Genomic DNA, 72,089 nt, shown 5'->3' with positions numbered 1-72,089 from the left:
TGCATGTAAACCCTATCTTTCAGAATCAACTCCAACAGTGTTTCCTCTATTGATGACAGACTCACAGGTGCCCAGGCTTCTCCTTACAGTTTTTCTTAAATAAAGACTCAATGTTAGCCACACTCCAGCCCTCCGGCTGCTCATTTGTGCTTATAGATGAGAGAAATGTTTCTGGTAGGGGCTTCACAATTTCCTCTCTAACTTCCCACAAAGTCCTGAGATACATTTTATCAGGTTCAGGAGATTTATACATCTTTATAAGGCATCAACACTTCCTCTTTTGTAACATGAACTGTTTTCAAACCATCAGTATTTATCTCCCAGGTCCCCGAGCCTCCATTTCTTTCTCTACATTAAAAACTGACACAAAATATTCATTTATTACGTCTCCATCTCCTGAATTTCAACACAAAGATGATCGCATTGATCTTTCAGGGGGCCTTCCCTTTTTAGATGTTCTTTTGCTATTAATGTACTCGTACAATCTCTCTGGATTAGCTTTAAAATTATCTGCCAAGGTTACCTCATATCCCATGTTTGCCTTCCTGATTCTCCTGTTAAGAATGTCCCTACACTTCTTATACTCTTCAAGAGATTCATTTTATCCCATAGTCTATATCTAATAGGAGAAAGTGAGGATTGCCGATGCTGGAGATCAGAGTTGAAGAGTGTGGTGCTGGAGTAGCACAGCAGGTTAGGCAGCATCCAAGGAGCAGGAGAATCAACATTTTGGGAGTAAGCCCTCCATCAGGAAAGAGGCTTGTTGTGGGGGAGGGGTGGGGAGTGGGGGGGGGGGGGGGGGAGATCTGAGAGATAAATGAGAAGAGGCTGGGGCCAGGGGAAAGATAGCTGGAAATGTGACAGATAGATGAATGTGGGGGTGAAGGTGATAGGCTGAAGAGGGGGTGGAGCGGATAGGTGGGAAGGAAGATGGACGGTTCAAGAGTTCCTGTTGGAGGCTTGGGACTGGGATAAGTTGGGGGGAGAAGAAATAAGGAAACTGGTGAAATCTGGTGCGCTTCAGCGAGTTGGTGTGGACTTGTTGGGCCGAAGGGCCTGTTTCCACACTGTAGGTAATCTAATCTAATCTAAGTAATCTAATGTAATCTAATCTATATTGATCCCATGTGGTGTAATATGTCAAGGCAGAAGATGAGGCTTTCTTCCTCCAAGCTTCGTGCAGTTAGAGCTTGGCAGTGGAGGAGGCCCATGACCTGCATGTCCTTGGTGGAATGGGAGGGGGAATTGAAGTGTTCAGGCCCAGGACAGTGAGGTTGGTTGGTGCAGGTGTCCCAGAGATGTTGTCTGAAACTATCTGCAAGTTGGCGTCCTGTCTCCCCGATGTAGGGGAGACCACATCGGGTGCAATGGATACATGTAGATAACAGGTATGGAAGTACAGCTAAATTTCTCTCAGATGTGGAAGGATCCTATGGGGCCTTGGACAGAGGTGAGAGGGGGAAATGTGGGCACAGGTTTTGCACTTCATTTGGGTGGCAGGGGAAGATGCTGGGAATGGAGGGTGGGCTGGTAGGGGGCATGGTTCTGAAAAGGGAATCATGGAGGTTAGAACTTCAATATCTTTATTTATCCAATGTTCCCTAATCCTACCAGCCTTACCTTTCACTCTAACAGGAAAATAATAACTCTGAACTCGCACTATCATAGTTTTGAAAGATTCACACTTTTCAAATGTCCCTTTACCTGTTGACAGTCTAGTCCAATCAGCTTTAAATCTTCTTGTCTCATGCAATTAAACTTTGTCTTTCTCCACTTAAGAACATTAACTTTTATGAAACTCCGATCCTTTTCCATAACTATTTTAAAACTAGTAGAATTATGATCATGAGTCCCAAAGTGTTCCCCTACTAAAACTTTAATCACTTGTCCTCCCTTATTTCCCAAAAAAAGATCAAGTTTTGCTGCTTCTTTAAGAGGAATATTGACATATTGATAAAGAAAATCTTCTCACCATCCAAACGTTTAATGCTATGGAAGTCCCAATGAATGTTTGGAAAATTAAAATCCCCTACTATTATAACTCTATTATTCTTACATATATCTGCTATCTCACTCTATATTTACTCCTCAATTTCGTCTGACTATTGGGAGGGGGGAGCCTATGGGACATGCCCAGCAAGCTGATCATCTGTTTCTTATTTCTAATTTCAATCCATATATTTCCACTTGACAATCCCTCAGAAATAACCTAATTACAATAGTGACATTTTCCTTAATCAAAAATGCCACATCCAATCCTCTTTTGACTCCTTTACTATACTCGCCATAGCATCTACAACTGGAAACGTTCAGCTGCCAGTTCTGTCCTTCCCCAGCCAAGTTTTTGTAATAGCTATGATACCCCTGTCCCATTTTCTGATATATGGCCCGAGTTCATCAATCTTAGTTCTAAGAGCACTCGCATTGAAATAAACTCAGTTTGATTCTTCAGAGTCACCTCGCTCTCTGACTTGCTCTTGTCTCTCTTTTCTAATTTAATTGCTCCTTTCTGATTCAAAACCATCGTAGCCTGTCTTTCTATTTTCACTGCCACTAAGGTAACCCCCGCAGCCCCCCCACCCCCCCCCCCCCCCTCTAATACTTTACGGACTCCCGAAATGGAACAAGGAATCTTCCCACCACAATATTGGTCCCTTTCCAATTAAAGTGAAACCCAGTCTTTTGAATATATCTTGCAGAGTTGGCTAGTTATTGTCTTTTTGAGACAGTCCTGGATTGGTACCTTCAGATTGCAATTTTACCTGTAACTTATTAGCCCAAATTAATATTCTCCATATTTTTATAAATAATAGAAAGCATTTTTAAGGATATCTACCTATTAAACATAGTATGTAATATATACCATTCAATAGACAATAGGTGCAGGAGTAGGCCATTCAGCTCTTCGAGCCTGCACCGCCCTTCAATATAATCATGGCTGATCATTCCTAATCAGTATCCTGTTCCTGCCTTATCTCCATAACCCTTGATTCCACTATCTTTGAGAGCTCTATCCAACTCTTTCTTAAATGAATCCTGAGAGTGGGCCTCCACTGCCCTCTGGGGCAGAGCATTCCACACAGCCACCGCTCTCTGGGTGAAGAAGTTTCTCCTGAGCTCTGTCCTAAATGGTCTACCCCGTATTTTAAAGCTGTGTCCTCTGGTTCGGCACTCACCCATCAGTGGAAATATGTTTCCTACTGCCAGAGTGTCCAATCCTTTCATAATCATATACATCTCAATCAGATTCCCTCTCAATCTTCGAAACTCAAGGGTATACAAGCCCAGTCACTTCAGTCTTTCAGTGTAAGGTGATCCTGCCATTCCAGGAATTGACCTCGTGAACCTACGCTGCACTCCCTCAACAGCCAGAATGTCTTTTCTCACATTTGGAGACCAGAACTGCACACAGTACTCCAGGTGTGGTCTCACCAGGGCCCTGTACAGTTGCAGAAGCACCTCTTTGCTTCTATATTCAATTCCTCTTGTTATGAAGGCCAGCATGCTATTAGCCTTCTTCACTACCTGCTGTACCTGCATGCTTGCCTTCATTGACTGGTGTACAAGAACACCCAGATCTCTCTGTACTGCCCCTTTACATAAATTGATTCCAGTGAGGTAGTAGTCTGCCTTTCTGTTCTTGCTACCAAAGTGGATAACCATACATTTATCCACATTAAACTGCATCTGCCATGCATCTGCCCACTCACCTCACTTGTCCAGGTCACCCTGTAATCTCCTAACATCCTCATCACATTTCACCCTGCCACCCAGCTTTGTATCATCAGCAAATTTGCTAATGTTATTGCTGATACCATCTTCTATATCATTAACATATATTGTAAAAAGCTGCGGTCCCATCACGGATCCCTGCGGTACCCCACTGGTCACTGCCTGCCATTCCGAAATGGAGCCGTTTATCACTACCCTTTGTTTCCTATTGGCCAACCAATTTTTAATCCAATCTAGTACTTTGCCCCCAATACCATGTGCCCTAATTTGACTCACTAACCTCCTGTGTGGGACTTTATCAAAAGCTTTCTGAAAGTCCAGGTATACTACATCTACTGTATTTCCCTCGTCCAACTTCATAGTTACATCCTCAAAAAGTTCAAGAAGATTAGTCAAGCATGATTTCCCCTTCATAAATCCATGCTGACTCTGTCTTATTCTGTTACTACTATCCAGATGTGCAGTAATTTCATCCTTTATAACAGACTCCAGCATCTTTCCCACCACTGAGGTCAGACTAACTGGTCTATAATTACCTCCTTTCTCTCGCCCACCTTTCTTAAAAAGTGGTATAACATTAGCCACCTTCCAATCCTCAGGAACCGACCCCGAATCTATTGAATTCTGGAAAATAATCACCAACGCATCCACGATTTCCCGAGCCACCTCCTTCAGTACCCTGGGATGCAGACCATCAGGCCCCGGAGACTTATCAATCTTCAGACCTAACAGTCTCTCCAACACCAAATCCTGGCAAATATAAATTCCCTTAAGTTCAGGTCCTTCAGCCACTGTTGCAACAGGGAGATTGCTTGTGTCTTCCCCAGTGAACACAGATCTGAAGTACCCATTTAATTCCTCTGCCATTTCTTTGTTCCTAGTAATATATTCCCCTGTTTCTGTCTTCAAGGACCCAATTTTTGTCCTAACCATTTTTTTGCCTTGCACATACCTAAAAAAGCTTTTACTATCCTCCTTAATATTCTTGGCCAGTTTACCTTCGTACCTCATTTTTCCTCTGCGTATTTCCTTCTTAGTAATCCTCTGTTGCTCTTTAAAAGTTCGCCAGTCCTCAGTTTTCCCACTTATCTTAGCTATGTTATACTTTTTCTCTTTTAACTTTATATGTTTCTTAACTTCCCTCGTCAGCCACGGCCACCCATGCCTCCTCCTGGGATCTTTCTTCCTTTTAGGAATGAACTGATCCTGCAACTTCGGCATGATACACAGAAATATCCGCCATTGTTCCTCCACGGTCATCCCTGCTAAGGTATTGCACCATTGAACTTTGGCCAGCTCCTCCCTCATAGCTCCATAGTTCCCTTTATTCAACAGAAGTACTGTCACTTCCAACTGTACCCTCTCCCTCCATTCCTCCATTACATCAAATTCATTCCTCAGGCACATGATTGAAAACTGTATTTGTCCATTAAAGTAAAGCTAATTGAAATGCTGAAGTATTTTCAGTCAAGAAGCAGAACTGAGGTGATTCTCAATGAATTATTCGTTGGTTTTGCATGTATAGTTTGAACTTCTCCGTTTTTGATTCTTGAACCATTTCCACAAAACAGTGTGAAATTTACAACTCAAACTACATTAAAGCTACAAAAATTCAACTGTCAAATTCTCAACACATCCAATTACTTAATTCTGAAAATAGTCAGTTGCAAAGTTCACTCACCAACAATGTAATTGCAGTTGGTGTATTCCCCACTGTATAAAGCTGAGTTCCAGCAACACATGGCAGACTGACCACAAAGCTCAAGGTACAGGAAGCAAATGATAATATTTGTTAAGTGATTTGTCTCTGCAGGCAGATGACTTGGTTCTTGGATCTTTGTGGTATGTATCAATGATGTTCGAAATTTCTCTAAAGTCTTCCATGATTGTGGTGCTGATATTGAAATCAGTATCCCATGGACAGAATTCTGGTCAATTTGAAACTATTCTAGGTTAAAAACCAAGGTCTCCAAAGATGTACTTTGTGACTGCCTGTTTACTGGTGACTGTAAATTCATGGCCAGAACAGAGAGGGATGATGCAGTCTTCTTATGCAGTGAATGTGACAACTTTGGCCTCACAAAATAATGATACAGGTATGGTGTCCCAGCCTGCTCTCAGAGAAACCTTACCTAGATCCCAAGAGTTTCAGTCAATTTTTTCCCTTTTTTTTGAGTGGGAGCATTAAGGCGAGCCAGGAAGGCTACAGCTAAGGTAAGGGCGATTTTTAAAAATTACTTACCGGTAGTGGCCAGCGGTGTTTTTCCTCCACAGTAGGAACGGGAGCAGCGGCGGAAGTGACACGGACCAGAGGGGCTGCCGGGAAGAAACGTAAGTGACCATATATATTAGCAAGGTGGCTCAACTCGAGGCACTACTGTGTCTCCCACCCGCCCTCCTCCTCTAACCAAGTTAATAAGGTATGGTTCATTTCTAAACTTCCTTTATTGAATATAAGGTTTTTGCTTGATTTTATAGCAATTGAATTAAGCGTACTTGTTTAGTATTGTGTGGGTGTTCAGATAAGTGGGGTATGGATGCTAGGGCAGTTGCTTACTCCTCCTGCAGAATGTGGCAACTGAGAGATATGACACATGTCTCCGCTGGCTACATCTGCGGGAGGTGCACCCAACTCCAGCTCCCTGAAAACCGTGTTAGGGAATTGGAGCTGGAGCGGATCATTCGGGAGGCTGAGGGAGTAATTGAGAGGAGTTACCGGCAGTTGGGCACTTCTGAGGCTCAGGATAAGGATAGATGGATTACAGTCAGGGGGAGGAAAGGGGACAGACAGACAGTGCAGAGATCCCCTGTGGACGTTCCCCTCAGCAATAAGTATATCATTTTGGATATTGCTGGGGGGGATGACCTTCCAGAGGAAAGCCATAGTGGTCAGTTCTCTGGCAATGAGCCTGACACTGTGGCACAGAAGGGAAGGGGGCAGAATAGAAAAGCGCTAGTGGTAGGAGATTTGATTGTTAGAATAATTGACAGGATAGTTTGTGGTCAGCATCGGAATTCCCGGAAGGCACGTTGCCTCCCTGGTACCACGGTCTGGGATGTCTCCGATCGGGTGTATAAGATTCTGAAAGGGGAGGGCGAACAGCCAGAAATCGTGTTACATATTGGCACCAATGATGTAGCCAGGAAAAGGATTGAGGATATAAAAAGTGATTTCAGGGAGTTAGGGTGGAAGCTGCAGAGCAGGACGAACAGAGTAGTGTTCTCGGGTTTACTACCGGTGCCACAAGATAGCGAGGTGAGGAACAGGGAGCTGGCGCAGCTTAACACGTGGCTGCGCAGCTGGTGTAGGAGGGAGGGCTTCAGATACGTAGATAATTTGGATGCCTTCTGGGGAAGGTGGGACCTGTACATGAAGGATGGGTTGACCTGAACTGGAAGGGGACCAATGTCCTGGGTGGAAGGTTTGCTTGAGTGGTTCAGGAGGGTTTAAACTAGTATCGCAGGGGGGTGGGAACCTAAGCTATATACCGGTGGTGAGAGTTGATGGAGATGAGGCAATAGCAAGAGGTAGCGCAGCCAGTGGGAAGGAATTTCCTGGGAAAGAACCAAGGGATCGGTTAAAGTGTGTTTGCTTTAATGCAAGGAGTATCAGGAATAAAAGTGATGAGCTTAGAGCATGGATCAGTACCTGGTGCTATGATGTTGTGGCCATACCAGAGACGTGGGTTTCACAGGGGCAGGAATGGCTGCTGGATGTTCCAGGGTTTAGAACATTTAAAAAGAATAGGGGGAGGGGGGGAAAGGAGGAGGGGGTGTAACACTACTAATCAGAGACGGTATCACAACCACAGAAGTTACCATTGTCGAAGAGGGTCTGCCTACTGAGTCAGTATGGGTGGAAATTAGGAACAGTGAGGGAGCAGTTACCTCATTAGCAGTTTACTACAGGCCACCCAATAGCAGCAGGGAGTTTGAAGAAAGCATAGGTCGGCAGATTTTGCAAAAGTGTGAATGTAGTAGGGTTGTTGTAATGGGTGACTTTAACTTTCTCAACATTGATTGGAACCTCCTTTGAGCAGATGGTTTGGAAGAAGCTGTTTTTGTAAGGTGTGTTCAGGAGGGTTGCCTAACTCAGTACATTGACAGGCCAATGAGGGGAGAGGCCATTTTGGATTTGGTGCTCGGCAATGAGCCGGGGCAGGTGTCAGACCTTGAGGTCGGAGAGCATTTTGGTGATAGTGACCACAACTGCCTCACATTCTACATAGCTATGGAGAAGGAGAGAAGCAGTTACAATGGGAGGACATTTAATTGGGGTAAAGGACTATGATGCTATCAGACGTGAGTTGGGATGCATGGACTGGGAGCAATTGTTCCATGGAAAGAGCAATATAGACATGTGGAGACTGTTTAAGGAACAGTTGTTGCGAGTGGTGCATAAGTGTGTTCCTCTGAGACAGGTAAGAAGGGGTAAGATAAAGGAACCTTGGATGATGAGAGTGGAGGAGCTTCTTGTCAAAAGAAAGAAGGCAGCTTACGTAAGGTGGAGGAAACAAGGGTCTTGCTCAGCTCTAGAGGGTTACAGGCAGGTGAGGAAGGAGCTCAAAAATGGTCTGAGGAGAGCCAGAAGGGGGCACGAAAAGGCTTGGCAGGAAGTATTAGGGAGAATCCAAAGGCATTTATGTGAGGAATAAGAGAATGATCAAAGAAAGAATAGGGCCGATCAGGGATAGCATAGGGAACTTGTGTATAGAGTCTGAGGAGGTAGGGGTAGCGCTAAATGAGTTTTTTGCTTCTTCTTTACTAAAGAAAAGGACCTTGTAGTGAATGAAACCATTGAGGAGCAGGTAAGCATGCTGGAATGGACAGAGATTAAGGAGGTTGATGTCCTGAAAATTTTGACAAGCATTAAGATTGACAAGTCGCCAGGGCCAGACCAGATTTGTCCTTGGCTGCTTTGGGAAGCGAGAAATGTGATTGCTTCGCTGCTTGCAAATATCTTTGCATCCTCACTCTCCACCGGAATTGTACCTGAGGACTGGAGGGAGGCAAATGTAATTCCTCTCTTCAAGAAAGGAAATAGGGAAATCCCCAGCAATGACAGACCAGTCAGTCTCACGTCAGTCATCTGAAAGGTGTTAGAAAGGATTCTGAGCGATAGGATTTATGACCATCTGGAAGAGCATGGCTTGATTAAATTCAGTCAGCACGGCTTTGTGAGGGGCAGGTCATGCCTCACAAATCTTATTGAGTCCTTTGAGGATGTTACTAGACAAGTAGATAAGGGTTGAGTGGTGGATGTGGTGTATATGGACTTCAGCAAGGCATTTGATAAGGTTCCCCATGGTAGGCTCATTCAGAAGATCAGGAGGAATGGGATACAGGGAAATTTAGCTGTCTGGATACAGAATTGGCTGGCCAACAGAAGACAGCGAGTGATAGTGGAAGGAAAGTATTCTGCCTGGAAGTCAGTGGTGAGTGGTGTTCCACAGGGCTTGTTCTTGGGCCTCTACTCTTTGTAATTTTTATTAATGACTTGGATGAGGAGATTGAACGATGGGTTAGCAAGTTTGGAGGTGTCATTGACAGTATAGAGGACTGTTGTAGGCTGCATTGACAGGACGCAGAGATGGGCTGAAAGGTGGCAGATAGAGTTCAACCTGGATAAATACGAGGTGGTGCATTTTGGAAGGTCAAACTTGAAAGTTGAGTGCAGGATTAAAGACAGGATTCTTGGCAATGTGGAGGAACATTGGGATCTTGGTGTGTAGGTACATAGATCCCTTAAAAGTGCCAGCCAAGTGGACAGGGTTGTTGAGAAAGCAGATGGTGTTTTGGCTTTCATTAACAGGGAGATTGAGTTTAAGAGCCGGAAGATCTTGTCGCAGCTCTATAAAACTTTGGTTAGACCGCACTTGGAATACTGTGTCCAGTTCTGGACGCCCTATTATAGGAAAGATGTGGATGCTTTGGAGAGGGTTCAGAGGAGGTTTACCAGGATGCTGCCTGGAATGGTGGGCTTATCTTATGAGGAGAGGTTGACTGAGCTCGGACTTTTTTCATTGGAAAAAAATAAGGAAGAGTGGGGACCTAATTGAGGTGTACAAGATAATGAGAGGCATAGATAGAGTTGATAGCCAGAGACTATTTCCCAAGGCAGAAATTGTTATCACGAGGGGTCATAGTTTTAAGCTGTTTGGCGGAAAGTATAGAGGGGATGTCAGAGGTGCGTTCTTTACGCAGAGAGTTGAGAGCATGGAATGCATTGCCAGCAGCAGTTGTGGAAGTGAGGTCATTGGGGATATTTAAGAGACTGCTGGACATGCATATGGTCACAGATATTTAAGGGTTCGTACATTAGGTTTACCTTACATGAGGACCAATGGTTGGCACAACATCATGGGCTGAAGGGCCTGTTCTGTGCTGTACTGTTCTATGTTGCCAAACCTTGTTGAGTTTCTTCAGTGTTTTCTGTTTTTTTACAGTCTACAGCTGTAAGCTATCACCAAAGGATTTATTCACTGCTCTCAGCAGCAAACTCTTTCAAGCTGTCCATATTGATGAAAGGAGACACAGAAAAATACTGTGAAAATCTCAAGCCTCAGTACAGGTTCTCGGTAAACACCATTTGTCACATTATGGCAATCAGAGAACATTATCCCAGCATTTCATCTGCTCCCTTCAAAAGATTGATTGATCTGTTCAGTAATGCTTCTTCCAATTCTTTCTACCAATTCCAATTCTTATCTTTATTAAAATCTGCTTGATAGATCCTTATAGATTGCTTCCTATGTGTCCAAGTAGAAAACATGTTTTGATCCATCTCGAGCATTATGTTAGTGACTTCCTCATTTTTTTCTCGATCAGTCAGATATGACATGCAAGTCCATATTACCAAAATACAAATAATGGCATGGAATAATTATAATTATCACCAATAAACAATTACATGTGTTCACAGAGCAGGCGATGGCAGCTGTGTTCAAGGGCTGGCAGTCAAAGCTTGATGAGGGAGAAAGCATGAGAAGCGTCAAGCTTAATCTTCCCTTACTTGTGTTAACTTCCATGGAGGATATCTCTCCATAAGTTGAAGTGGATTTGCTCACACAATCATCACAAAGTTGCCTCTCTCAAGCCTCTACAGCGCTCCTGTTGTCTGATGCTAACCCGATTTTTCAACTTGTCTTTCCTGCTGGCACATGTCGGCATTCCTGTCACCGGTGCCATATTTAATGGGCTACTGTATATCCGTTTAAGCATTGCCAGTCCACAGCTGCCCTGCATGGCTTGCAGTGGAGTGGGTGAAATGGATGCTTCACTTTATGTGTAGGATCCTGGAGTTCCTGGTTGATGGGGTAGTATAAAAAAGATATATCCTCTACCGACGGGGTCAACCGAGGAGACGATGATGCCATGGCCAATCGGTGTATTCCGAGTTTGGTACCTAGTTTGCTGCAATCTGCACAGTCTGGAGGAATGCCCAGCAAGGTAAGGAAGTCAGTAACCTTCTCTGCATCACCACAGGTAGGTGCCATGAATTTCTCTCCTCTGTCTCTGCTAGTGCACCCCTCTACCACCCTCACCACACATGCAACATTCTACCTCACTCCCTCTTACCTACTTCCAACAGTGCGAACATGAGATTGCCTCTGCACTGTCAACTCTCCTTCGGGACCTCCTGCCAAACCTCATCACCTCGGGGGATCTCCCATCCACCGCCTCCAACCTCATAGTCCCACAACCCTGCACCGCCCGCTGAAACCTCCTGCCCAAAATCCACAAACCTGACTGCCCTGGCCGACCCATTGTCTCCGCCTGCTCCTGCCCCACCGAACTCCTCTCCGCATACCTCGACACGGTCCTGTCCCCCTTAGTCCAAGAACTCCCCACCTACGTTCGGGACACCACCCATACCCTCCATCTCCTCCATGATTTTCGCTTCCCCGGTCCCCAACGCCTTATCTTCACCATGGACATCCAGTCCCTGTACACCTCCATCCCCCATCACGAAGGACTTAAAGCCCTCAGCTTCTTCCTTTCCCGCCGTACCAACCAGTACCGTTCCACTGACACCCTCCTTCGACTGACTGAACTGGTCCTCACCCTGAACAACTTCTCTTTCCAATCCTCCCATTTCCTCCAAACGAAAGGAGTAGCCATGGGCACGCGCATGGGCCCCAGCTATGCCTGCCTCTTCGTAGGATATGTGGAACAGTCCATCTTCCGCAACTACACTGGCCTCACCCCCCACCTTTTCCTCCGCTACATCGATGACTGTATCGGCGCCGCCTTGTGCTCCCACGAGGAGGTTGAACAGTTCATCCACTTCACCAACACCTTCCACCCTGACCTCAAATTCACTTGGACAGTCTCAGATTCCTCCCTCCCCTTCCTCGACCTTTCTATTTTTATCTCAGGCGACCGAATCAACACGGACATCTACTACAAACCGACCGACTCCCACAGCTACCTGGACTACACCTCCTCCCACCCTGCCCCTTGTAAAAATGTCATCCCATTCTCCCAATTCCTTCGTCTCTGCTGCATCTGCTCCCAGGAGGGCCAGTTCCAAAAACGTACAACCCAGATGGCCTCCTTCTTCAAGGACCGCAATTTCCCCCCCGACGTGGTCGACGATGCCCTCCACCACATCTCTTAACTTCCCGCTCCTCCTCCCTTGAGCCCCGCCCCTCAAACCGCCACCAGGACAGAACCCCACTGGTCCTCACCTACCACCCCACCAATCTCCTTGTACAGCGCATCATCCGCCATCATTTCCGCCACCTCCAAACGGACCCCACCACCAAGGATATATTTCCCTCCCCTCTCCTATCAGCATTCCGTAAAGATCACTCCCTCTGTGACTCCCTCGTCAGATCGACACCCCCCCACCAACCCAACCTCCACTCCCGGCACCTTCCCCTGCAACCGCAGGAGGTGCAAGACTTGCACCCACACCTCCCCCCTCACCTCCCTCTAAGGCCCCAAAGGAAACTTCCATATCCGCCACAAATTCACCTGCACCTCCACACACATCATCTATTGCATCCTCTGCACCCGATGTGGCCTCCTCTATATTGGGGAGTCAGGCCGCCTACTTGCGGAGCGTTTCATAGAACACCTCTGGGACACCTGGACCAACCAACCCAACCACCCTGTGGCTCAACACTTCAACTCCCCCTCCCACTCCACCAAGGATATGCAGGTCTTTGGACTCCTCCATCGCCAGACCACAACAACACTACGGTTGGAGGAAGAGCGCCTCATCTTCCGCCTAGGAACCCTCCAACCACAAGGGATGAACTCGGATTTCACCAGTTTCCTCATTTTCCCTCCCCCCACCTTGTCTCAGTCAAATCCATCGAACTCAGCACCGCCTTCCTAACCTGCAATCTTCTTCCTGACCTCTCCGCCCCCACCCCAGTCTGACCTATCACCCTCACCTTGACCTCTTTCCACCAATCGCATTTCCGACGCCCCTCCCCTAAGTCCCTCCTCCCTAACTTTTATCTTAGCCTGCTGGACACACTTTCCTCATTCCTGAAGAAGGGCTTATGCCCGAAACATCAATTCTCCTGTTCCCTGGATGCTGCCTGACCTGCTGCGCTTTTCCAGCAACACATTTTCAGCTCTCCTTTGGGACACCTCACCAAACTTCTGCCACCTGCACCAGCACTACCTACTCCTGCCAGCCACTTTAATCTCACTCAATCTCTCCCTTTGTCTCATTCCAGCTGAGAATTGCACATGTCAGGACTAAAAGAGACATGATGGGTGACAGGATGCCAGATACTTCTCTCCTCATTAGCCTGAAGTAGCCTTCGCTATTGAGTACTGAGAACAATCATGTGGGGCAGCTAAAATATCCATGTCCTACCTGCCAAGTAAGAAGCAATTCCCATTGTTGTGCTGGTCTTTTACTTAGCCCACTGTGCATTTACTGTTAATATGCCATTTTTTGCCCTTGGTCAAGGCACACTCTCTCTTTTGTCTGCTGAAGGCATCAGTGAACTACCTCTCGTGTGTTTTCAACAAGTCCGCCCTGCAAGACATCCCCTCCACCAGCTCAGAAGCAGAGACCATGAACACCTCAGGAGGAAGATCCAGAAAGGATGCCTCCTGTGCACTTCTGCAGCTCAGACATTGACACTAACTGGAAATATCAGCCTGCTTTGAGTCACAACACCTGCTGGTGACCACCTCACTACCACATCTCTGAAGCTGGTCAAGGTAGAAACCCCTCAGACTGTTAGCACTCGGAGGCCTGGTGGAGGCTGGGATTCTGCTCAGCCCCATTCACACGATCAGCAGACGGGTGCATCAAGGCTGGGGGAGGTAAAGGGGCGGAGTTGGAGGTGACCATCTGAACACCAAGTTTGATGAGTGTAGTGCTGCAAAAACACAGCTGGTCAGGCAGCATATGGGGAGAAGAACAGTTGACGCTTCAAGCATAAGCTCTTTCTGATGAAGAGCTTATGCTCAAAACATAATTCCTGATGAAGGACTTTACGCTCAAAATGGCAACTCTCCTGCTCCCTTGGATGCTGCCTAATTGGCTGTGCTTTTCCAGCATCACACTCTTCAACTCTGATCTCCAGCATCTGCAGTCCTCACTGTCTCCTCCCTGAACACCAAGGTTGGCAAGCTCTGTCTCAGGAATGCAAGTAGCTGGCTTCTTCCATGGACTGGTTGGTGGCTATCATGGAGAGCCAGTCCAGCCATCTCAGAAACAAAGTCAGAGGTTGCTGGAGAAGTTTTAGCAGCACCTATTGTGAGAGAAAGCAGGGTTAATGTTTCAGGTTCAGTGACCCCTCTTCAGAATTGATTGTAGCTGGGAAAAGATTGGAAAATATGCTGAAGATTGAGTGGAGGGGGTTGAGTAAATGATAGGTGGAGATAGAGCCTAGCGAAAGAGAGACATCAGCAACTGGGCAGAAAACAGAATCAGTAATGGTCAGCTGATAATCGGGACTATTAGTAGCTGACTATGTGTTGTTTGTGGTGGCAGGCCATGTGATAACAAGGCCTGGTGTGTTGGGGTTGGAGTAAGGACATGGAAGAGTTTCAGAGTCTGCTGGACATACACACAGACTTGCACTCTGATGTATCAGTAGCCCGGGAGACGTAGGACCTTGAACTGACTCAAGTAGATCACCTTCCTCACAAGGAGACAGGGCAGTGCCAGTCGCATCCTGTCAGCAGAAGAACCACACTGCAGTCCCCTCAGAGATTTCCACTCAAGACACTTCAGAGGTGGCTGGGGCATCCACCTCCACCCTGCCATCCAGCCTCAGGCCTGTCAGAGGTCAAACTGAGGAAGGTGACTCTAGGCTGGACAGATTAAACATTTCCAGGGGCTCCTGCTGCCAACACCCGAGCATTGTCTGACCAAAAACTCTAAGGCCAATCGATTCCATTGTAGAACATGTTCACTGACCCCGGCCTCGAAAATCAGAACTGCACTGCAACAAAGCAGGAGGGAAATAAAGAATGAGTCCAAACTAGAGGGCATAATTTTAAGGTGCGAAGGGAAAGATTTAAAATGGACCTCAGGGCCAAAGTTTTCATGCAGGGGGTGGTGCATGTATGAAATGAGCTGACAGAAGAAGTGGAGGAGGTGGATGGGTACAATTAGAACATTTAACACACATCTGGATGGGTACATGAATGGGAAGGGTTTAGAAGGATATAGGCCAAGTACTGCCAAATGGGACTGGGTTAATTTAGAATATCTGGTCAGCATGGATAAGTTGGACTGAAGGGTCTGTTTCCATGCTGTACATCTCTATGAATTTATAACCCTACTCTAAGATGGCACTTCACTGTAAATATATTTTGATATTATAAACATATGGTCACTGTCAGTTCTGTATGAGTCTCAGTCTCACCATAGTTGTATCAATGAAGGTAGAGAGCACACCCGTCTTTAGTGCTGCATGATATTGAATGGTTCAGAGTGGGAAGAAAGCAGTGCTTGCACCATGTGGAGGGTGTGGATTAATAACTGGTAGGCACGCGCTACTAGTGCACCACAACCATTCATTGGATTCATTTATTATTGTGCGTGATGTAATTCTGAATATTTGAAACAACTATCTGGACTGCACACATTGAGCTAATGCCAAAAGTTTACTAAGCATGTAATGCTCATCAGTGTGTTTCAGCTTCAGTGTACGGTTTCTGTGTTACCCTTTGAAATGCCTCACATCACTGCAACTTGAACCCATTTCCCTTTCCATTTGGAATACTTATCGTGCTTGCTCAGGCTGTGATGAGAACATTTATACCCAAAATGTTGACTTCTCCACCTCCTAATGCTGCCTGACTTGCTGTGCTCTTCCAGCCTCCTGCTTGTCTACTAATGTTCTTACCAACCTGTTCAGAGATGTTATTACACATGTCTGAAGTATGTGGGATGTGAACCAAATATTCTGGCCCAAAGGACACATATCAACCCATCACAAGAGCCTTCATTGCTTTGTACCCTTGTTATATACAGCCTGATGGAAGGTTTCAGAGGTCACTCCTTGAGTCTTAGTCTCAATGTCTCCCCATTGGCGATCCCTCAGATGTAAACAACCTGTTCCTGATGGCCCTCTCTGCTAACCCTATTGGCTTTCAACTTCCCCACTCAACCCCTCTAACTAATTCTTCATCTATCCATTTTATCACCACCACCCAGTCCTTATTCCCCAACCCCAGGCATATGAGGTAAGCTGACCAAGCCAGGTAGAGCACTGCTCCTCCAAGGAGACCAGGGTTCTGTTAGTCAACAAAAACAGTCTTCCTCGCTCATGATAATTTTCCCTCCTATGCTCTATTGTCTGCACCTCTCCGTTATGTATTGATTTATCACTTCATAATTGTCATACTCTCTGCCTGTTGGCATTCTGACTCCAATCTTCATAATTACGTTTCCCCAACCTCACAACTTCAGCAGTTGCCACTGTTAATTACTCCTTTGCATGCTTGCGAATGGATCACAATGACAGACGATATGACAACTGCCTTGAGAGACTGAGACAGGCAACAGTGAATGATTAATGACCAGACTCTGACTGGCATATCTACAGCTCCCTGAATGATTTCCCAACACTTCCTGGACTGGTAACATTGGACCTACATGACTGTCCATGGCCCAATTCCCAATAGCAGAGGTATAGAACCTTTGACCCTAAATGCACTGACCAGCCCAATGAATATTCATGAGTCCCTGGGTTGACAGTAATGCTGCTGTGACTGACCGCACTGGGATCCCCTTGTTGAATAGAGTCTCCTTGGACATGATTGAGGATGCTAATCTTAGACTTTGCAGCATGTGTAATGTGTTTGCTGCAGCCAATTTGGTACAAGGTGCAGGTGTAAGTGTGACGTGGCACTGTACTGCGTAACAACATGTCCCAACCTCTTGACTGATAACTGCTGTAGTATGATAGGCTGCCTGGCATTCTGGCTGCACCCAACTGCAAAGTAAAGCAAAAGCACTGCTAACCAATAAAGTGCAGCTGAGGGTTGGTGTGTTAAAAGGCAAGACATGGAAAGGAACCCATGGTGTGAGCATCCAGAAAGCAAGTCTTGAGATGCAGCATGGTCCAGTCCATGAGCCAGATACCTGGCTGTCTACACAAAATTTCCACGCATTCCAAAAAGAGTTCTGGCACACTACAAATGCATCATGGCAGGATGGGAGTGTGCTGTAAGCACATTGGAGACATGTAATGAGAGGGCTGAGAAGCTGACACATGCCAGCATCCATAGGCAATGAGGTGCATGTAGTCACTGCCCAAGGAGTGTACCATTAAACATTGGAGCTCAGTGAACGAAGGTCTGGCAGAACAATTAGTGAGCCAGAGTCATCAGATACTCACTTTGACTTCCATGTCAGAAATTGTCAGCATTTAATTTCCATGTGGCCAGTTGCGGAATAGTGAGGTGGGATTATGTCAGAACGGTGATAATGCGTAATATTAAAAGCAGCAGATAATGAAATGGTGGATGATTTGTTAGTGGTCTTCCAAGAATCCTTAGATTCTGGAAAAGTCACAGTGGATTGGAACATCATCAATGGAACACCTTTATTTAAAAGAAAAGGAGACAAAAACAGATAACAATAGGCCAGTGATATTAATGGCTTTTATTGCAAAATGTTAAGAGTCTTTTCTAAATTATACAAAGCATTTAGAAATTCATAACATGACTTCACAAAGGGGAAATTGTACCTGACATACAAGCAAGATCAATAAAAGGAGAGTAGTGGATGTAACATATTTGAATTTTCAGAAGGTGTTTCTTCAGCTATCACTTTAAGGTCAGAACCTCTGGTATTCAAAGCCATATATTAGCATGCATGGAGGATTGGCTTACTAACAGACGACAGATACCTGTTGGGATAACAGGGTTATTTTCAAAATGACAAACTGTAACCAATGGAGTGCCACAGGGATCAGTGTTGGGGGCACAATTATTTGCTGTCTTTATCTATATAAGACCAATGAAGAAAGTGACTGTTCTATCATCAAGTTTTTAGATGAGTCAAAAATAGATGGAACAGCAAGTGGCAAGGATGATATCAAGAGTATACAGAGGGATATCGTCAGGTCTAGTGAATAGGAAAGAAAATGTGGCCTATGGAATATAATGTAGAAGATATGACGTTATGCATTTCTGCAGGACCAATAGAAGGGTGATTATTATTTAAAAAGATAAAAAAAAACTATACCTTCCAGCTTTTGGTTTATTGACTTGAGTGTTATGATACTTCGAATGTTCATTCAAGGTTGTGAGGTCACCTGCCTCAACTACCCTTCTGGTCAGTGCATTCCAGATCCCCATCACCCTCTGGTGAAAGAAAAACATTTTCCTCAAATCCCTTCTAAAATTGCTGTGTTTCACTTTAAAATTATGCCCTCTTTGGCCTATAATCATTGAAGTTTTAAAGATTAAGAGGCAACATCATTGAAATATGTAAGATTCTTTGGGAAATCGAGAGGATAAATTTGGAGAGATTGTTTGTCCTTGTGGGAGAGTCTAGAACCAGGGAGCTCAATCTCATAATAAGGAACTTAAGAAAGACATGAGAATGAATTTCTTCTGTCAGTAGGTAGTGAGTCAGTGGAACTTTTTACCGCAGACAGCTGTTGAAGCAGGGTGTTTAAGTATACTCAAGGCTGAGACAGACAGATTATTAATCAGCAACTAAATAAAAAGTCATGGAGAAAAGGCAGGTAAGTGGAATGGAGGATTATCAGATCATCATTGCATGGAATTAAGGAGCAGACTCAATGGACTGCTTCTTTTCCTCTGTTTTATGGTTATGGATAATTCCCGTAATAGGTCTGTCACCACGAGCCAGTGAGATTTTGTCTCACTGTTAGAATTTAGCTTGGAAAATGTGACATGTCAATTTTGACATTGAGAAAATCCTTGCTTAACCTCTCACAATTCAACAAAATATCGTGCCATAGCCCTTTGGATTTTGGACCTGGGAAATTTCCACCCATTTTTCCATCCTGGATTATTTATTGACAATGCCATGAAATTCTAAGGATGACATTAAATTAAAATTTTCCATTGGATTCTATATTGGTGCATGTCATATATTGATCTCTCATAAAGCCTTTCATAAATAATAACATTCACTAGGGCTCCTTAGAAAGTAATTGCCCCTATCACCTTGAAAGACAAGTTCAGTAGATATATGGGGAACAACAGCACCTGCAAGTTTCCCTCCAAGTCCCTCACCATCCTGACTTGAAAATATATCAACACTTCTTTGCTGGGTCAAAATCCTGGAAATCCCTCCCTAATAGGGGGTTTTTGTAAGGTGTGTTGAGGATGGTTTCCTAACTCAGTACATTGACGGTACGACGAGAGGAGAGGCCATTCTAGACTTAGTGCTCGGAAACGAGCTGGGGCAGGTATCAGATCTTGTGGTGGGAGAGCATTTTGGTGATAGTGACCACAACTGCCTCACATTCTACATAGCTATGGAGAAGGAGAGGATTAGGCAAAATGGGAGGATATTTAACTGGGGAAGAGGAAACTATGATGCGATTAGACATGAGTTAGGAAGCATGACTTGAGAGCAATTGTTCCAGGGTAAAGGCACTATAGACATGTGGAGACTGCTTAAGGAACAGTCTTAAGGAACTGAGACATGCAAGAAGTGGTAAGATAAAGGAACCTTGGATAACGAGAGCAGTGGAGCTTTTCGTCAAAAGGAAAAAGGTAGCTTACATAAGGTGGAGGAAGCTAGGGTCAAGCTCAGCTCTACAAGATTACAGGCAGGCGAGGAAAGAGTTTAAAAATGGTCTGAGGAGAGCCAGGAGGGATCACGAGAAAGGCTTGGCAGAACGGATTAGGGAGAACACAAAGACATTTTGCATTTATGTGAGGAATAAGAGGATGGTCAAAGAAAGAGTAGGACCGATCAGGGATATCATAGGGAATTTGTGTGTGGAGTCTGAGGAGGTAGGGGAAGCCCTAAATGAATTTTTTGCTTCTGTCTTTACGAAAGAAATGAACTTTGTAGTGAATGAAACCTTTGAAGAGCAGGTGTGCATGCTGAAATGGATAGAGATAGAGGAAGCTGATGTGCTGAAAATTTTGTCAAACATTTAGATTGATAAGTCGCCAGGCCTGGACCAGATTTGTCCTCGGCTGCTTTGGGAAACGAGAAATGCAATTGCTTTGCCATTAGCAAAGATCTTTTCATCCTCGCTCTCCACTGGAGTCGTACCTGAGGACTGGAGAGAGGCAAATGTAATTCCTCTCTTCAAGAAAGGAAATTGGGAAATACCTGGTAATTACAGACCAGTAAGTCTCATGTCTGTCGTCTGCAAAGTGTTAGAAAGGATTCTGAGGGATAGGATTTATGACCATCTGGAAGAGCATGGCTTAATTAAATGCAGTCAACACGGCTTTGTGAGGGGCAGGTCGTGCCTCACAAACCTTATCGGGTTCTTTGAGGATGTGACTAGAAAAGTTGATGAGGGTCGAGCTGTGGATGTGATGTATATGGACTTCAGCAAGGCATTTGATAAGGTTCCCCATGGTAGACTCATTCAGAAGGTCAGGAGGAATGGGATTCAGGGGAACATAGCTGTCTGGATACAGAATTGGCTAGTCAACAGAAGACAGCGAGTGGTAGTAGAAGGAAAATATTCTGCCTGGAAGTCTGTGGTGAGTGGTGTTCCACAGGGCTCTGTCTTTGGGCCTCTGTTGTTTGTAATTTTTATTAATGACTTGGATGAGGGGATTGAAGGATGGGTCAGCAAGTTTGCAGATGACACAAAGGTTGGAGGTGTCGTTGACAGTATAGAGGGCTGTTGTAGGCTGCAGCGGGACATTGACAGGATGCAGAGATGGGCTGAGAGGTGGCAGATGGAGTTCAACCTGGATAAATGCGAGGTGGTGCATTTTGGAAGTTTGAATTTGAAAGCTGAGTACAGGATTAAGGATAGGATTCTTGGCAGTGTGGAGGAACAGAGGGATCTTGGGGTGCAGGTACATATATCCCTTAAAATGGCCACCCAAGTGGACAGGGTTGTTAAGAAAGCATATGGTGTTTTGGCTTTCATTAACAGGGGGATTGAGTTTAAGAGTTGTGAGATCTTGTTGCAGCTCTATAAAACTTTGGTTAGACTGCACGTGGAATACTGCATCCAGCTCTGGTCGCCCTATTATAAGAAAGATGTGGATGCTTTGGAGAGGGTTCAGAGGAGGGTTACTAGGATGCTGCCTGGACTGGAGGGCTTATCTAATGAGGAGAGGTTGACTGAGCTCGGACTTTTTTCATTGGAGAAAAGGAGGAGAAGAGGGGACCTAATTGAGGTATACAAGATAATGAGAGGCATAGATAGAGTCGATAGCCAGAGACTATTTCCCAGGGCAGAAATGACTAACATGAGGGGTCATAGTTTTAAGCTGTTTGGAGGAAAGTATAGAGGGGATGTCACAGGTGGGTTCTTTACACAGAGAGTTGTGAGAGCATGGAATGCATTGCCAGCAGCAGCTGTGGAGGCAGGGTCATTGGGGACATTTAAGAGACTCCTGGACATGCATATGGTCACAGAAATTTGAGGGTGCATACATGAGGATCAGTGGTCGACACAACATCGTGGGCTGAAGGGCCTGTTCTGTGCTGTACTGTTCTATGTTCTATGTTCTAATAGCATTCAGCATCAGCCTACAGCACATGGTCTGCAAAGTTTGATAAGGCAGCTCACCTTCGACTTTTAAAGGGGAGCTCGGGATGGGCTGGCTGGCCAGTAATGCTGACTTTCCCCAAATAAATAAACATAAACAAGATAAGCATATTGATGCAAAAGTTATATATCTCCAAACTTCTAGCTGATTTGATAAAAGGCCATTTTAATCTGAAATGTTAACTCTATTTCCACCTTTCAATTCTCTGATCTACAGCTTTATAGTGTTCCTTTCAGAAACAGGATTTGTTCTGAACTGCTACCTAACTGCGTTCACTGATGGACAGCTTAGTCAGCAATGTTTTGCAACTCTGTTTGCCTCACTTGATCTGGTTGAGCAACCATGTGCATCAAATGTATGCAGTTTACAAATCTATTGTGATGTCTCATAGCACAATGAATGGAAAAATGATGTTGAGGCATTTCCCATGCTAAACAGAACCACCTGAAAGGACAAGGCCAGAAAACAAGTGGAAACACAATCATTGATGTATTCCAATCAAACCTTATACTGCTTCAATTTAAACTGAAATCACAGTTCCTTCAACATCATAGCAGAAAAAGTGGAAGAAAATCCTTTCCTAAAAGCACTATAGGAGTATACAGCCCAAAGAACTTTGGTTCAAGAAAACCTTGTTTCTTACAATTATAGAATCCCTACAGGATGGAAGCTGGCCATTCAGGTAATCATGTCCATACTGACCATCTGCAGAGCATCCCACCCAGACACATCCCCTCCCCTATCCCTGTAATCCTACATTTGCCATGGCTAACCCATCTGTCCTGCACATCCCTGGACACTATAGGACAATTTAGCATGTCCGATCCACCTAAACTGCACATATTTGGACTGTGGAAGGAAACCAGAGCACCCTGGAGAAACCAATGCAGACCCGGGGAGAATGTGCAAACTCCACATAGATAGTGGGATAATACAGCTGTCAATTTTCTTTAGTCAATTAATGTGATCAAGAGAATATTCATGACATTGTGTGACAATATGCTTGAGGTCCTGTGGCACTGATGTGTTGCATTCCTACCTCTGAGCCAGATGCTCTGAATGCAAAGGTAAAAACAATGACTGCAGATGCTGGAAACCAGATTCTGGATCAGTGGTGCTGGAAGAGCACAGCAATTCAGGCAGCATCCGAGGACAGGCTGCCTGAATTCCAGGCTCTGAATGCAAAGGCTACTCCAGGACTTAATTGCTGAAGAAATTACTTTAGAATAGCTACCCAAATTGAATATCAATTTGCAAATCCTTTCGAATTCTGCCAAAACCCCAAAATTACAACATGCATGTGAAAAATGCTTTATAAGGTTGGTTGCTTTTGATCAATTGGCAACAGTTTCATGGGGTTGCATTCCTGTTTTAACTGGGGTAGAACAGGGTTCTGCTTCACTGCTGAAGCTGTGGTGGAAGTCATGACACTTTTGTTTGACAGCCTTTGTACAGAGAAATGTGAAGAAATGTGTGAGATCTGGTGTCTTGTTTTATTCTGAGACTGGCAATAGTACATGGTGAATTAATGAATCCATCATGCGTAATTTCACCAGTGTCCTGTTCAGTCAAGTATTTTGAATTCCGTCTGAAAATGATCCTAATATCTCACCAGTAACCAAACTTGTTGGTACCCGACAGGTTTACAGAATTATCAAGTTATTGCCTTCCATGTACATTTGTATGCTACTGAATCAAAAGTCAATGCAAACACTTTCAGCGAGTATATACTGTAACATCATACTAATTACGGGTTGCTGGCTATTGGAAAACATGCAAGCCCAGTTACCATATCCTATTGGGACTATCTAATGCTTCATAATTGGATTAACTGCTGATCACTAACATGAGCAAAAAAAGCTGGTTTTATTTGAAGTCACAAATCTCTCCACTTAATACCAAAGTGGAACAATTTTGCTGTTGGGTGCAAATGTTCAATGTTAAGCATTAAAGTAAATAATTCTGATTGAATAGCATATATGACACAGAGACAAACTATTTGAGCCAATTGGATCACTTTTTTTTCATATATATATACACATCTCCCTAACATCCTGTCAACCTCCTTCATGTACCTCTGTCATCATAAACTTACATATTGATCTCCTTTAGATTTTATCAAGTTTCCTCTCATATCCATCTCTATTCACTGCGATATATACACTATTCCACTCAATGAGTCTCTATGGTAATGCCACTTTCTCACCATTCTTTTAGTGAAGGGCATTCTTCTGAAATCTCAGTAAGCTTTCTTGTTGATTATTAGTCATTCTCTTCCCCCGCAAAATCCACCATTCTCTCTTTACTGACAGTCGAGACCTTTCATAATGCATGAGGTTACATATCAGTCCTACTCTTCTTTTTCCCAGAGAAAGGAGACTTTGCCTGAGGAACATTTTCTGATATGTACAAGGTTTCAGTAGAGAGATCGCTTTGAGTGCTTATATATATTGAACAATCTGACAACCGGAGTTGCACAATGTACTCTAAGTATGGATGTACTATAGTTAAAACACTTTAATCATTTCATCAATAATTTTCAAACTTTTCCCTCTATAAATAAATACTGCTTCATGATTTGCTCGCCTTGCTGACCTATAATGCAAAGTTTTGATATCGGAACTTTCTCCCCCCCGGGTCCCCTCATAAAAATAATCCTTCCAATCAAAAAAAGAGATATCTATTCATTTTAGCAAAGCATGATACCACATAATTATCTGTGTTGAACTTGGTTTGTCAATTTTTTTTGTTACTTGTAAGTTTATTCCTGTTTTTCTGAAACTTGGTTCAGTCATTCTCCGTACTGACTATCCCAACACCCTCTCACCTTGGCACAAATTAGTGTCATCATAAATGTTAGGAACTGTGTTTAATTCCAAACACAAGTGATGAATTTCAGTTGTGAAGTGTCCACGTGGAAATCCACTTCCCACCTCCTGCCAATCTGAACAACAACTCTGTATTCCTTCTCAATGCTTTTCATCTTGATGTTAGCTAACATTTCATTCTGAGACTTGTCCTTCAAGTCTTCATTCTTCAACCCTGTTCATGAATCACTTTTGGAACCTTATTGAAGGCACTTTCAACATCCAAATGATGTGTATATTATATGTAGATGTGACTTGATTTTTCTATTACTTGGAAATCTAGAACTTGGCATAACGTTGCAGAATAAAGATACATTTGTTTAGAATTGTCATGCAAATGAATTTCTTCTCCCAGAAGAAGAATTCTCTACCCCAGAGAATTATGGAGGCTTGTTCACTGAATTATTTAAAGAGGAGTTAGTTTTTTTTTGTATATATCAGGGAATTGAGGGCTGTGAGAATCTGATACAAAAAGGGAAGTGAGGCCTGCGGCAGATTAGCAAATCTTGCTGAATAGTGGGTAGGATTGAAGGGATGTCAGGGCACATTTTTATCCTTTTTCTTATGTTCCTCTATCTTGAAGAATTACCATTGTCTACTGCTTCTTGATTACCCCACGGTGATCAATAAAGCAAGTTAAGAAATTTTTTCCAGCTTGAATTCCACACTGAGTGGCAATTTTCATACACCATATGAATAGACAATAGACAATAGGTGCAGGAGTAGGCCATTCTGCCCTTCAAGCCTGCACCACCATTCAATATGATCATGGCTGATCATCCTTAATCAGTATCCTGTTCCTGCCTTATCTCCATAACCCTTGATTCCACTATCCTCGAGAGCTCTATCCAACTCTTTCTTAAATGAATCCAGAGACTGGGCCTCCACTGCCCTCAGGGATAGAGCATTCCACACAGCCACCACTCTCTGGGTGAAGAACTTTCTTCTCATCTCTGTCCTAAATGGTCTACCCCGTATTTTAAAGCTGTGTCCTCTGGTTCGGCACTCACCCATCAGCGGGAACATGTTTCCTGCCTCCAGAGTGTCCAATCCTTTAATAATCTTATATGTCTCAATCAGACCCCATCTCAGTCTTCTAAACTCCAGGGTATACAAGTCCAGTCACTCCAGACTTTCAGCGTAAGGTAGTCCCGCCATTCCAGGAATTGACCTCGTGAACCTACGCTGCACTCCCTCAATAGCCAGAATGTCTTTCCTCAAATTTGGAGACCAGAACTGCACACAATGCTCCAGGTGTGGTCTCACCAGGGCCCTGTACAGCTGCAGAAGTACCTCTTTGCTTCTATACTCAATCCCTCTTGTTATGAAGGCCAGCATGCTATTAGCCTTCTTCACTACCTGCTGTATCTGCATGCTTACCTTCATTGACTGTTGTACAAGAACACCCAGATCTCTTTGTACTGCTCCTTTACCAAAATTTATTCCATTTAGGTAGTAATCTGCCTTCCTGTTCTTGCCACCAAAGTGGATAACCATACATTTATCCACATTAAACTGCATCTGCCACGCATCTGACCACTCACCTAGTCATCTGTTCTTCTTTCATCTCAAATTCATTATTTTCCCTTCATTAATATTTTGCAGACCACCACGTCATGCTTTGAACACATGCTACTTCCGTTATCACCTCTGCAACCTCTTCTATAGACTCATATAAAACATACAAACATAATCCATTTATATCAGAGACTTCATCCTCATGGAATTTGCTTGTTCTTATAATTTTGAGATACTTATTGTCAATCTCAGATTTCAATGTCGCATTGACCTGCTTTATCTCCCTAGTAAATACTGAAGGCAAGTAAACAATTATTTAATATTTGTTTCATCATTTTTCAATTTTCGGTGCTAATATCTCATCAATACTCAGTGCTCACATTCCCAACAGGATTTCATCTTCTGTTGACTTGCTTAAGAAGAGCTTTCTTTTTAATGTTTCTTGATAATTGTACTATGCTGTTTGTCGTTTATTCTAACTCTTCGACATTCTTCTGAAACTCTGAACATGCAAACCTCTGCTGTGCATGGTTAATACATTTCTGTTTCCTAATCCTCAAACAAACCAACAGGATTGATCAAACAAGGAGCTTGATTATCTCTCCCTTCCTTCATATAAAATTTGTAAGTGTTCTTATTCTGCTTTTGATAGTGTGGGTGAGAACTAGACAATGTCGGGAGGTGAAAGGGGAGGTTAGTATAGGAAAGAGATGGGGGGAATGGTTTAGGCAAGATACTTTCTTGATTGCAAATCCTTGGTTCTTTTTTGAGTGTGCAAGATCAAGTGAGGAAACTTCAAACAACAGAACTTATACCTGTAATTCTGTTTAAGTTAAAACCTTTCCATCATATTTCAATATTTACATTGACAACAAGTGGAAGCAGTTATTTGTCTGGCAACTTTACAAGTCACCAAAACTTGAAATGGACTGAGTTAAACTTGGAGTTAAGCATTAAAGAAATTTCTAACCTACTCTCACCATAGATTGGGTTTAGAAAGTGAATATGTCTGCTAAGTTAATGTTCAGTTTCCTTTCTTTTCTTACAGTTAATTTAATGACTATTGTGATCGTCAATTGGCGAAAGTGCGACCTTTCCTCCAACACCACATGCTATCTGGTCGCCATAATGACAGCAGATTTCCTAGTTATTATCATGAATGTCATACTGTGGCGGATCAGTTCTTATTATGTCCTGGCATCTTTCCTGGAAATCACCCCTTTGTGTAGTGTTATCATTGTTCTAGTATATGCAACGTCAGAATGTTCTATTTGGTTCACTGTCAGTTTTTCCTTTGATCGATTTGTGGCCATTTGTTGTCATCAACTGAAAACAAAATATTGCACTGATAAAAATGCGACTATAGTTCTAATAATGATCTGCATTCTCATTTGTTTAAAGGATGTTACCTTTTACTTTGGAATTGAACCAGGGGAGGTAATTGATAATATTCCATGGTTCTGCAATTACAAGCCAAGCTATTATACCAATGATGGGTGGGTTGGCTTTGACTGGTTTGATAAGATATTAACCCCATTGCTTCCATATGCTTTAATTCTGTTTCTCAACAGCCTTACCATGAGATACGTATTTATGGCCAGTCGAGCCCATAATGTCAGAGCAAAGGAGAGAAATACAGTGATCAAGAAATTGAAACCAGGAGAAGGTTTATGATTTTGCTGTTTGCCATATCAGCAGTTTCATTCTGCTGTGGCTTTTTTACATTATTGACTTCTTCTACTACATCATTACGGGCACCAGTCATGAATATTACAGTTATTATTCAAACATATTTGCGGAACTTGCAATTATGTTGGTGGATTTAAATTGCTGCACAAATGCATTTATTTATGGGGTGACACAGTCAAAGTTCAGGGAACAGTTCAAAAGTATGTTGACATATCCATCTTTATCAATTAATCAGTTAGTTAATAAACAAAAGAATTTACTCTATACCAGATGCGAATCCTTTTTAGGTTATACTGCTCCAATCACATCAACAGTACCAGGAATCAGTAAGAATTAAAACAAATTGAACAGTATTGGTCGGAAATGAATGGGGACTGAGCAAATTAGCATGTCCCACGATTTCAGAAGTTGACAGAGCAGCCAATATCTTTCCTTCGCTTCTATGAATGGCATTCATGGACTTCTTGCTCCTTTCAAAAAAGGGAAAAAGGTTCTGACGGAAGTGCTGTATGAGATGGGTATTGTTTTTGTGCAAATTAATTTTATAGCTTTGATATCTGTCTCCCATCCCTATCCCTCAGACAGTCTCTGCCATTACTTTTCTACACTCTCCTCTCCCTGTTGTGTAGTGGTTGAAGGAGTTGTACGTGGGCAACATTGACCCATGTGTATTGATTAGTAAGCATTATCGAAAAATGTGGTGCTGAGAAAACACAGCATCCGAGGAACAGGACAGTTGATGTTTCTGGCATAAGTCCCCTATCAGGATTAGTGGAAAATGCATTATTGGAGTGCAAAGCATAACTGTGCTCAACACCAGATTGGATCAAAGGGACTGAGAACCATCCTAACCTCAATGTGAGCGGACACAGCTGAGAACTTTGATTTTCTTCTCAGGTAGCAGCACAGTGGCACAGTGGTTATCACTGCTGCCTCACAGTGCCAGAGACCCGGGTTCATTTCCCACCTCAGGCAACTGTCTGTGTGGAGTTTGCACATTCTCCCCGTGTCTGCGTGGGTTTCCTCCGGGTGCTCCGGTTTCCTCCCACAGTCCAAAAGTGCGCAGGTTAGGTGAATTGGCCATGCTCAATTGCCCGTAGTGTGAGGTGAAGGGGTAAATATTGGGGAATGTGTCTGAGTGGGTGGTTCTTCAGAGGGTCGGTATGGACTTGTTGGGCCAAAGGGCCTGTTTCCACACTGTAAGTAATCTAATCTAATCTAATTTCCATCTCTACTTTACATCTGTTGCTGTCTAGATTCTCAAAAGCCAACTGTAAATGTGGTATGATGGCTCAGTGGTTAGCACTGCTGCCTCACAGCATCAGGGACTGGGTTCAATTCCAACTTCAGGTGACTGTCTGAATGGAGTTTGCACATTCTCCCTGTGTCTGCTTGGGCTTCCTCCAGGAGCTCTGGTTTGCTCCCACAATCCAAAGATGTGTAGGTTAGGTGAATTGCCATGCTAAATTACCCATAGTGTTCAGTTAGGTGCGTTAGTTAGGGGCAAAATGTACAGTAATCAGGGAATGTGTCTGGGTGGGCTACTCTTTTGAAGGTCAGTGTGGACTTGTTGGGCCAAATGGGATGTTTCCACAATGTGGGGGATTCTATGATTAAGAAAAGAACATGTCTTTGAGACTCATGTTTGCATTTCAATCCTGCCATTCCTCTCCAAAATTCCTCTCCACATACGAAATGCTTCCACACCTTTCCTGGAACTGCATGTTGGAATCCACCAATCTGGTTATCTGCCACAAAGCTAAAACAAATCACATCAAAATCACAAGTGACATCATTTGTGACAGTGCAACAAGTAGAATTTTATTCCTTTTCATTTCTGATCTGTGTGTGGTGAATAACATACTTAATCCCATCTCCCTCATTCATTCATGTCAGGATTGTATAAATACTAGGATTTTCTTTTTGTTTTGGAGGCCCGACTAAAGTTTGGGGAATGGGGAATGTATATGAAAACAGTAGGAATCAAAGTTTACTCCTGTAAAAGTCACCCTAGTCTTACCAAACCAGAGTTGTTCTCCCATTGGAATTAATTGACTGGTGGTGGTTTAATCTGAGGGTCAACAAGACTGAGACAAGGGGAGAGATTGAGAAGGAAGGACTCTTACAGCAATTCTCAGCTGGTACAAGCATTGAACCCACACTCTCAGCCTCACTTAATACTGCAAACTGGCCATCAAGCCAATTGAGGTAACTTTGTAATATGAAGATGAAGTTCCAAAACTGATGATTTCTCTCCCTGACAGGTTTCCGATCCTGACGTCAGCCTGATTTACAGGCTTGGCTTCAAGTCAGACAAGATAGGATCATGGGCATGTTGCAGGGGGACGTGTGATCTTCGTCCTGTCCCCAGGATAATCCAAAATGATGAAAAAAACAATTAACTTGATTTTCATTTTGATTTTATTGCTAGCCATCTTAAATCTGTGTCGCATGGCTCTCAATCTTTCCACTGAGACAAGCAGTTTCTTGCTATCTACTGTATCCAGATGCCTTATGATTTTGTGTTCCCCTTTTAGAGTTTTAGAGATGTTCAGCATGAAAACAAACCAACTCATCCATGCCAACCTTGATAAATCAAATCCTTGGTTTATCTAGTCCCGTTTGTTGGCATTTGGCTGTGTCTGTGTCTGTAGGAGTGTGCATGTGTATGAGTGTCACCGTAAGTGTGCAACCTTGTCACAATAGACGCTGCAAGCCATGTCAGAGTGTTGACATGGTTACCACCATTACGCGTAGGGACACCTCCCACTATGTACATGGCAGTACTCATGCGACTCAGCCAATATTGTCTCTCACAAACACTGCAGTCAAGACTGCCATGAGGCATGGTACATTGGTGCGACTGAGCAGAGGCTACAGCAGCAGATAAATGGACACTGCACAACAATCAACAGACAGGACTGTTCCCCACCCCCCCTCCCCGTCAGTGAACACTTCAGTGGTCAAGGATACTTGTCCTTGGACCCTCGGGTGACTGTCTTCCAAGGCAGACTTTGAGACAGGCAGCAACCCAAAGTATCCGAGCAGAGGCTGATAGCCAAGTTCGGTAGCCATGGGGATGGGCACAACCAGGACCTTGGGTTCATGTCACACTACAGGTGACCCCACTGCACTGCACTACACATACACATACACATCCACACAGATGCACACACATAGACAGATGTACACTCACAGACACAAACACACAGACACTCCTGCACACACACACTCCTACACGTACACACACCCCTACAGACCTATACATTCATGCAGAACTCTCTCAAACACTAGCTCTCTCTCATGCGCTCACACATACACTCCCACACTCAGACACACACATGCACACTCTCACAGACTTACACACCTTTACACTCACACTCACACGCATACACACACTCCCTCACAGATACTCATTACCCTCCCTGCCCCCCACACACCCACATGCTTACATACGCATAAAAGTTTTTGGGGTGAATTTGGTACTTGCAGAATTACATTTTACTTTGATCAGAAACTGCATGAATCCATGTAAGATTCTGTAAATCCATTTTTTACATTAGAATCAGTTTGAACATTGTGGCACAGACAGTCTCACACAGGGCATCTCGCTCCTTAAATGCATTATCTGGGCCAACATGATACCAATTATTAAAGTTCACTTGAGATTATAACTTTAAAAAAGTTCTGTGATTTACATATGAAGAACTAAAACCAACATTTCACTCTAAATCCAGGTTTTCTTCAAAATATAATTTCAGTTACATCACACTGTGAATGTTTGCACTAAATTCTTCATCTTACAATCTTACACTTCACAATCACCTGAAGGACCAGTGCTGGAAAAGATAGTGCTTCCAAATAATTGGATATAACCTGGTGTTGTGTGATTTTTAACCTTGTACACCCAATCCGCAGCAGCATCTCTAAATCATAACATTGTTCCTGGCATTGGACTTTTTTTTAGATTATTGTGGAGTATTACCAATCACCATAAGTATTGGAGATCACTGTTTTCATAACTATTTGAGACTTTATCTCACCCTGCAGTAACTCATGACAAGAAGCTTATTGCATGTTGACACTGCTCTCCTTTGTCACACTTAGCAGCCTGTGACTAAAGACTGCAGTGTCAACAGGAGAAGAATTTGAACCTTTGTTGAGAGTGGTAATTTGTGGCACAGTTAGGAAGAACAAATCCAATTCATACTTTATTCCTTTTCGTTCTTTGTGTTAGTTTTGGGGTATTAAGTTTCTAATATAAAATCAATAGTCTGACACTTGGTGTGATGTTAAAATGTACAAAAAAGAACAGAGTAAGATTTGACAAAGCAGGTTTTGCACACTGTGCATGGAAACATATGAGTGCTCCAAGAAAAGATACAGGTAAGCAGTAGATCCATTCACCCAAATGATTTGGGCCAGAACAATGAACTGGAGAGTAAGGAGTAGAGAAGAGGATCTGAACAGTAATCTCTAGACCTTGGCCACTCCTCATTATGAGGTGTGGGAACAGAATAATCTTGGTGTAACTGAGAAAGACGATGCATTCTTACTCCTCTTGTAAAATGTACAGCAATGATATTGGCAAAAGTGACACTTTTAAGTTCAGGCACCCAAAGTACAGACCAAGAGGCATGACTAGAATTTACTAATTGTCAGGAACATGAATCTGAATATTTACTGAGAGTGGGAATTTGTGGAATAATTGACAAGAACAAACTGAATTCTGACTTTATTCCTTTTGGATGTTTTGAGGCATTATGTATTCAATTGAAATCTGACGGGCTACAGAAAGTATGGTGCCAACTTGTGCTAGGAAAGCGGCATTTCAAACATTTCAAGTGAGAAATGCAGATGCTGGAGAGTCAGAGTGGGTAAAGAGTGGAGCAGGAAAAAGCACAGCAGGTCAACCAGCATCTGAGGAGAAGGGTAATCAACGTTTCAGATCGGAACCATTCACCAGGACTGGGGAGGGAATGGGGACTGAGAAATAAATCATGGGAGGGGTGTGGGGCTGGGGGCAAGGTGGGTGGGATTGTAATAGGTGGAAGTGGATTGGAGGTGGCTGTGATTATTCAGTAGGAAGAGTGGAGCAGAAAGGTGGGAAGGAAGCTGGACAAGCAGGATGACTTAAGGGGACACAGTGGAGAGGGAGTACTGGGCCTCAGATGAGGTGCGGGGATGGGGAGATTTGGAAACTAGTAAATTCTTTGTTAAGCGCATACAGTTGTAAGCTCTCGAGGGGCAGGATGAAGTGCTCTTCCTGCAGTTTGCATGTGGCCTTGGAGGAGGCCCAGGATGGACATGTCATTGGAGGAGTAGTAGGTGTAGTTGAAATGGCTGGCAACTGGAAGCTGGAGTTTTTTGGAGCATACAGACCATAAATGTTCCCTGAACTTGTTCCCGGGTCGTGCTTGGTCTCTCCGGCGGAGAGGAAACCACATCGGGAGCAACTGATCCAATAACTTAAGTTAAAAGAAATGTATGTGAATTTCTGCAAGACTTGGATTGATTCTTTTTGGGTCTTGGACGAAGATAAAGGGGGAGGTGTAGGGATGGGTTTTGCACCTCTTGCAGGCACAAGGGAAGATCAGGAAAAATTCAACGGTGTAGCCAATATACTTAACAAAGTAGGAAAAAAGGTGCTCCACTGAGTACCCACAGGAACTAGGAGCTGAAGACAGGTCCCCATTGGTTATATTTTATGGATTATTATCTTGACCATAGCATCATAGAGTTGTAGAGGTGTACGGCACAGAAACAGATCCTTCGGTCCAACTCATTAATGCACACCAGAAATCCCAACCCACTCTAGTCCCACCTGCCAGTACCTGGCCCAAACCCTTCCTATTCATACTCCCATCCAGATGCCTTTTAAATGTTGCAATTGTACTAGCCTCCTCCACTTCCAGAGGTAGCACATTCCATACACATACCACCCTCTGTGTGAAAAAAAAATGTTCCTAAGGTCTCTTTATGTCTTTCCCCTCTCACCCTAAACCTATGCCCTCTACTTCTGGACTCCACCACCACAGGGAAAATACCTTCGTTATTTATCCTATCCATGCCCCTCATGATTTTATAAACATCTATAAGGTCACCTCTCAGCCTCCAATGCTCCAGGGAAAACAGCTCCAGCCTCTCCTTATATCTCAAATCTTTTCTGAACCTTGAATTTTCTGACCTTGTCCTTACCACCTTTCTTAATCAGTAGCCACGTTAGCCAACCTCGAATCTTCTGGCACCTCACCTGTGACTATCAATGATACAATTATCTCAGTAAGAGGCCCAGCAATCACTTCCATACCTTCCAGCAGAGTTCTCGGGTACACCTGATCAGGTCCTGGGGATTTATCCACTTTTATGTTATCATAACATCCAGCACTTCCTCCTCTGTAATATGGACGTTTTTCAGGATGTCACCACCTATTTTCCCTGCATTCTATATCCACAGTAAATACTGATGCAAAGTACTCATTTAGTATCTGCCCCATCTCCTGCGGCTCCACACAAAGGCCGTCTTGCTCATCTTTGAGATCCCCTGTTCTCTCCCTAGTTACCCTTTTGTCCTTAATGTATCTGTAAAATCTCTTTGGATTCTCCTTATCTCTATTTGACTGTGCTATCTCATGTCCCCTCTTTGCCCTCCTAATTTCTCTCTTAAGTATACTCCTACTGTCTTTATACTCTTCTAAGGATTCACGCGATCTATCCTGTCTATACCTGACATATGGTTCCTTCTTTTTCTTAATAAAACCCTCAATTTCTTTCATCATACAGCATTCTCTATACCTACTAGTCTTTCCTTTCAACCTAACAGGAATATACTTTCTCTGGAATCTTGTTATGTCATTTCTGAATGTTTCCCATTTTCCAGCCGTCCCTTTCCTTCGAACATAGAACTGGTCCATCCTTTTTCATCACTGTTTTAAAACTAAAATAATTACAGTCACTGGCCCCAAAGTGCTCCCCCACTGACACCTCAGTTACCTGCCCTGCCTTATTTCCCAAGAGTAGGCCAAGTTTTGCATCTTCTCTAGAAGGTACATCTACGTACTGAATTAGAACATTTTCTTGTACACACTAAACAAGTTCCTCTCCATCTAAACCCTTCACACTCTGGCAGTCCATTCTATGTTAGGAAAGTTAAAATTCCCTACCATGACCACGCTATTATTCTTACAGATAACTGAGATCTCCTTACAAATTTGTTTTTCAATTTCCCTTCAAGTATAAGGGCGTCTATAATACAATCCAAATAAAATGATCATCCCTTTCTTATTTCTCAGTTCCACTCAAATCTTTGTAATTGCTATGAAATCCCAATCCCATGTACCTAACCATGCCCTGAGTTCATTTGCCTTCCCTGTTAGGCCCCTTGCATTGAAATAAATGCAGTTTAATTTATTAGTCCTACCTTGTTCTCTGCTTTATCCCTGCCTGCCCTGACTCTTTGACTCACCTTTGTTCTCAACTGTATCAGTCTCAGACTGATCTGTTTCCTCACTTTCACTCTGGATCCCAAACCCCACTTACTAGTTTAAATCCTCCCGAGCAGTTCTAACAAATCTCCTTACTCCCCTTTCCAATTTAACTGCAATCCAGATATTACTACTCCCGAGAAACTCCTTTTTAAAAGGTCCGGCTAAACTCTTCTGTGATCTCCTTTCAGAATCTCAACATTTTTCCTTCCAATGTCATTGGTTCCAATGTGCACAATGACCTCCTGCTGGCCCTCTTCACCCTTGAGAACATTCGGCACCCTCTCCGAGACGTCCTTGATCTTGGCACCAGGGAAGCAACACACCATTCTGATTTTTCACTGCTGGTCACAGAAACGTCTGTCTGTAACTCAGACTAGAGAGTCCCCTAACACAATTGATCGCTTGGAACTCGATGGTACCCCTCATTGCATTAGAGCCAGAAACTTGGCTGTTTATGCTGCATTCCCCTCAGAATCCATCACCCCCTACATTTTCCAAAACAGCATACTTGTTTGAAATGGGGATGGCCACAGAAGACTCCTACACTACCTGCCTACCTCTCTTAACTTTCCTGGAGTTAACCCATCTATGTATCTGAGACTTCACCCCTTTCTTTAACTGACATCCATCATATCCCCTTGCTCTTGTAAATTCCTCATTGTCTCTGACTGCCTCTACAACTGTGCATTCAATGTGATAGGAGTCGCAATCATTGGCATTTATTGAAGATATAATCCTCAGTAACCCATAAACTCTCCCTAAACTCCCACATCTGACAAGAAGTGCATATCACTCTACTAAGGGCCATTTTTGCTTCTTTCAATCTACAGGTCAGAAAATACACTGTCTTATTCCTCTACAAAACACTAACCAGGTTAAATGAATACTTATGTCTTATATTTTAAATTTAATCAAGAGACATTGCTCAATAAAACATATAATCAAGAAAGAACCCACTCTCCTCACTACTGCAGACTTATTTTAAGGCCACGCTTAAAATCCACTTATCTGCTTCTGTGGTGTGACCGCTCCCAGACAGGTTCCTCCAAGATCAGTTGTGAAGTTCACTGTTTGTTAATTTTCCCAGCGATACATGAATTCAAACAGCAAAGGCAGTAACTGTGCAGGTTCACTGCTCTGTCAGTTAGCAGTGTGGGTTTCTTTCTCTCTCTCTCTCCTGCACAGACCTCGCCATGTGCTTCCTTTATCTGTTCTTCTCCCTTTTAAAAGTGCTGTTGCTGGACTTTTTTTTCTCCAAAGTTCCAAAACAATGCAACAGTGTATAAAATAGTAATTGCTGCTCTTGGAATTCAAAGGAAATCAACTCCAACACCTAAAATATCTCAAAAAAGGAGCAGGAGTTACAGCGAGAAATTTTTCCCGTCCTCCATCTTGGATTACCCAGAATCCTTTTTGCACATGCAATTAATTTAATTCTTCATGAGTCATGCCAGGTCAACTGTGTTTCACATCGCTGATTACCCTTATGAATCCACGTGCTAAAAGAATTCTTGAATCTTTGCAATCCATATGCAATTGGTGCACTCAACGTTGTTAGCAAAGAAGATCCAAGCTGTTTTTTCTTTGATCCAATGAAAGTGATAATAAAGTGCCAAGTCAAGAATCATATGTGGCATAAAAGGAAACTTATAGGACAACTTACAGGTATAGTAAAGGGCACTTTGCAAGCTGTATTTCACATGTCATAACCTGCTGCCACTATGTACTGATTGGTGGAGTCAATGTTTCAGGTCATGGTTAAGATGAAGTGGACTGTTTCTTACATAAAGCATCTTACATAAAGCATATTAGCAGCAGATTTCAGGAAAGTGACAAACATTCCATTGTAATTCTGACTTGTACCTTATAGATGCTGGACAGTTTTAAGTAGTAAAGGGGTGAGATAGTTCATCCACAATTTGTTTCTCTGACAGCTTCCAAAATCAGCAACGAAGTCAGGAATGTGATGGATATTTGCCATTTACCTAGATCTGATGGAGATGCAACAGCCGATTGCAAGGAAGAAATTTGATTGGCATCCCATTCACTACTTTCTATATCCACCTACTCCACCACAGCTATGATTCATATCACTTATAGTCAATTCAAACCCAAAACATTGAATGGACCAAACGAGCAACTGAAAGTATTGCATTCCTTGGGGAATTAATAGGATTTTTGAATGGATAAATTCATGAGAGAATGCAAACTCATTTTGGCTCTCCTCACAGTGTGCAGGAAGTCCACCATGTAAGGCTGATGTCAAAAATGCTTTGAGTACTTTACATTGCTGGTACATTTGAGATAGTTGTTGTATCTGCACCACATTAGAATGACACAATCAGTGTTAAAAAAAATACATTCCACTTCACAGGGTGAGGTTATCAATTAAATACTGACAAAATGTTAGAGAAAAGAAAAAAATGCACAATTAAAATGGGTTTCATATTTCCTCCAAATGAATTAATGTTCTTTAGTAGATTGCTGTTCAGTCTAGCCAGAGGTCAAAATATATGAGCTCAGTAAATGGTCAGGTGAAACACCCTTATTCTACAGTACTCTGCAGCATCTAGGCTATCACATTAGGAAACTTTTCTTTCCAGGGACGATTAAAGATCAGTTGATTTGGTCATCATGACCCCCAAGTCCGACAAATGGTGGATTGAGTAACATCAGTGGGGAGCTGTGGAATTTTGTACTAAGAGACCTGCACAAAGTGGAAAAGTAAATGGTGAGTCAGAGACCTGCTTGACTCAGGGGTGGATTTTTAGGTAAAATTGAAACCAAAACAGTGTGGATGCTATAAATCTAAAACAAACACAATAATTTCTTAAGAAAATCAACAAGTGTGAACACCATTAATGGAAGAAGAAATAAAGACAAAATTTCAAGTCCCAAAGAACACTTGCAATGGCATACATGGAGATCTGTATGGACATTATTAGATCCATTAATGATTGCCAAAGAAGCTTTCCTTTCCATTTTAGCACAGGATTTACAATCCCTACAGGGTGGAAGCAGGCCATTCAGTCCAACAAGTCACATCAACCCTCCAGAGAGCATCCCATTCAAACCCACTCCCCATTGCCCTGTAACCCTGCATTTCCCATGGCTAATACACACAGACTGCTTTTCATTTGATACAGTGAGAAATTTAAACATGGGCAATCATCCTAACTTGCACATCTTTGAACAGTGCACATCTCTACAATAGTGGGAGCAGTGAGACTGCAGACCATGGGGGTTGCTGGGAAGGTACGTTTTACTGTTAAACATGTAGCTCATGAATAGGTAAAACAAACATTCGACAGGAGTGGATGTGGAGACGGGGACTGCTGGGTACATGAACTGATATAGTCAGGCTGTGGCTGAACCTGAGACATAACACATGTAGTGTCTCTCACCCATTCTCCTCCTCCTTTTACAAAAAAAATAGAACCATGTGTGGAAGGTTGGTAAGGTAAGTTTTTGCTATTTATTCAATCTCTCTTGGTAATTTAGAGCAGAGGGAATGAAGGCAAGGGCACTTGCTTGCTCTGCTTGCAGGATGTGGGAGGTCAGGATCACCACTACAGTCCCTGCAGACTTCACCTGTGAGCAGTGCACCCAAGGCCAGCTCCTCACAGACCGTGTTAGGGAACTGGAGCTGGAGCTCGATGAATTTCAGATCATTCGTGAGGCTGAAGGGTTGACAGAGAGGAGTTATAGGGAGACACTCATACCTAAGTTACAGGATAAAGATAGCTTGGTGACTGTCAGGGCAGAAAAAGGGAATAGGCAGACAGTGCAGGGAGCCCCTGTGGCTGTCCCCCTCAACAATAAATATATCGTTTTGGACACTATTTGGGATTGACCTACCAAGGAAAGCCTCAGCGGCCAGGTGTACGTCAGAGGGGAAGCAGGGAGAATAGGGGGATTATAAGTGATAAGAGATTCAGTGATAAGAGGAACAGTCAGGAGATTCTATGGTTGCGAATGAGACTCCCAGGTGGTATATTGCCTCCTAGTTCCCAGGATCAGGAATGTCTTAGATCAAGTCTGGAGGATTCTTACCGGGGAGGGAGAGCTGCCGGAAGTCCTGGTATGCATACATACCAGTAACAGCAAGGAAAAGGTGTGAGGACCTGAACAAAGAATGCAGTGAATTAGGTTGGAAACTAATAGGTAGGAGGACTGCTACTGATGTCACAGCCTAATGAGGCTAGGAATAGAGAGGGAGTGCAGATGAGCATATGGCTGCAGGGCTGGTGTAGGAGTTTCAGATATGTGAATTATAGGGATACCCTCTAGGCAAGGTGGGCCCTGTACAAGAAGGAAAGGTTACACCTGAACTGGAGGGGCACCAATATCCTGGGTGGAAGGTTTATTAGAACTCTTCAGGTGGATTTAAACTAGTTTTGCAGTGGGCTGGGAACAAGACCTATGGATATGAGAATGGAGTAGCGAGTGAACAGCATGCAGAGAACCTGTGAGGTGGGAGAGACGGTTGATAGGGCAAAGTTACAGTCAATGTGATGTCTATTTTAACACAAGAAGTATTAGATATAAGATATAAGGGTGATGAATTTCGAGCATGGATCAGTACTTGGAACTCTGATGTGTGGCCAATAGAGAGACTTGGAATTCACAGGTATAGGAATGGCTGTTGGACATTCCAGGATTTAAAAGAAAGGATGGTGGGAAAGAGGGGAGATAAAACAAGTGGGGGAGTGACATTCCTAATCAGGGATAGGATCACAGTTGCAGAAAGGGAGGTGGTCGAGGAGGGTTTGTCTTCAGAGTCAGTAAGAGTAGACGTCAGAAACAGGAAAGGAGCAGTTACTTTATTAGGAGATTTCTTCACCCCCTGCCCCCCAATAACAACAGAGACCAGAAGATTAGATTGGGAGGCAGATTTTGGAAAGGTGCAGATGTAACAAGTTTTGTCATGGATGACATTAACTTATGTAATATTGATTGGAACCTCCTCAGTTGAAACAATTTGGATGAAACAGCTTTTGTCAGGTGTCTCCAGGAAGGATTCCTGATTCAACAAGTAGACAGGCCAATTCGAGGGGAGGCCATAATATATTTAGTGCTTGGAAACAAACCAGGCAAGGTATCAGATCTCTCGGTGGGAGAGCATTTTGTTAATAGTGATCACAACTCCCTGATCTTTACAATAGTCATGTGAGGGATAGGAGCAGATGGTATGGGAAAGTATTTTGTTGGGGAAAGGGAAATTACAATGCGATTAGGCTGGGGCACCTACATTGTGCACAGATGTCCTCAAGAAGAGGCATGACAGAAAACTGGAGGTTGTTTATGGAGCACTTGCTGTCATTGCTTTATAGGTTTGTCCCACTGAGGCAAGAAAGGGGTAATAGAGTGAAAGAACCTTGGGTGACAAGGGATGTAGAACATCGAGTCAAGGATACGAAAGCAGCTTACTTAAGGTTGAGAATGCAAGGGTCAGACAGGGCTCCAAAGGGTTACAAGGTAGCCAGGATGAAACGGCTTAGGAGAACTAGAAGGCAGCATGAAAAAGCTTTAGCGTGTCAGATTAAGGAAAACCGTAAGGCAATCCACACTTATGTGAGGAACAAGAGGATGGATGGAGTGAGGGTAGGACTAATTAGGGATCATGGAGGGAACTTGTGCCCAGAGTTGAAGGTGGTAAGGGAGCTCCTAATTGAATACTTTGCTTCAGTATTCACTACTGAGAGGGAACTTGTCATTTGTCAGGACAGTATGAAACAGGGTGATATACTCAAAAACGTTGATGTTAAAAAAGGAGGAGGTGCTGGAAATTTTGAAAAACGTGAGGATATAAGCTGGTAAGTCCATTGGCCCTGATAGGATATAATTAAGTTTGCTACAGAAAATGAGGCAAGAGATTGCTACGCCTTTGGCAATGATCTTTGCATTGTCACTATCCACTGGAGTGGTGCCACATGACTGGAGTGTGGCAGATGTTATTCGCTTGTTCAAGAAAGGGAATAGGGATAATCCTGGGAATTACAGACTATTCAAGCTTATATCTGCAGTGGACAAAGTACTGGAGAGAATTCTGAGGGACAGGGTTTATGATTACTTGGAAAATCACAGTTTGATTTGAGATAGTCAGCATAGCTTTATAAGGGGCAGGTCATGCCTCACAAGCCTTATTGAGTTCTTTGAGAATGTGACAAAGCACATTGATGAAGGTAGAGCAGTGGATGTGGTGTAAATGGATTTAAGCAAGGCATTTGATAAGAGTCCTCATAGTAGTCTCATTCAAAAAGTAAGGAGGCATGGGATACAGAGAAATCTTGCTATCAGGATACAGAATTGATTTGCCCATAGAAGACAAAAGATGGTGGTAGATGGAAAGTATTTAGCCTGGAGCATGGTGACCCAGGGTGTTCTGCAGGGATCTGTTCTGGTACCTCTGCTCTTTGTGAATTTTAAAAATAACTTGGACGTGGAAGTGAAAGTGTGGGTTAGTAAGTTTGCCGATGACACAAAGGTTGGTGGAGTTGTGGATAATATGGACGGCCGTTGTAGATTGCAATGGGGCATTGACAGGATGTGGAGTTGGGCTTAGAAGTGGCAGACGGAGTTTAAAAGGAAAAATAATGAAGCAATTCATTTTGGAAGGTTGAATTTGAATGCAGAATACAGGGTTAATGACAGGATTCTTATCAGTGTGGAGGAAGAGAGGGATCTTGGGGTCCACATCCATAGATCTCTCAAAGTTGCCATCCAAGTTAGTAGGGTTGTGTGATAAGTGGGCTTTCGTTAGCAGGGTTATTGAGAGCTGTGATATTGTGCTGCATCTCTATAAAGCCCTAGTTCAACCACACTTTGAATATTGTGCTCAGTTCTTGTCACCCCATTATAGGAAGGATGTGGAAGCTTTAGAGGAGGTGCAGAGGAGATGTATCAGGGTGCTGCCTGGACTGGAGGGTATGTCTTATGAAGAAAGGTTGAGGAAGCTAAGGTTTTTCTTATTGGAACAAAGAAGAGTGAGAGGCAACATGACAGAGGTGTACAAGATAATGAGAGGGATAGATAGAGTGGATATCTATCCACTCTATCTATACAGGGCAGAAATGGTTATCACAAGGGGTGTAATTTTAAGGTGATTGCAGGAAGGTTTTGAAGAGATGCCAGTGTTAGATTCTTTACACAGAGTGTGGTATGTACTGCCAGAAGTGGTAGTAGAGTCAGACACATTAAGGACATGTACACAACTCTTGGATAAGCACATGGATCAGGACTTTTTTAAGGTTTAGCAGAAAGCCCATAGCTTTGAAAGCTTTTGGATTATGTTTCCTGCAGTCCATAAAACCATAAGACATAGGAGCAGGCATTAGGCCATTCAGCCCATCGAGTCAGCTTCATCACTCAATCATGGCTTTCTCAGCCCCATTCTTCTATTTTCCTCCCATAACCCTTGGTCACCTTGATACTCAACAAAATATCAATCTCTGTCTTAAATATACTCAATGATCTGGCCACCGCACCCTTCTGTGGCAGTGAATTCTGCAGATTCACCATTCTCTGGCTGAAGATGTTTCTCCTGATCTCTGTTCTTCTGTTTACTCTAAGGCTGTGCTTTTGGGTTCTCATCACTCCTACCAATGGAAACACTTTCCAGCATCCACTTTGCCCATGCCATTTAGTAGTCTATAAGTTTCAATTTGATCATCCCTCATCCTTCTAAAATCCATGAAGTATAAACCTAGAGTTCTCAAATGTTCTTTATATGTTAAGCTGTTCATTCCAGGAACATTCTTGTGAAGCTCCTCTGAACACGCGCCATGGCCAGTATAGCCTTCCTGAGGTATGGGGACCAAAGCTGTGCACAATACTCTAAATGTGGCCTGACCAGTGCCTGAAAGAGCCTCAGAGGCATATTCATACTTTTATATTCAAGTTCTCTCATAATAAATGCCAACATTGCATTTGACTTCCTAACTATGGACTTAATCTGTAAGTTTTTTTTTCGAGAGAATTCTGGACTAGAACATCCAAGCCCCTTCATACTTCAGACTTCTGAACCTTTTCCCAAATTAGAAAATAGTTCATGCCGCTATTTTTCCTAACAAGGTGCATGATCTCACACTTTCCCACATTGTACCCCACCAGCCACTTCTTTGTCCACTGTTCTAATCTGTCCAAATCTTTCAGCTGCCTCCCCTCCTGCTCAATGCTAGACATCTCTCTACCTATCTTTGTTATCATCTGCAAACCTAACCAGAATGCACCCATTTTCTTCATCTAGATTGTTAATGCATGAAATGAAAAGTCCCAGTTTAAATTCCCGGTTGAAATTAAATGTTGGAAAAACGAGTTCGTTTAGAACAGTGATCATATAGATCAACTTAGTTTTCAGGTTTAGATTGAAATTCCAGTCCAGAAGTGTTTGGTTAGAACCCTTGTTTGAAGCTGCAAAAGTCAATACTCATTTGTCTAAATAATGATCTAAATGGCCTTAAATCCTCATTTCTGAGAATTGAAAATAACAATTAAGTCAAACTAAACATTGGAGAGATGATGGAATTCTTTCTGGTAGATGAATTTTGCAAAATGATAAGATTTAAATGAATGAAAGTGTACTTCTACAGTTTCAAATTCTGTTATAAATCAATACTTTTTTTTATTTTCTCTGCATTGTCTTCAATTCCTTTGTGTAATAAATTTCGGCTTTGTTTTTGTTGATACATGATCTTGGGCGTTCATGTTTTACTGATCATCATGCCAAAAACGCCCTGAAAACAAAACAAGGGCAGCATTGTGGCACAGTGGTTCTCACTGTTGCCTCACGATGTCAGGGACATAGGTTTGATTCCAGCCTTGAGTGAGTGTCTGTGTGGTTTGCATGTTCTCTCCATGTCTGTGCAGATGTCCACTGGGTGATCTGGTTTCCTCCTACAGTGGAAGGATTTGAAGGTTAGGTGGATTGGCCATGTTAAATTGCCCTATAGTGCTCATGGGATGTTCAGGATAGATGGATCAGTCAAGGTAAATGCACAGTTACGGGGTTAAGGTAGGAAGATGGGTCTGAGTTCAAAACTCTCCAGATGATTGATGCAGAATTGTGTCTGTGTAAGTTACGATTTTATGACTCTAAAATCTGCTCTGTCAAGCCAGATTTCAGTCTGGGATCGGTCTTGTCCAGGAATGACATCAGCTGTTGTTACCTCAACAGTGGAACCATATGTTTCACTGAAATAGGACATAGACTCAGTTTTGTTTATGTTGTCCTATGTTTGAGTGACTGCTAACTGTTGAACCTCAGTTTTCCTATATATTTATCGCATGACATTGCTCATTTTCAGAACACCTTTCCTTCAATGATCATTTCTTCCAAAATTTCAGGGAAGGGCCTTAAGTTAATAATCAGAATAATCTCTGTTCCAATATCAAATTCTACTTTCAGATTTATGCACTCACCCTTCTGCTGTCCCGAATAGGTGTTTGCATTTGTTTTTTTTTTCTATAAAGCAAATCTGGGCTGCAATTAGTTTACAAGGATGGTTATAGGCATGAGTTCTGTCGTCCAGAACTTAAAACAATGCTCAAGATATATTCAATATTGATAATTGTACAACAGAAGCTATATTTCAATTAGTGTTCTTTTTAATCCCTCTTTTGAATGAAAAGCAATGATTTCTCTAAATAAGATCAAATTACTGCAAAGGTGGAGGTTTAACATTAAAAACAAGAGACAAAAATGTTGGATAAACTCAGAAATTCTCCCAGTATCCAAAAAGAGAGAAAGCAAGTTAGTGTTTGGAGTCCAATATGACTCTTCTCCAGGACTGAAAGTGATGGCAGACTGTTATTTTATATAGCTGTCAGAAGGGAAGGTGGACAGAGTGGTACAGAGACTGAGGCTGCTCAGAAAAGTTGAAAAAGAGAATTCTAATGATCGGAAAGGATAGGTCAGTTTCAAAATGCATGCCAATGCTAGCTTTAGAAAGGCGAAAAAAGTTTGCTTTGTTGAAAACAAGCATGTTAATGAGAGAGAAATAAGGCACAGAGATGGGGGATAAGTCAGGAGTGCTGTGGGGAGGTTGTATAATCAAAATGGATTACTGGAGTAATGCTGTTAAGTTGTTGAACTCAATATTGAATCCAAAGTAAACTGTCTCATTGAAAAATGCGGCGTTAAGTCCCTCCGGCTTGTGTTAACTTACTTTAGCATATTGTAGTATGCTCTGGATAGAAGTGATATAGAAATTTTTCTGTTATATTACAACAGTTCATCAGTGTTCTCAAAGTAAGTTTATAAACTTTGCCAATAGTTCCTAGCTCTCATGTTCTTTGCTTTAAATATTCTTACTTAACCTGCCTTTGCGCTTTCACACTTTGAACTCGATCAGCTGTAATTTTGCAGAACTCTATAAAACACTTTCTGGTGGTCCAAGTAATAAACTGTTATTGCTGCATCCTCTCATCAATGTTAGGGGTTATCTTGCCTTTTTTGCTGTCAGACAGTCTGATCCATCAACTACAAATCCGTATGAGCAATGCCATGGAAGGGCTACCAATGAAAAAATTCTAACACGGTTAGTCAGATTAGGGCGTCAGAACATCTATCAGATATTGGCACTAGCTGATCATTAACAGACCACTAAGTGGAGACTGCAATTGTTTTTTAGTAAACAGCAGTAACCAACTTCCACTCCTTAGATTATAAATGAGCAATGCCATAGAAAGTCCATCAATACCATTAAATTCAATTATTCGAATTGCATGTGCACTAGTAATGCTGGATTGTACTATATAAGTTACATTTCTCTTTGTGCCTTTCACAGGGTTTTTATGTTTGATAACAATGTTTACCCAATATGTGAAATGCCAGCAGCCCTCCGTATAATCAGGTAGAAAGATTGTCCACATATTCTCAAAGGCTGCGCTAGCACCCAGGTAAATCAGTCACTAAGCTGTTACAACTCCATTTACTGCACTCTGGCTATGCATCATTAAGTTTCAAACACATTCAGTTTCCAAAACATTGTGGAACTATATCACGGTTCCATTCTGGTCCTCCATGCTTCACAGCACTCCTTAAACCAAAGTGTTTCCGATGATTAAAGATGTTAATGCTTTGCAATCATATCAATAGCAGTTGCAAAGAACACCAAGTACTGTTTTACGCAGCAAAGCCCACATTTTTGGATGGGACTGTATTAGTTTGAATGACTGTTTACCTGAGGTGATATTATGATTTGAAATTTTATATTGGATTAGAAGACTGTATTAGTTTATTTATATTTGTGTGAGATCTGCATTATTGCATTGGCATAACATCCCCAATAAAATTGCAGAAATAAATGTCCGCATTCAAGTGGAAACCCACATTCATGACTGCAGTAGCAAAGCCCTGAGGGGACATCTTAAGTGTTAATTGTAATTGCTTTTGTACAATAGGAAGATGTCATCATTGAGAATGCATGGCATATAGTTATAGATCTGATGATTTTTGAGTAAGTGTTAGGAAAATACAGGTTCCATTTTTCATTATTTAGTTAGTGTAATCAACACTTTTCAAACTTTTTGGAACTTTCCATTCAATTTCAATACTCATTATATTCTGCTGCAAGGGGACTTAGACTCAGGTGTTGTAAAGTGTTTGTTCATCTAGGGTATTAAATTGAACGACGTTGCAACTGTCACCGTCCCTGTGGAGTTTCAACCATGTATAAGTTTGAAGTTCTGTGAATGGATCACAACAGAGCTTGATTCAGAGTGACTTATTGCATCCCGAACTGACTTTGAATAGAAAAACATGGAACCATTTTACACTATCTGTAAAATCTACTACACAGTTCTTGCTGTCATTGGAGTTCCTGGTAGGTGATTATGACAATTGAAGTTGTGTGAAATAACTAATGGCAATTTCAACTGTTCACTGATCATTTTGCATACTTATCGAATGATAAACCTTGTGCAGCTATTACATCTGTGATACCCTTTCGTTAACTGTGCTGTTGAGTAGACATCAGTTCATGGGGAAGCTATTGCCACAAATAATTACCTCTGTGAAATTGTGTTGAGTGTTGGCCCCGAACCAGATAAGGCTTGCATTATTTTTGTGTAATTGTTTAAGCGGTCTGATCTCTACACTCCATGGATATGCCTTTCTGCTTTGACATGTAATCTATGGCCAAGGGGAATATTTTCATTGTTGTCTGAAGATGTTTCTGAATAAATTAATATGTTTTGATATTGCTCAGTCGTCGCCTGAATAGCAGCAACAGTAACAGCTGCTAACTATGTATTGACAGATAAACAGCAAGACAGCATTGTCACTCTCCTCTTGATAATAACTTTCTCTTTGATTACTGTAAACAGATTAATCGTTTTCATGCTGATTACCACCTTGCAAACACAGTGATCAGAAACTGCAAGTCAATAATTCTTTCCTTATTGCTAACCTGTTTTCATGAGTGAAATAATATCCTTCTGTTATTGAATAGTCCATTTATTTCTGATGTACATCGAAGTTTAATGGTCCAATCATTATCTATGTTTTGGAGTCATATGACACATATTCTGTCCTTAGATCAGCAGCTTTTGCCCCTTCCAGGGAAAGACATGTAAGATTGAAGACCCTAGGTACTTTTTTTAAAATACAAAACAAGAATTAGTTTCAGTCTCGTAAATATTAACATCATTTTACAGTTCATACTTATCTGTTTCACACATCACTCCGTTCACTGGATCACTTCCAAATCTACAACGTTATGAAAGAACTAAGGTCGCAATTAAATAATTCTCAAATTACACGCACGTTATTGTATTTACAGCAGTTCCACAGAGCATTCAGCCCAACTTGTTCCTGTGTTTGCATTTGTGTCCAAACCTTTAAATACCCTTTATCTGACGGAAACATTTAACCACCTACTGCTTTCAACCTCATGGACAAAGTTAAAAATCACTGAATACCAGGTTATAGTCTTCGGAGTGCTGCTCCTTAATTCACCTGAACAAATAACACTCCAAAAGCTAGTGCTTCCAAATAAACCTGTTGGGCTATAACCTGGTGTGTGATTTTGAACTTGGTCCACCCCAGTGCAACATCAGCTCCTCCACATCATTCAACCTCATGTTCTTAATTAGTTTACTCTTCTATGCAATTACCTTCACAGCTCCATATTGGAGTGAACTCTAACCATTCTCTGATTGAATGTGTTTCTCCTTCATGTGTTTTGGATTTATTTCTGACATTCTTGATCGACAATCTATAATTATGCAATCAGTATCAGGCAGAATCATCTTCTTTGTGTCGATCCTATCACACCGATTCATAACTTTAATATTTCTGTTGGTCTGTGCATAACTTTCCCACTCCTCTTTTAACTTCCTTACAGATAAACTCGCCAACAATTGCTCCATATCAACAGATACATAGAACTGTGAGGCCTAACTTTTCACTTCTAAAACAGATTTGGACTTCTGCTACGTCTCTACATCATTTTTTTACTGTAGAGCAAGAACTGGTACTAATAACTACGCTGATTTTCAATTCCCATTCTCCAGAAATGTTTCTTTTTAAGCTTGATGACATTGCTAACTTGTATTTTGACTTTAAATAATTTGTGAATTTGCACCTCTTAAATCTCTTTGTTCCTGTGTACACTATTTCAAATATCTGCCCATTTCTACTTTTAAAATGACATTTATTTCAGAAATGCATTCAATTGTATTGACAGTTCACCCCTTCAAATTGCAGAATGAGTACTCTCTCTTACTTGGTCAAACTTCAATATTTCGTTCATTCGACTGATATCTGAGAACTTCATCTGAAAATCAGTGAGTGTGGTAATCTTATGAAGGAAGGTTGGTCATACTAGATGTACACCCAGTGGAGTTTAAAATAAGAACACATTTTCTTCCCCACAATGATCTGCACAGGTATGATCTTCCCACTCGAAGAGTCCTACTCTGATTACAGTGCAAAGGAAAGCCATTTAAATCAGTAAGTCCATACCTACATTCCATAGAGTTATCCAGTTTCCAAACTCTCACTCTTCTGCTCATCGAAACATGAACATGAATTTCCTTCAACTATCTATCATTCTTTCTAAAATAAAATAATATGAAGAGAATTTTAAAAAAAGATATTGTGAAGAATCAAGTAAAAGCCAATGATTTTCGCAAGTGTAAGACACATTAAAGCCAAACTTCCACTAAGCTTGTAGAGATGTTTATCTTTGAAAAAAAAAAACTGTTTAACATGATGCTGGCCATTACACAACTGTTTCCTTTCTGAATTTTCATTCTGTACAACTCCTGGACTCAGTGGACTTGATGTCTTTGATTCCATCTTGAAAAAAGAAACAAAAGAAAATGGTGAGAAAACCGGGCATCAAACTGAGCTCGAAAAATGACAACAGTATAAACAGCCCTGTCGAGAATATAAAGTCTTACTGTAAAACTATAGGCTACTTACTGAATAATGGGATGGGATGAATTCAATGATTCATTTTGACTGGAGCAAAATAGATGGACTGAATATTCTTCCACTTTCAAAGCTTGATGAGTTCCATACTGATGTGTTCTTTTCAGGACTATGAGAATTTTTCTCATCACACTCTTTTCTAATCCATTCATTTTCAAATGCACATTGATGACTATGTGAATGCAATTTCCTTTTGATAGATAGACCTGGGGCTTTGTCCTCATTTTTTATTACTTTACAAATCTTCACTTCTTTCATAGTTGATATTTTTAATAGTTCTATACTAATTTGAAGCAATAGACTTTTCGACAAATTATCTGACAAATCAACGGATTCCCATATTTCTCTTAATGATATTTCTCTTTTTCTCCTTCCAGCAAGAACGGCTTCCTTTTTTTCACTTTGTCACTGTCCATAGTTTCAAACAATACTTCATTCCACAGCAATGTTTCCTCAGATGCCATTGTTTTTGACAGGACCAGAAAGGGGAAGAGAATAACAGGAGCTTGCCCCAAGAATTTGAACTGCGGGAGTGTCAGAAGAATGGAGATGCAGCTAATCCAGTTCTACTTGACAAGAATGATGGTAGAATTAGCCTCGGAAATTACAAACCAGCAAGTTTCTCATCAGTGGTAGGGAACTCTTGGAGAAAATTACTTTCCATTTGGAGAGTGTTACGAAGGGGAAACGGGTCAAACTCCTCTGATAATTAAACCAAAACTCCAGCCCCAACCTGTTTCGATGGGAGTAGAAATTCCCTTCCAATAATTAAACCTGAACTACCCAGAGAAGCTCACCTTGTCCCTTGTAATCTGTGGAAAGAATGATTCATGAAAGGAACCCCTTATTGTTTAAATTGGGTTCTCAGTTTTTCTCCACACGTTTGTTTTCAATCTCTGACAAAAAAATTGGGATCCATATATTGAATAGACAATAGACAATAGACAAGGAGCCTGTTGTAAAGATGTTACTACAGTTGTTATGGGGGATTTTAACATGCAGATAGACTGGGAGAATCAGGATGGTATTGGACCTCAAGAAAGAGACTTTGTGGAGTGCCTCAGAGATGGATTCTTAGAGCAGCTGGTGCTGGAGCCGATCAGGGAGAAGGCAAATCCTAATCTGGAATTGTGTAATGAACCAGAATTGGTCAGAGACCGCGAAGTGAAGGAGCCATTGGGAAGTAGTGACCATAATACATTAAGCTTCAATCTGCAATTTGAGAGGGAGAGGGTACAGTCAGAAGTGACAGTACTTCTGTTGAATAAAGGGAATTATGGAGCTATGAGGGAGGAGCTGGCCAAAGATCAATGGTGCAATACCTTAGCAGGGATGACCGTGGAGGAACAATGGCGGATATTTTTGTGTATAATACAGAAGTTCCAGGATCAGTTCATTCCTAATAGGAAGAAAGATCCCAGGAGGAGGCATGGACAGCCATGGCTGACGAGGGAAGTTAAGAAACATATAAAGTTAAAAGAGAAAAAGTATAACACAGCAAAGATAAGTGGGAAAACTGAGGACTGGGAAGCTTTTAAAGAGCAACAGAGGATTACTAAGAAGGAAGTATGCAGAGGAAAAATGAGGTATGAAGGTAAATTGGCCAATAATATAAAGGAGGATAGTAAGCGCTTTTTTAGGTATGTGCAAGACAAAAAAATGGTTAGGACTAAAATTGGACCCTTGAAGACAGAAACAGGGGAATATATTACAGGGAACAAAGAAATGGCAGAGGAATTAAATGGGTACTTCAGATCTGTGTTCACTGGGGAAGACACAAGCAATCTCCCTGAGGTAACAGTGGCTGAAGGACCTGAACTGAAGGGAATTTATATTTGCCAGGATTTGGTGTTGGAGAGACTGTTAGGTCTGAAGTTTGATAAGTCTCCAGGGCCTGATGGTCTGCATCCCAGGGTACTGAAGGTGGTGGCTCGGGAAATCGTGGATGCATTGGTGATTATTTTCCAGAGTTCGATAGATTCAGGGTCAGTTCCTGAGGATTGGAGGGTGGCTAATGTTATACCAATTTTTAAGAAAGGTGGGAGAGAGAAAGCAGAAAATTATAGACCAGTTAGTCTGACCTCAGTGGTGGGAAAGATGCTGGAGTCTATTATAAAGGATGAAATTATGGCACATCTGGATAGTAGTAACAGGATAGGACAGAGTCAGCATGAATTTATGAAGGGGAAATCATGCTTGACTAATCTTCTTGAATTTTTTGAGGATGTAACTCTGAAGATGGATGAGGGCGATCCAGTAGATGTAGTGTACCTGGACTTTCAGAAAGCAGGAGGTTAGTGAGTAAAATTAGGGCGCATGGTATTGGGAACAAAGTACTAGATTGGATTGAAAATTGGTTGGCTGATAGGAAACAAAGGGTAGTGATAAATGGCTCCATTTCGGAATGGCAGGCAGTGACCAGTGGGGTACCGCAGGGATCCGTGATGGGACCGCAGCTTTTTACAATATCTGTTAATGATATAGAAGATGGTATCAGCAATAACATTAGCAAATTTGCTGATGATACAAAGCTGGGTGGCAGGGTGAAATGTGATGAGGATGTTAGGAGATTACAGTGTGACCTGGACAAGTTAGGTGAGTGGGCAGATGCATGGCAGATGTAGTTTAATGTGGATAAATGTATGGTTATCCACTTTGGTGGCAAGAACAGGAAGGCAGATTACTACTTCAATAGAATCAATTTAGGTAAAGGGGCAGTACAGAGAGATCTGGGTGTTCTTGTACACCAGTCAATGAAGGCAAGCATGCAGGTACTGCAGGTAGTGAAGAAGGCTAATAGCATGCTGGCCTTCATAACAAGAGAAATTGAGTATAGAAGCAAAGAGGTGCTTCTGCAGCTGTACAGGGCCCTGGTGAGACCACACCTGGAGTACTGCGTGCAGTTCTGGTCTCCAACTTTGAGGAAAGACATTCTGGCTATTGAGGGAGTGCAGCGTAGGTTCACGAGGTCAATTCCTGGAATGGCGGGATTACCTTACACTGAAAGACTGAAGCGACTTGGCTTGTATACCCTTGAGTTTAGAAGACTGAGAGGGGATCTGATTGAGACGTATAAGATTATGAAAGGATTGGACACTTTGGCAGCAGGAAACACGTTTCCACTGATGGGTGAGTGCCGAACCAGAGGACATAGCTTAAAAATACAGGGTAGACCATTTAGGACAGAGGTGAGGACAAAGTTCTTCACCCAGAGAGTGGTGGCTGTGTGGAATGCTCTGCCCCAGAGGGCAGTGGAGGCCCAGTCTCTGGATTCATTTAAGAAAGAGTTGGATAGAGCTCTCAAAGATAGTGGAATCAAGGGTTATGGAGATAAGGCAGGAACAGGATACTGATTAGGAATGATCAGACATGATCATGTTGAATGGCGGTGCAGGCTCGAAGGACTGAATGGCCTACTCCTGCACCTATTGTCTATTGTCTATTGTCTATAACCCCTGATCTCCACGCTATCAGTAACAAGTAACTATTTATTTATTTAACCTTAATAATGAACACATTAACAAAACTACTAACAAACCAAACATTTCCCCCCACTATTAACTTCTCCCTTAATGAACTCATTTCTACTGGCTTGATGTTCCAATAAACACAGGTGCCACATATATTAGTCCAAGTAATAAGAAAATAATAAAATTAAACTGAGTCTTTCAAAGTTCGCACAGAATTGTCTTCCACAATTCTCTGCTTTTTCCTTTTCTCTTGGAATTCTGCTGTTCTGATTAATTCTCCCTGTCGACTTCTGGTGACACTAGTACTATCTAAGACTGCCATGTACCTTTGTGAATAGGTGGTGCCTTTTTAAAGAGTGGAAATGTCTGTGAGATCGCGATGAGTTTGCTTTCTGCTCTCTATCCAGTTGTACCCTGGATTGTTTTGAGGTCGTCAAAACTATCAGATTTCAATTTAATTGGTTTTTGGTATCTGGGGCTTGGTTTAAATTAATTACTTAATGGTCAAACTGGTTGCCTAAATATCAAAAGAAGCCGAAGGTTTCCAATCACACAGCCAATAGATATGTGTTTCAATTTTAGAACTATCTGTACAATTTTTAGCTACTTGCAGACATTTGCCGGTTTAAACCTCCAAGTCCAGAAAATGTCCTCTACCTTTTAAAGGAGACGCACATTCTTCTCTTATAGCATTTTTGCAAACAAATTCCAGCTTCTACTTTCCACTTCATGAGTACCCGTCATGACTTTGCAACAATCACAAGGTTTGAACAGGAAGAATCAGCGTGGCTTCACCAGATGGAGTTCATGTGTAACAAAACTGTTTGAAATTTTCGAGCATGTGATCAAGTGTGTAGATGAAGGTAGGGAGATTAATGTTAAGTTTATATAGATTTCAGGAAGACATTTTTCAAGGTCCCACATGGCAAAATGATAAAGAATGTAAAAGCTCACCAGAGCCTGCATAACTTGCCAAATTGGACACTAAATTGGCTTAGAGGCACAAGACAGAGAGTGAGGTAGAAAATTTTCTTGTCTGACTTGAGTTTGTTTTGCAGCGGTGTAACGCTGGGATCAGTTTTGCATTCCTTAATGTGCATAGCATTATAAAATAATTGAGGTGAGAATGTGGGTTGTTAATAGATGGAGGAGTAATGATGGTTATAAGAAATTTTGGAATTGTACTGAAGGTTTTTGACAGAGCGGAGAAAGGTTTTAGGTTATGGGAATATAAATGACTTAGTCAGATGGAAAGAGCAATGGCAGATGGTATTGATCCCTGAGAAATGTGAAGTAATGCACTTCTGAAGTAACGAAACAAGGGTGTACTCAAAGAATGGATGACACTAGGAAGCTCAAAGGAACAATGGGATCTTGACGTTTTCGTCCCCAATCCCTGAAGCTGGCAAGGCAGATTAATAGAGTAGTTAAGGAGTCATAAAGGATACTTGTGTTTATCAGTTGAGGAATAATTTATAAAAGTTGTGGATCCATGTTGAGGCTGTACAGGACTTTGATTAGACCACAGCTGAAGTCCTATGTGCCACTTCTGTCACCGATCAATAAGAAGCATGTGATTTCAGTGGAGTGGTTGTAGAGAAGATTCACCAGGATATCACCTTGGATGGAACACTTGAGCCAAGGAAGACGTTTGAAAACCTCAGGTGTCTTTCTTTCAATTAGAGATGTTTGCAGGGGACCTGTTGGAAGGATAAAAGTTGTGGGATAAGGACAAGGGGGATCAAAAACAGCTGTTGATCCTGGTGACACACATATTTAAAGTGCAAGACAGGAGGTATGGGAAAAAAAGGCATTGGTTAGCGAGTATCTGGAATGTACTCCCTGGGATGGTAAGCAAATTCAGTCACCTCATAATCTATGAAAAATATTTGATGAATGCTTGAAGTGTTACAACATTCAAAGGTATGGTCCAATTGCAAAACAGTGGGACGAATGAAGGCAATAATGCATTTTTGGCAGCACAGACTCGATACATTGAAGGCTGTCTTCTTTACTCCATAATTCCACGATTCCATAATCATGTGCGTAGATTCTCGCTAACTGGAAGTTTGAGATTCATGAATATGCTCCAGTGACTGAGATGTTACTTTCATTAAAACATTGAAATCAAACATTACACACAAAAGATGGATTTGTCTTGTGTTCAGTGACTTAAATGTTTAGCCTTTGAAACTACCAGATACCAACCTCTGGTCACTAAGTTTTAGTTGTTTTGTTTTATTTTCTAGTTAATCTCATGACGATTATGATCTTATCTCAGAGAAGGTGTGGTCTCTCCACTTGTACAACTCATTATCTGGTGTTCATGACAACAGCAGATCTCCTGGTTATTATCACTGCAGTTTTATTATATCGAGTCAGTTCTTATTATTTCCCAGAATCCTTCCTACAAATCACACCTGTGTGTCGCATAACCTTTGTCCTGCTTTATGCAGCCTCAGAATGTTCTGTCTGGTTCACTATCACTTTCACTTTTGATCGATTTGTGGCCATTTGTTGCCAAAAGCTGAGAACAAAGTATTGCACAAATAAAATTGCGGCTGTAGTTTTATCAATGACATGCATTCTCGTCTGTTCTAAAAATGTTGCATTCTACTTTCGATTTGAACCTGGAAAGATTATTGACAGTATTCCTTGGTTCTGCATTGAAAATCCAAGCTACTACACTGCTCCAGGTTGGGTGGCTTTTGACTGGTTGGATAAGGTTTTTGCCCCTTTGCTCCCATACGTCTTAATTTTGTTGCTCAACGTTTTGACAGTCAGACACATTTTGGTTACCAGTCTGGTGCGTAAAGAACTGAAGCATCGAAGCAAGGGAGACAATCGCAATGACCCAGAAATGGAGAGCAGAAAGAAGTCGATGCTATTACTCTTCACTATATCTGGCAGTTTCATACTTTTGTGGTTCCTATATGTTATATGCTTCTTGTATTACATGCTTTTTGGATTTTATCCCGGGGATTATAGTGATTTTGCAGGTATGTTTCCAGAAGTTGCAGTTATGTTTGTGGATTTAAGTTGCTGCTCGAATGCATTTATTTATGGAATGATTCAATCCAAATTCAGGGAGCAGTTTAAAAGCATGGTGAAATATCCTGTCATATTAATGAAGAAATTTATTGATAAACAAAGGAATTAGGTGCAACTTTAGTGTTGGGTCGCCATTTCTCTAGTTTCGTTATATTTAGTCACTAATGTCATGACTTACTGAGAATCTAAATGTAACATCTACTGTGGTGGGCGATGGCATTTTGCAAGAGGGGTAGGATATTCAGAAGGCACCCTAATGGACAAAAGTGGAAAGAACAGACACAATATTACCTTCTCTGTTTCGAAGTTTGGCTGATCACAATTGTTGTAAAACAAAATATACTTATTAAAAATACAAAGTGTTTCAGATTCCATTTATTCTCTGTCTTTTTCATTCATCCATGTAGTTCTCCCTCTCACTTCGTCACTTTAGGATGGGTGAATTTGAGTGTGGCGAAGGTGTGTGTGTGGATTTGGAACTGGAGTGAATATGGTGGAACTGTACACTGTGAGCTGGGCCAACGTAGGACATCAAAGCCTTGCTGCCTCAGCATGGCACCTACACAAATATATGTAACCAAGTCAGAATCTGGGTTTGACATGAGCTGAAATTACAAAGAATGTCTGCTTTTTGTGTCCTATCATTTGAGTGCTTTTTTGTAAACCTGCTGTCTTGTTCTATTCTCTGGGGAAAAAAAATCTGTTCAACTCATCCTAGGTAGCTAGACAAACGGAGTACGTAAATTGCGTGGTATGTGGATAGGGCAAATAAATCTAGCTGATTAATAAAAAGGTCACGGCTTTCTTGAATAGTGGAAAGTGGCCATTTGGCCTCCGTCGTATTCACTTTCTTGTATGGTTAAACATATATTCCGCCATCCAATATATTTAAATCAGCAATCAGCAAATATCCCACGTTACTTCACAAAAAGAAAACAAATTGAATGACAGCGCCATTGTTGATAAGGAAGTTCAATGTCGAAACGAAGATGAACGATGTGGAGCCATGATCCTAGCATCAGCGAGGGGAAACTAATGACTACCAGCTGCTGTAACAGAATTACTGCAGATTAGCAAAACGACATGCATGCCATGTTGATTTTGTTTCATATTACATAGTCACTTTTTTGTATTCAATAAATTACATCCCTTTTTGTGCACATTCCATAATGCGTCTCAAACGTTTATTGTAATGTCCTATTTTGAACTCCTTCTGGAAATCCATTGCAGTCCGTCTAAGGTATTACCATAATGAACTCTTTGCATTACTACTTGAGAAAAATCCAGCAAGTTAGACAAACACTGTCTCTTCTTTTGAAGACTTTGGTGACTGCTCCCCACATGCCAATCCACACGTTTCCACTTGACTGATAATTATACCCTAAATAATTGTTTATGACAACTAATCCACCACTGTCGGTAAACTAACAATCACATATTTTTGGCTAAACAATGATTCGATGCTTATAATTCTCTCATCTTTTCGACTTTCCACTGGGTAAAGGGAAAATGGAAAGTCTGACAAACACCACTGCAGTTTTCATTATCACTTCTTTGAAACACTCTGGAATGAACTCTACGAGTTCTTGTACATTGTTAAATCTAAATATCAATATTTATTCATTTCTTTTCTTATCCATGTTGAAATCTTAGAGTAACAGGACTTCCTCCTCTGTCACCATGGACTGGGTAGCATCTACCTCCTTGTTAACGAAAAAAATCAAATATTTATTTAATAACTTTATATGCCCTGTTTTCATATATGAATCTTCATTTTGACCCTCAGATGGTCCACTCCTCTTTTTTTCCAATATTTTGCTCATTATCCTTGGACAGAACACATTGTAAATCCTCTCCATGACAGTTGTGAGTCTTTTCTCATAAATTCTCTTTGCTTCACTAATGTGCTTTTCCATTCCCCTCTGAACCTGCATTATTTCTCCAGGTTCCTAATTATATTTACTTCCTGACACTTGTCAGAATCACACTTCTTCTTTTCATCTTAATTTCCATTCACGTTATAATTCAGAGATTCTGAATTTGATTTCCTGACATTTTGAGGAATATGCCTTCGCTGTAAACAAATCATTTTTGTTAAGGTGTAGCTCACTTTTCAGTTACAATTTTTCCCCACTAACTTTTTTTCCCCAGTTCTGTTGATCCAGCCAGATTTGTTTTGAACATTTGCTGCAGCATCTGATTTTTCTTACTCTGGGTTGTCATTCCCCACTATCGTCCTCGAATTTTCAACACAATGACTACTGTTCTCTACTTGTCCCTGCTCTGACACTTGATTTACATATTCTGGATTAGTGGTGCTGGAAGAGCGCAGCAGTTCAGGCAGCATCCAAGGAGCTTCGAAATCGATGTTTTGGGCAAAAGCCCTTCATCAGGATTTATTCCTGATGAAGGGCTTTTTCCTGAAACGTCGATTTCAAAGCTCCTTGGATGCTGCCTGAACTGCTGTGCTCTTCCAGCACCACTAATCCAGAATCTGGTTTCCAGCATCTGCAGTCATTGTTTTTACCTATTTGATTTACATAATCTACTTAATTTCCAAGATTCAGATCCATACTTCATTATTTCTTGAAAAAACTGGAGAGATCCTGTTCAGGACATCTCTTGAACACAATCTGTGATTGCTCGCTCCTCTTAGCCCATTACACTACAGGTCTTTTGTCTACATTTGTCAAGTCTCCCACTAGAACAACTCTATAATCTGGCATCTCTCGGAATTTCTCCCAAATAGTCTTTCCTCCATATCGTTCCCAATAGATGATGGTCTTTAGACTGAAACAAGCAATATTGAAATATCCCTTTTTCTTCATTAACTCTTGCCAAATTGATCTTTTCCTTGAACCCATAAGGGCATAATTCTTTCTTTTCTCCAGCACTACACCAGTCTCTGAAACAATATTGCAAACTTTGCTCATTTCCTTCTTTTTCTATTTTCTTGGAACAGTTTGTACCCAGCAAATGTAACGCCATGTTTTACTTTTTCTCATAAACATGGTCTCTGAGACAAAACATCACGTGTCCATGTAGCAATTTGCACGAATAACTCTCCTTGCATACAATACTCCATGCATTCATATGTTTGCATAATAACCCTGATCTTGATTGACGCTTCTTTAGCTTCTCTCTTACTCCGACAACCCTTATTAAGTTGCGATCCCTTATGTGTTCTTCCAGTATTATTCTTCTCCAATCTTGCCTTTTGTTTCCCACCTACCTGTCAAGGTATTTTAAATTCTACAATCTCCAATAGGAATTCACCCAAAGGAACTCAGCTACAATTCTGTTTTGATGCAATTTATTTAGTTGGGACAGGGGCCATCTCTGCATGAGAAAATTCCACTGTACTCTGGACTCCAGAGTGCTTCCCTTGTATCACCCTTCCAAGCAGACATTCATCTGTCTCATCGTTTTATTTCTGTGCCCATTTACCCTTGGCATTTGGAGTTAAGTAGAGATTGCTACATTTGGGACGCTGCTTACCAGTATTGGACCTAATTTCCTGGATTCAGATTTCAGGACCACAGAGACCGCCTATGTAATTCAGCAGTAACAAGATGCACCATGATCTCCAGCAGGTCACAGTCACCCAAAATAATTTTCTGTGACCATTTTGTAATATCCTTGGCTCAGGCAACAGAAAGAGGACATGCCATTCTTAATAATGTCTGTAGCCACCAAGACACTTTTGCACTCCCAAAACTAACAAACTCCATCTCATGATTGTTCTTCATAAGTTCTTCTTGCACTCCTAAATGGTTTAATTACTTGTAGTTCCACAAACATGGCTCTGATGCAATCCCTTATGCTACCAATTCTTCCATCAGTTTTCAAAACAGAATTTCGATTTGCAAGTAAGATCTCAGAGATCTCATGTGCTGCCTGGTGGTCTCTTTTTAACTCATGCACACCACATTTCTTTTTCTTTGTTCGGGCCCTTAAGTGGCAGTGCAACCAGATATCTGAACATACCATCTATATAACTTGCAATGTTATTGATTCAGCTCAATGTGTCCAGCTGCTGAGAGATCTTTGAAACTGGATTTCATGTTTCTGCTGCTAATATTGGTGGTTACTGCACATGTGGTTAATTGGACATCTGTAATTCCACGACGTCCAACATATTTTAGTCCACAATTTGCACTTAACTAAAATGCACTGTGTGACAATGCTGCTTCCACAACAAAGTTATGCTATCCTTGGCATTTTTTTTTCAGCGAGGTTGTTAAAGCAGCGATTCCAAAAGGTATAGGTTTGAAGGATTTTAGGGCCATGTTGATTATAGTTAACGGATACTGCCTCAGTAAAACGGCTTTCAAGTGAAAGAAAAAAGAACTTCTTGTAAAATGAAAATGGAGTGGCCAGCTCTCCCAGCTCAGGTTTTCTTTGTTTGGGTTTGGTTGGGCTTTAGCAGTCTGGATGTTCACTGAGAGCAGTCAATCAGTTTTTAGGCAACTGGTCCAAGACATGGAAGAAGATGTTCCATGCTGAATCACTCTGCCATTTTTTCTCTCTCTCTGTTGTAAGCCCCTTTCTTTGATTTCACCTTTTGTGCAAAGAGGAGTTTATGGAGATTGCTGCAAGAATTTGGAACAACATCATTAAGTTGGGACATTCTGCTAGCTTTTTGGATAGGTTATTTTTTCTTATTTTAATCTCTTTTGTTTGTGTTTCATTTGCTAATCTTGTAAATAAATACTGTTTTGTTTTAAACGAAGTGGTTTTACTGGCCACATCACTCCTGGAAGGTCCACCTTATACGTGCTTAAAACAATTAGAAAAGTTAGGTTGTGGGCTACTTTCTTGAAATAATTTGAGGGTGTCTGGCCTGGTCCATGACAACTGTCATATCTTATTGCAGTTGCTTCCCCTATTTTAACTTCACTCAGCTTTAGAATGTTTATAAGACTATAAGATATAGAAGCTGAATTAGTGCATTTTGCCCTTTGAGTCTGCTCTGCCATTCAATCATGACTGATATTTTCTCACATCCCACCCTCTCTTTCTTCTGTCTTCTCCTGTAAGCTCTAAACCATTTTAATTAATTTAACTAGATTTATTTCAATGCAAGGGGCCTGACATGTAAGACAGGTGAACCCAGGGCATGGATGGGAATGTGGGATTGGAATATCAAAGCTATTACAGAAACATGGTTGTGAGAGAGACAGGACTAGCAGCTTAATGTTCTGAGATACAGATGATATAGGAAGTATAGAAGTAGAGGCAACAGAGAAGGGCGTAGTGGCCCTTTTGATTCGTCACAATATCATGACTATACTTAGAAAATATATTCTTGGACTATTGTCCAATTAAGCTATATGGGGGGAAACTGAAAAATAGGAAGGGAAAGATTGCTGTCATGGAAATTACATTGACTCTACTCAAATGCCGGCAAGAACAAATTTTAAAAAAATTACAGGCCTTTGCAAAGGGATTCTTTGCACTTGAGGAAATGCCTTATGCAAGGGATACTTGAGCATAATTCAGATCCTCATCTTATACTGTTTCTCATCACGCTCTCAAGGGCAAAGACTGGGAAAACTCAAGTCGTTATTCTCTCATCTCCTGGTCTTGGACATAACAGTTCTTCAGCTTTTGCTGAATTCGACTGTCGCAAGGTCAAGTTGAATGTTTACAAAGTTCAAACAGAGAGAAGCTGGCTGCAAACCTCATCAAAGTATTGTTTACAAAGCTCAGCACAGCATTAAATATTAGAAAAACATTCTCTTTCAAATTTCACAGTAAATTTTAAATTTGTTAATTTTCCATTAAATTGCCTTGATGGGATTGTTCTAGAGAGTCCGCAGTTGTCAGCGGGCAATTGAGGAGCAAATACATAGGAAGATCTCAGAGAACTGTAAGAATAGTAGTGTTGTAATGATAAGGTGTTTTAACCTTCCAAACAAAGAGTAGGACTGCAATATTTTCAAGGGCTTGGATGCACAGGAATTTGTTAGGAAAGTTGAGGAAAACTTGTCTATTCAATATGTGGCTATAACTATTAGGGAAGGAGCAAAGCTCAATCTTCCTTTGGGAAATAAATCAAGGCGAGAGACTGATATGTTATGGTGGAGCATCTTGTGAACAGTGATCATTATTGTATGAGCTTTAAAACAGCTGTGGGAAGGGATGGACTTAGTCCACAAGCAAAATTTCTAAATTGCAACAAAGTCAATGTGAGACTTGAACATTAAAAAGTTGATTGTGCGAGGCTCTTCACAAGTAAAAAGTACAGCTGGCAAGTGGAAGCCTTGCAAGAGTGATAAAACAAGAATTCTGAGACAGTATGTTTCCATTGGTGTAAAGATCAAGGCTGTCAGGAGTAGAGAACATCAGATGACGAGAGATGTTAAAACTCTAGTCAAGAGAAAGAAAAGGCATATGTCATGTGTAGACAGCTTGGATCAAGTGATTTAGTTATTGGAAATTCAAGCAAAATTTTCATCAGAATCTATGAGAAAAATGCATGCTTTTTCATAGATCAAAATGTTTGAAGAGATGGTTCAAAAGAAGGTATTAGAGCCAACGAATATGGACTCATGGTTTAAGAAGGACTTACTGTGCGGTGTCCATCTCTTAAAACACTGCTTTTGAGGGTCTTGACGAATAACAAGAAACACACCTTTCCTCTGTGCTCACCAAATATTGAAACTATTTTGCCTACATTTGCGTTCTTCAAACTCAGTTATTCGAGCATTCTCCTGACGAGTCTTGATTTGCACCCTCTGCACGTTTCCCCAGATTCAAATCTCTGCGCTGCCCATGTCTTAACTGACAGCACATGCCTTAAATGAATCAATTTTTTTAAAAAAGCCATTAGCAGAAAGTGATCATTTTCATGCGGTTTCACTAGTACAACCAATTTCACCATTTAACAGTGTTGTAATTAGTTAGGCATATGGCTTTCAGATGACTTTCCTGGCCATAATGCCTTAAATATTTGCTCTCATACTGTATCAATGAAACATCTGTCCAACACAGCCTTGAGCATAATTGGTGATTGCGTTTGCATGGCCTAGTGTGGAAGAAAATTCCAAATGGAAATGACCCTCAGAGATATTCATTCTTCAGTACATGTTAAATGGGAAATTATTTATTCTGATACCTTGCCCCTTATTTCCAGAATTCTCCAGGTAAAGAAATGTCTACTGTGAATAAATCAACTCAATAAAACGTTTCATGTTTGAACAAAATCACTTCTATTCATAGAGTCATAGAGATGTACAGCATGGAAACAGACCCTTCGGTCCAACCCATCCATGCCGAACAGATATCCCAAAACAATCTAGTCCCACCTGCCAGCACCTGGCCCATATCCCTCCAAACCCATCCTATTCATATACCCATCCAAATGCCTCTTAAATGTTGAAATTCTTCCAGCCTCCACCACATCCTCTGGCAGATCATTTCATACACGTACCACCCTCTGTGTGAAAAAGTTGCCCCTTAGGTCTCTTTTATATCTTTCCCCTCTCAACCTAAACCTATGCCCTCTAGTTCTGGACTCCCCGACCCCAGGGAAAACGTTTTTGCCTATTTATCCTATCCATGCCCCTAATAATTTTGTATACCTCTATAAGGTCACCCCTCAGCCTCCAACACTCCAGGGTAAACAGCCCCAGTCTGTTCAGCCTCTCCCTGTAGCTCAGATCCTCCAACCCTGGCAACATTCTTGTAAATCTTTTCTGAACCCTTTCAAGTTTCACAACATCTTTCCGATAGGAAGGAGACCAGAATTGCATGCAATATTCCAACAGTGGCTGAACCAATGTCATGTACAGCCGCAACATGACCTCCCAACTCCTGTACTCAGTACTCTGACCAATAAAGGAAAGCATACCAAACGCCTTCTTCACTATCCTATCGACCCGCGACTCCACTTTTAAGGAGCTATGAACCTGCACTCCAAGGTCTCTGTTCAGCAACACTCCCTAGGACCTTACCATTAAGTGTATAAGTCCTGCGAAGATTTGCTTTCCCAAATTGCAGCACCTCGCATTTATCTGAATTAAACACCATCTGCCACTTGTCTGCCCATTGGCCCATCTGATCCAGATCCTGTTATACTCTGAGGTAACCCTCTTCTCTGTCCACTACACGCCCAATTTTGGTGTCATCTACAAACTTACTAACTGTACCTCTTATACTCGTATCCAAATCATTTATGTAAATGTCAAAAAGTAGAGGGCCCAGCACCGATCCTTGTGGCACTCCACTGGTCACAGGCCTCCAGTTTGAAAAACAACCCTCCACCACCGCCCTCTGTTTTCTACCTTTGAGCCAATTCTGTATCCAAATGGCTAGTTCTCCCTGTATTCCATGAGAATGATTCTAGTTCCCAGCTTTTTATTGATTCATTGTAAGAAAACTCCACTAATTGCAGAAATCATTTACAATGACTCCGCCTATCGTCAGCCAATCAACACTCATATTAGGCAGTCGTTATCACAATCTTAAAATTTCCATCTTCCTGCCCATATCCCTCCATACCTTAGCATGTATTCAGACACCCATTGTGTCTCCAGCACCACCAACCACCCTCGTATAATCTCCTCCAGCTGTACGCCGCTTGATTCAGTAACGTCCCCGGCCTCCTACCAAATCTCTCTAAACCTTCCAGCTCTACAGGTATCTGAGTCTCTATAACCTCATGCAGCACCTCACTGGCCATAATCATTGCCAACCCTCCAGGCCATAAACCACAAACATGCAGCCTCTTCTATTATGCACAAATCTTCTTATTTCTTCAAGTTATTTCAGTTTGTACAAATCTCCCTATCTACATTGCCCCCTACAGCTTTACCTGCCTTCACATCTTAGTATTCTCTTTGACCTCCAACCCACGCTGCACAACTTATTCCTCCCCAATGTATTTGTATCTCAACATAGTCACCATGCCCTCACACTATCCGGTCTGCATAGGTTCCTGAAGACCAGCATCTTTCCATACCTCTGAAACATATAGCACCCACAAAACTCTCCCTGCCTTTGTAACATCAATCAGCTCTTCACCCTTTCTCATCTTTCAATCTTCTTCCAGCTAATATCTCTGTTACCTCCTTCAATCCTACCTACCTCCTTTTTCTTTGTTATGCTTTATGCATCTTCCTCCAATCTTTCAAATGTTGCAGCCTGAATACAGTTCACAAAAGAGTCATAAAACTACTGCAGACCCTTACAATCACGAGAAATTGTTAACAATAATTTAGGCAAAACCAATGGATGGAATTCGAAAGAAAATGTTTTTCAAGAGAAGAATTAGAGAACTTTCATTGGTGAAGACAGCTTAAGAACTAGTTGTGCCATCATCACTGTACTTTTTTTGGTAATTTGAAAGCATCATAAGTTCAATAGATTCCAATTTTGTGAATTGTGGAAAAAACTCCAGATGCACAGAGGTATCAAACAATAGTTGGTTGAATCTAAAACAGCAGAATCTTAATGCAGTCTACCACTGCCATTTCCTTAATCTTACATCATCGACTGCAACTTCGAGGGTGCTGAAACCATCCAGTCTTCTGCACGACCTGAATTATTGTGTTAAATACCTTTACCTTTCAGTATTTATCCTGTGGCTCTAGTAACGGGCAAAGAAGTCCAGTATATCATCAGTTAGACAGGATGTTCAAGAAGGCATTTAGTACACACGTCTTCATTGCTCAGACCTTCTGAATATAGGAATTAGGACATCATGTTGAGGTTTTCCAGAACCTAGCTGAGGATTTTATGGAGTACTGCATGCAGTTCTGGTCACGCTGTTATAGAAAGGATATCATTAAACTGGAGTGGATTCAGAAAAATAAAACCACAAGATGTTGTTGTGGTTCTGTTCGCCGAGCTGGGAATTTGTGTTTCAGATGTTTCGTCCCCTGTCTAGATGAAGTCCTCAGTGCTTGGGAGCCTCCTGTGAAGTGCTTCTGTGATATTTCCTCCACAGAAGCGCTTCACAGGAGGTTCCCAAGCACTGAGGATGTCACTTAGACAGGGGACGAAACGTCTGCAACACAATTTCCTAGTTCAGCGAACAGAACCACAACAACGATCACCCGAGCTACAAATCTTCTCATAAACGTTGAACCACAAGATGTTGCCAGGAATGGAGATATTGAGATATAACAACAGACTAGAAAATCTGGGACCTTATTCATATACCTTAAGAGGTTGAGAAGTAGACTTAATGAAGTTTATAAAATCATGACGGACATAAATAAGATGACCAATAAGGATCTTTTCTCTGTGGTGAGGGAGTTCAAAACTAGGGGGCATACTTTTAAGGTGAGAGGAGAAAGATTTTAAAATTGCATGAGGGCAATATTTTTACACAGAAAGTGGTTGGTGTGTGAAATGAACTGTGAGACAAAGTAATGGATGCAGGTACAGTTATCATTTTTAAAAGAAATTTGAATAAGTTCATGAATAGGAAAGGTTTGCAGGGACATGGGCCAAGCACAGGCAGGTGGGGCAAGTTTCATTTGACTACATGGTTAGAGTGGACGTTTTGGACCAAACAGTCTGTTTCCATGCTACATGACTCTATGAGTCTGAAAGTACTGGTAGTTTACTTTACCCCTTAGTGAGCTTTAACACCATCAGTTATACTCCTAAGGTCACCAATTACTATTTTAATGCTGGCTGCTGAAGCTATTTCTTGTATGGCAATTTCTGTCAATATTGAAAATATCCATATTCACTGACCTCTGCTGATACCCTTTTTACGGGGCTGACTTCTGTTTTGCAGCTGCTGAATGAATATGCCTTCGAGACTGCATTGCCAAAAGCCTATGTTACCAATTGCATCATTGCCATGGATTCTATTTTGCAGTTGCAGCAGGTAATAACGAAGGCAAATGGAATTTTGTCCTTCATTCCTAAAAGAGTTACGTTTAAAAACAGAGAGGGTATGTTGCAGCTGTATAGAATGTTGGTGAGGCCACACCTGGAGTACCATGTGCAGCTGTGGACTCCTTACTTGAGAAAGGATGTACTAGCACTAGAAGGGGTGGAGAGAAGGTTCACTACGTTGTTTGGAGAGTTGAGTGGGTTGGTAATGAGGAGAGACTGAGTTGACTGGGATTATATTCAATGGAATTTAGCAGAATGAAGAGGGATTTTGTAGAAAAAATATAAAATTATGAAAGGAAGAGACAAGCTACAAGCAGAGAAGGTGTCTCCATTGGTCGGTGAAACGAGGAAAAGAGAGCATGGACACAAAATTAGGGGGAGCAGATTTGGGAATAAATTGAGAAGGAACGTCTTCACCCAGAAAGTTATAAATCTATGCAATTCCCTGCCCAGTGAAGTGGCTGAGGCTTCCTCAGTAAATGCTTTTAAAGCTAAGATAGATATATGTTTTTGAACTGTAAATGAATTAAGTGTCATGGTAAGAGGGTAGCTAAGTGGAGCTGAGGTTACGAGGTGAACACGGCAATGTGAGACATCTATCGACTTGATAGCCAGAGACCTCTCCCCCGTCAGAAATGTCTACCATGAGGGGTTATAATTTTGAGGTGATTGCAGTCAGATGTGATATCAGAGGTAGGTTCTTCACACAGAGAGCAGTGGGTGCTTGGAATACACTGCCAGCGGTGGTAATAGAGTCAGAGACATTAGAGACATATAAGCGACTGCTGGACCAGCATATGGACGGCAGTAACTTGAGAGGTGTTTATGTTAAATTCATATAGATTAAGATAAATGCTTGTCACAACATTGTGGGCCAAAGGACCTGTACTGTGGTATGTTTTATATTCTATGTTCGAAAGATCAGTTACGATCTTATTGAATGCAGAGCAGGCCCAAAGGGTCAGGTGGACGATTCTTGCTCCTAGTTCTTATGTTATGCTGTTTTACTTCTAACTTTTTTTCCTCCATATAATGACAAAGACGCCTCATAAATATAAAATTAATCTTATGTGTCTTGTTTTCATTCTGTAACTTTATCCAGGCTATTCTGCCACACTGGTATGTTATGAGGTAACAAACGTTGTCAAACATCACAGTAGTACAATTCCCAGGAATTGCTGCTGTTTTGTACGTCATCCAATGCATGTGCTGAGTTCCCCGTCAATAGACATATGTATTGGTCAAAATTCAAGCTACCAGCGTTTATTTGCTACTTCCATTTTTAAGCTATGGAGTCTGATCCCAGGTGGACTCAAAACTTTTTATCCAATAACTACACTTCTTATCACACTAATATTGTGGGACAGCATGACAGAAACTTGCAATGGACAGTCATTGAAATGTCATACTTTGTCCTGTCTATGCAACCCATGGCAATTGTCGACATGCAGAAATTCCCTGATCAAGACATGCCACAAATTGACTTGATGCTCATTCTTGATCGTGTGTAAAGTTTCTGAGATGAGCAATGTGCACATCCATTCCATGCCTGTAGTGAGTATGGAAATCTGCAGGTCAGAGTAAAAAGGTAACAAATAGAATAGTCGTAATTTAATATATTGCATAAAAAACAAAACACGTTTTCAAGTTTCAATACATATTCGCTGATACTGATAATTTCTCGTCCCAGCCTGATATTTTTCCATGTTTATTTCTTTTCTTCAAATTTAACGTGATGACAAATGTAAACCTATCTTGGGAAATGTGTAATCTCGTCAACTGCATTGCAGTCTGCCTCGTTGCCACGGATGTGGCAAAACTATTGGTTGTTGTTCTCGCTTGCTGCTAATGAGGTGTATTCTTGTTGCATGTCAGAAACATTCTGTTCACTTGTAACCCAACCTCAAATGCAGAATACACGAACTACTACTGAATGTCACAGAACGTTTTGTCAGGTTCACTGTTACTTCCATTTTAGATTGATTTGTTGCCATATGTTAGAAGCAGAGAACTGCTGCTATCGCTCTTGGACTAGTTTCTATCCTGAGCTGTTTAAAGGATACCATGCAGTATTTTATGTTAATAGATTTGTGACAGTTGAGGACCCTGCCTGATTTTTGTTGTGCACCACACAGGGTTCCAATATGCTCTAATGCTGCTAATCAGTGCTTTAATCATGTTCTAATGGTCAGCTTATATTGACATCCTTTTATGGTCAGTATATGTGGCATATTCTCTGTTGGCTGGCTTGAGGTCAGTAGAACATCAATCTCTATCGATGCCTTAATTTGTACAAGAAGCAAGATTCATACTGCAATTCCTAGATTGTACAAAAATACTTTTATTTATGTTGCAACGCTCATTAAATTCAGAGAGCAGTTGAAGAATGCGTTCAAATATCTCTTTAGTAAAATTGTTAATTTCATTAGCTGGTGAGTAGAATTTTCTTGCAAGATCCAAAAGTTTTTAAATGACACAATTTGCGTTACTCTTAAACGACAATGAAGGGCTCCATTAACCAGTTATCAGTTACTATTGATACTTCAAATTTTTTTTTTGATGTTGCAAGATGCACCCAACTCTAAAGAAAATGCCTCTCTCACTTTCTTACATGTTCTCCATCAAGTTTAGTGCGGGCTAGTTGACAAGACTTAGCACTTAATTTATTGAGCAAAATATTCTTATTTAAATATTTCCAAACACATTTATCCCAATGTTATTTTGTCTTGAAAGTTTCTGAAGCTTCAATTGATAGTGGCTCATTGAAAGTAGTGACGTCTTAACGCCATAGTAGATCTTTTTAACTATTGCGTTTGAAAATGAATGAAAATGAAACTATATATTAATGTCAAATCAGGGTTGCCAAAAGAATTAGTGTCAGAAACAATTAAAATGAGAAATAAGGGCAAGAAAAAATTGATTTAAGAGACGGAAGGAATGGGTGTAAGTTTGTTTGCTGAGCTGGAAGGTTCATTCTCAGACATTTGGTCATCATACCAGGAAACATCATCAGCGAGCCTCTGGTGAAGTGCTGGTGTTATGTCCCGCTTTCTATTTCTGTATTTAGGTTCGAGTTAAGACTGCAGAAAAGACAGAAACAGAAGCAATCTTGAAAAGTTAAAAATATCTAATTAAGTGCAAAGTGAAAGATGATCTGAGTAAGGTCTTTGAGCTCATGGAAGTTTCTGACAAGCAAAATATTTCTGCTTGCAGGCTACATAACAATTTCTTTTGAGAACTATAAATCAATGATCAAAGAGTGTAAGTGGGAGATCAGAAAACGCACTTTACCCAAACCTACCCTTTAGACATATACTAAAATATAATTGTTATGGACCAGGCCCTACCCCATCAAAACATTTCAAGAAGGTAACCCAGACCATAATTTGAGCTGTTTTGAGCAGGCGTCTACTGGATATTCCAGGAGTGATGCAGCTGCTCAAAACCCCTCGGTTTTAAACAAAGCATAACTTATTAGCAGAGTACTGAATTAATCACAGATAAAAGAAAACAGAATGTCAAATAATGTAACCCAGCCAAAACCCAACAGACTCTCCCAACTGAATAATGCTGTTCTAAATTCTTGCAACAATCCTTATAAAAACACTTGGCAGAAAAGATAAAATCAAACACAGAGTCTTACAGGAGACAGAGGTGGCAGAGAGATTCAGCATGGAACACCTTCTGCCATGTGGCTGTTTCTTTGACCAGCAGCCTCAAACACTGCCTGCTTGCTGAAACCAAACCAAACCAAACGAAAGAAAAGCTGACCTGGGAGAACTGACCATTCCCCTTTCATTTTCCAAGTTAAGAAAAACTGAAAAGCTTCATCATGTAGATAAAACTAGACATTTTGGAATCTCTGCATTTATACCTCTGAAAAAAAACAATGACAACATAACTGTGAAATGAACAGCATTGATACATAATAAATTAAAGCAGAATATAACTTTGTATTAAAATATAGAAATTTTCGTTGTGCAAGTATAGTCCTTCACGAAGCTGCTCATGAACGTGGTAGGCAGTTAAATATCCGCTATAAAACTTTTAGGAATGTATGCTTTTCCCCATTGCACTGCGTGCTGAAAAAAATCTAAGACACTTCTTTTGCAACTGAAAATATTGTTGTAATGAAATTCATTGTTTGGTTGGCTTTTTCAGTCAAGGGTCTGGATTCCATTTCCTCTAACTAGAAGATGGAAAATTATAACCTGCATCCCTATGTGAAATCAAAGAACATATGCCCAGGATTTCCAAGGCAACTGGCTATGCTATTTGGGCCATACTGCAAACGTTCAAATCGATGTGAACTTTTACTTTACAACATCACGTGGCAAGGCCACCAAATCTGCTTGAAATTAATATTAAAATAACGTAGCCTTTGAAATTGTCAACTAAATTAACCAGCAATATTATAATTATTTCACTGTCCTGCACCTCACTGATTTGTTGATTCTCAGCATCTGTTTCTAATCCTAAATAAAAGAATGTGGCAAAAAGAATCAAAAGTTTATTCACCAGTGGTCCAAATCTTTACAGGTTGGGTAGATTGCCATGCTAGATTACCGATATTATTCAAGGATATGTAGGCTAGGTGGATTATCCACGGGGAATGCAGAGTCACAGGGATTGAGTAGGGGTGTCTGAATGGGACGTTCTTCAGGGGTCAGTGTGTCCATTATTAACCAAAATGCATACTTCCATAGTGCAATGGTTCAATGATTCTATGGTAGCGAATATTTTGGATGTAAGGAGCAGTATTGAAGTTACAGCATCACCAATTGGTTCGTTTGACATTAATGTCATTTTATTG

At 41.5% G+C, this 72,089-nt stretch overlaps 1 protein-coding gene and 1 pseudogene across 1 annotated transcript; both read left to right on the top strand.

The window, feature by feature from the left end:
• Positions 1 to 27,290: 27,290 nt before the first annotated feature.
• Positions 27,291 to 28,311, top strand: LOC148140649 (putative G protein-coupled receptor 139; annotated as a pseudogene).
• Positions 28,312 to 47,222: 18,911 nt separating this feature from the next.
• Positions 47,223 to 56,528, top strand: LOC148140648 (putative G protein-coupled receptor 139). The gene is made up of 2 exons (XM_087979095.1): positions 47,223 to 47,286; positions 55,618 to 56,528. Exons 1-2 carry the CDS (start codon positions 47,223 to 47,225, stop codon positions 56,526 to 56,528), a joined length of 975 nt encoding a protein of 324 aa, XP_087835221.1.
• The last annotated feature ends 15,561 nt before the right edge of the window (positions 56,529 to 72,089 follow it).

This window comes from Chiloscyllium plagiosum, unplaced genomic scaffold (assembly GCF_037043375.1).
Source record: "Chiloscyllium plagiosum isolate Xiang-an unplaced genomic scaffold, Cpla_swu_hap1 HiC_scaffold_35, whole genome shotgun sequence".
NCBI lineage: Eukaryota > Metazoa > Chordata > Chondrichthyes > Orectolobiformes > Hemiscylliidae > Chiloscyllium > Chiloscyllium plagiosum.
Note: the sequence above shows the minus strand (reverse complement) of the source record. Positions and strands in the feature narration are given on the sequence as shown.

Coding starts and splice junctions, on each gene's coding strand:
- LOC148140648 (XM_087979095.1), top strand. CDS start 47,223: ATGGAACCATTTTACACTATCTGTAAAATCTACTACACAGTTCTTGCT. Junction 47,287..55,617: donor TGCTGTCATTGGAGTTCCTG/GTAGGTGATTAT, acceptor TTTATTTTCTAG/TTAATCTCATGACGATTATG.